The sequence below is a fragment of the Phocoena phocoena genome, chromosome 1, assembly GCF_963924675.1.
Source record: "Phocoena phocoena chromosome 1, mPhoPho1.1, whole genome shotgun sequence".
Lineage (NCBI taxonomy): Eukaryota > Metazoa > Chordata > Mammalia > Artiodactyla > Phocoenidae > Phocoena > Phocoena phocoena.
This window is the reverse complement of record NC_089219.1, coordinates 18225668-18296284: the sequence shown is the minus strand read 5'-3', so window position 1 is coordinate 18296284 and position 70617 is coordinate 18225668. Positions and strand designations below refer to the sequence as shown.

General features: G+C 49.0%; 2 protein-coding genes across 3 annotated transcripts; both read left to right on the top strand.

The window, feature by feature from the left end:
• Positions 1-9605: 9605 nt before the first annotated feature.
• ID3 (inhibitor of DNA binding 3) lies at positions 9606-11350 on the top strand. The gene is made up of 3 exons (XM_065882661.1): positions 9606-10109; positions 10224-10306; positions 10862-11350. Exons 1-2 carry the CDS (start codon positions 9810-9812, stop codon positions 10281-10283), a joined length of 360 nt encoding a protein of 119 aa, XP_065738733.1. The 5' UTR covers positions 9606-9809; the 3' UTR covers positions 10284-10306; positions 10862-11350.
• A 19998-nt stretch (positions 11351-31348) lies between these two features.
• On the top strand, positions 31349-48468 carry E2F2 (E2F transcription factor 2). Of its 2 annotated transcripts, XM_065887845.1 has the most exons (8): positions 31349-31600; positions 37003-37108; positions 38709-38928; positions 39752-39910; positions 41421-41535; positions 42965-43157; positions 45193-45198; positions 48200-48468. In XM_065887845.1, the coding sequence occupies exons 1-8, from the start codon at positions 31349-31351 to the stop codon at positions 48466-48468; spliced, it is 1320 nt and encodes a 439-aa protein (XP_065743917.1). The 2 variants fall into 2 exon arrangements, with proteins under 2 accessions (XP_065743917.1, XP_065743925.1); XM_065887853.1 differs by lacking the exon at positions 45193-45198.
• The last annotated feature ends 22149 nt before the right edge of the window (positions 48469-70617 follow it).

Sequence of the window (70617 nt, the reverse complement as noted above, 5' to 3'; positions counted from 1 at the left end):
AAAGCACTGAGTCCTAACCACTGAACTGCCAGGGAATTCCCTAGTGTGTTCCTTTTTATTGTTGAATAATATTCCATCGTATGACTATACTACATTTTATTTATGCATTCATCAGATAGACATTTGGGTTGTTTCCAGCTTGGGGCTACAATGAACAATGCTGCTATGACTATCCCCCTACAAGGTCTTGAGTAGACATATTTTCGTTTCTCTTGGGTAAATACCCAGAAGAATTGCTAAGTCATATGGTCAATTTATAGTTTCAAAGTTTTCCATTCCCATCAGTACTGTAGGAGGGTTTGTTGAGAGAATTAAATGAGATAATTAACATGAAATGCTTAGCATCGTGCCTGAATCTTTAATAAATGACAGCCAGAATTAATAGAGGTCTTAATAGAATCAGCTGTAGTGCTAGAAACCACAGTACTGCTGCCTCCTTCCCTGAAAAGAAAGTGGATCTCCAAGAGGCAGTCACTCTGCAGTATTAATGCCCACATCCTATATGCGCTTAGCCTGGCGTTCAAGGCTCTCCACACCCCCACCTCCATCTACCTGTCCAATCTTGGCCAGCATTCACTTTACCCTCTAGCTTCTGCCCACCCAAGCTGATCAGCACCTCTGCTCATACCATTCTCTGCCCTCTCCCTCCTGCCTTCTCTTTGAGTATTAAAATCCCAGTTGCCTTTCAAGACTCAACTCAGGTGTCCTTTCCTCTCCAAGGTCTATCTTGACTTTCTAACTAACTAGACCAGTGCTGTCTATGGGCTGTTGAACACCTGAAATGTGGCTAGTCTGAACTAAGGTGTGCTGAATTATAAAATATACACCAGATTTTGAGGACTTAGTATGAAAGTAGTATAGAATTAATGGTTTTTTTGTATTAATTACATGTTCAAATAGTATTGGGGGTATATGGGTTAGGTAAAATACATTATTGAAATTAATTTCACTTGTTCTTTTTAAAAATGTGGCTGCTAGAAAACCTTAAATTACACATGTGGCTCAGGTCTGTGGCTAAATTTTAGTTCTACTGGACAGCATTGGTAAAGAGCACCAACATCCTAACAGTTGCTCTTTATTGAGCACCTAATTTCTTACACTGTTGTATCTGTTATCTGACATAATGCTCAGTGCAATCCTGTGGGGTTGGTATTATGAATATCTCCTTTTTACAGATAAGGATACAGAGGGAGGGTGTGACCTCCCCCTAAGTCACACAGCTGGACACTAGCAGACTCAGGACTCAAATCCAAGTTGTCTGCCTCCAAAGCCCACAGTCTTCCATGGGATTTTCTGCACAGACTACTAAAGCACCAAGGGCTTTGGGGGTCTCCTGGGGTGCCTTTGGCTGGAATTAGAACAGCTCTGTATGGTAATGAATCATGCTAATCAGAAACTCTGACTGAATGCTTGCCTTTCATAAATACAAAATGAGAAAGCAGATTAATTAATATAAACAATGCATTTGGAATAAATCAGATCTTGGGATCTGTGGGTGTAGTAAAAGGTGGAAAGCCACTGATCTAAATATCTCATTTGGCAGGTGGGGAACCTGATGCCCAAAAAGGAGAAGATTTGTCCAGGGCTGTCAGGGAGTGGGAGAGCCAAATGCAAAAGCCCGGTTTCTAGGCTCCCAGGCTGAGTGTCTTGCATGTACCTCACTGTCTGTACATGGAAGGCCCTGCCCCCAGCCACCTGGAAGCCTTTTGTCTTGAAGCAGCCCCCTTCCTCTCCCAAGCCTGTCCCAAAGACTAGAGAGGAGGGGGCCAGGAGACCCAACCCATTTCCCATCAGGGTCCCAAGGCCACCATCCGGTCCTGGGCCAGGAATTCCTTTCACAGACTGAATTAAACTGAGCCGAAAATAATTCTGAACCCTTGGAAGCCTCCAAGAGCTCCTATTCCTACTCCACCCGGGCCCAGCAGGCCAGGCCTCCCCAAATCTCCTCTCTGCCATCTTCTGGGCTCCCCCAGACTTCTTCCCCTGCCAGCTCCCATCTCCACTCACACGTGTGTAGGGAGAGGGATGTTTAAACAGACTGCCCACATCCCTGTTCCCTCTTCCCAGCCTCTCCAAACAGGCAGGAGAAAGGGCGACCAGAGACGTATTAAACCCAGCACCGTCCCTATGAGCCAACCCAAGAGGGCCCTAGCCAGAGGCACAGAGAAGGAGCCGCCAAGAAACAGAGAGACACGGACACAAAGGGGCAGAGAGTGTGTCCAAGACAAAGAGAAGAAAAAGGATGGATGTTCAGATCAAGAGAAAGGCACGGAGCGAGAGACGAAGAGACGAGAAATAAGAAAAAGTGGAAAAGGCGGCGGAGATGAAAAAGGGATGCCTGAAAAGGAAAATTAGAAGAAGGGAAAGTAGAGAGAAGATAGAGAAATCAGAATTTGAGGGAGAGATCGAAGGAGCAGGGGCGCGATGGGGGAGAGTAGGAGGGGGGACAAGGAGAGCGCGAGGGGAGACGCGCAGCGATCTGAGGTGCCCTGGCCGCGGGGGTCCCGGGGGGCGGGCCCTCCTCCCGGCGCCTCTCCCCACCGCGGCGGTCCGAGTAGCCACATTCCTCCGGGTTTCCCACACACTTGCCATCAAAGAGTCCCCAAAGCCCCGGCTTTTCCCGCGCCCCTCCCCCGCCAGGGCCGGAGAAACTATTTTTCACCCCCTCCTGGTCTTTAATCTGTTGTGGGGAAAGAAAGCGGCTTTTGTTGGGCAAGGGGCTGCGCGGAGGGCGGGGCGGGGGCGCCGGCGATTGTGTGTCCCGCAGCTGCGCGCCTGGGGCCGCCGGGGTGGGGCCGCCGGGGCGCGGGGCCGGAGCGCGGGCGCGGAGGGCCCGGAGGTCGAGCCGGGCAGGGGTGGGGCGCAGGGGCGCGGGGCGGACGGCCTGGGCAGGTCGACGGGCCGGAGTTGGGGCAGCCGGGGCGCGGGGTGCGGGCGGGAGGGTCGCAGGGGCTGAGGGGGTGGAGAAAAAGGCCACCCGGGCGCGCAAGCCCATTGTCCTCTTGGCCCTGTTCTGCACCAGGGCCGGAGATTGGGGGAAGATGGACACTCGTTGAAAGGGCAGATGGGGAGAAGGCTGCACACCCGGAGGAGGTCATATACTCAGGCAGGGGGCCATGAGAACTCTGGGAGACACACCACACATTTAAGCAACAATCAGGGAGACAAACACACACACACACACACACACACTCTCTCTCTCTCTCTCTCTCTCTCTCTCTCTCTCTCTCTCTCTCTCACTCTCATCAGGGACACAGACACAACCCTGAGGAAGGGTCCCACAGCCAGAGAGAGGCCAACAACACACACTCAGGGAGAAACACACATTCAGAGAACAACCCACTTACTCAGACACACACACACACACACACACACACACACAGCCTAACGCCATAAAGCTCTGTTGAACAAAATGGATTTCCGATATGAATTTCCTTCTCCTTCCAGCCCCAATTTCTCCTTAAGACAGGCCCCCATTCTCCAGCATTTGCTTCCTTTCTCCCTCCAGTTGGTAGCCTGGCTCATGCTTCAAAGCACAAGCTCTGGACTCAGGCAGCCCTACTCTGCCTCCCGACAGCTGTGTGACCTTGGGCAAGTCACCTCACCACTCTGAGCTTCAATGGATACGAGGGTTGAGAGAGATAATATAAATAAGATGCCTGACTCGTTGTTGGCACTTGGCAAAAGTTATCCCTTATGAGCCTGCTGATGCGTGGGCTGCTGTAATGATGACACTCAAGGGTGGCTTTGGCCGGCAGGAGGCTCTCTCTGAGCTGCAGCCTCTGCCTCTGCTTTCTGGCACCCCTGCATTTCCACCTCAGTGCCCCATTGGGCGTGGGGGAGACTTTTCCTCTCTGACAGGGTCAGCTCTGTCCCCAGGCCGGATCCCTCCCATACCTACCCTCGCAGCTTTTGAACTGCTGCTGGGATCTAGGCCAACACAAGACAATATCTGAACAGGGTGAATGTTGCTTTTCAAGGCCTTTTTTTTTTTTTTGCCTTCATCTTTTCTTGCCTTGGATTCCATCATCTTTCTAAAGCCTTTCCTGAACCCCATTAGTGGGAGCCCAAATCCAACTGTCAGCCTCTGTCTGCGACAAAGAACATCCCCTAAGTGGTCTCCCAAAAGTGATTACTGGGGTGGAACTTAATTCAGTACATCTTTACTAATTGCCCACTCTGTGCCAGGCACTGTGAGGGATACTGAGACCAGGAAGACAGATATGACATGATTACAAAGCAGGTGAGCTATAAGCCCCATATGGTGGTTGGAAGTGTTCAAAGAAACCATGAATGAAAGTGCTTTGGAAACAGCAAAATCTCTGCAACATATTCGTTGCCTTTTGCTATTTGTTAAATCAGAGTTAAACTCCTACATAACTTACTGATGCTCTCCAAAGTCTAGAAGTTCCAAACTTTTCTTAACAGGGAAATGAGGTTGTCCCTGTCTGTCCTCATTAGCCTAGAAATGCTAGGGTGAGGAAACTAGCCCTTGTGTGTCTGGATGCTGTGTGCAGTTTGGATGTTTGTCTCCATCCTTGTATGCATCAATGTTTGAGCCACAGGCTTGAGTTCAAATTTTGATTATTGGAGTTTTGTGCCTGCTAGCTCTGTGGACAAATCTCTTTGACCTCAATACCTTTGTCACGATATCTACCCCAAAAGACTATAGAGAAGATTGTATGAGATAGAATTTATAAAGCAGCAGCACAAGATAGGTTCTCAGAAAACAAACTCTCTTTCTACTTTCCTGTGGTTGTCCACCCACCCACACCCCAGATGCCAAGCCAGCCCCTGGACATCCCATGGTCACTGCCTACCTGCTGACATAAGGGGTTAGTTAACTTCATGGTGGGATGGCTGGACCAAGCTAGTCTGGCTTTGGGTTGAAAGAAGGAGAGAGGGAGGAAACTCAACTCCCAAGTTGACTCCTAAAAACAGGAGTAGTCACCCTGCACTTTGTTTAAGAATAAACATCCCTGAAAGCATGGACAGGAAGGTTTTTCAGGGGGGGAAAAATTTCCAAGAAATTCCAATGCTCTCTGAGTCTCCCTACTTAGAAGACATTTCCTAATACCTTGGTGTCTGTCTTCCAACCTAATGCATGCCCCCCCCTTGCTTTTCTCTATCCAGTGGAATAAAACCCTCTCAGGTCCAAACTACCTTCCTAGGAGGTCCCTTGAAAGGGCAGAAGGAAAAGCATAAACACAGAAGGATAAAAGTTTTGAGACAGGCAGACCTGGGTGCAAATCTTAGATCTGCAACTTATTAGCATGTGACTGTGGGCAAGCACATTGACCTCTCTGAGCCTCAGTCTCCTGGTGCGTAAAATGGGTCAATGAGATAATGTATGAGAAGGCAAGTGGGACTTGGCAAATAGTTAAGATTCAATGAAGGATGATGATGATGATGGTGGTGGTGGCAGCAGCAGTGGCGGCACCAAGACCTTTGAACTGTAGAGTAGCCCATCTTGGAGGCCCCTGAAATCCCCATTCCTATAAGGACTCATGCCTTAGATCCAGGTGCTCACCATAGTCCCCTTCGCAGTATTTCACATGTTCCTGAGACCAGACTCAGCAGGAACCATTAAGCTCACTTGGTACCACCTATCTCACTCAGCAGGGGCTACATCACATCATAGCACATGAAAATAACTAATTGGTTCCTACGACACTTTCCATCCCTTGTCCTCTTGATCCTCCCAGCTGTAAATAAGGTCGGTGGATATTATTTTTCACCCCACTTTACAAGGAGACAACTGAGGCAGAGGGAAGAATAAGTAGTCCATCCAAGGGTTTGAGCCTTGATTCTGAATTCCCCGTGCTCTTCTTGTATCACATGAGTCTCAAGCAGTAGTTTGAGGTCTAGCCTTGCTTGGGGGAGGAGAAGGGGTATGTTCTAAGTGTATGGCTGGGAAGTCCTCCGCACACCTTTACATGTACTTTGTGAGCCAACAGTTACATATTTAAAAATGCAGCATCTGGGGATGTCCTGAGACTACAGCAGACCACCCTAATGCTAAGGAGAGTTAGAGGGCAGAATGGAGAGGAAGCCAAATGAGGGGGAGGTCTGGGTCCTGGCTACAGGTCAGCAACTGACATCCAGAGTAACCTTGGGCAAGATTTGGAAGTTCCCTTGATCCCCACTTTCAACATTAATGGCAAAAAATGGAAAGGTAGACAAATAGATAGAAGCTCAGTTTAGGCAAAAAGACATCTGCAATTCTCATCATCATTATTTTGGCTTTGAAATCGACAGCTCAGAGACCCCCGACCACTTTTCAAAATTTTAAAGACAAAGCAGTATAACTTAATAGTTCTGCCAATTCTTAAAAAAATCAGAGAGCACAACACTGACTTTTTTTCCTTTTCTTCTTCTTTTTTTTTTTTTTTTTTAAATTTTGGCAAAGAAAGATTCAGTTCCTGGAAATGCTTACAAAATGATTCCTGACACTGGGAGGAGATAGTTAAAAAAGGAAGAAGACGAAAACTTATAAACATATATAGATAAAGGCAGAAGGTGGCAAGAAAGAGAATAAACAAAAGAAAGAAAAGAAAGAACTAAAAGAGATAGAAGGAAAAAAGACTTTAAAGGGCCCCAATTCAAGAACGTTATCAAGTTCTCAGCATCTGCAATTCACAAGCCGCTTGCGGGTCGGGGCGGCGCAGACCCCTCCCCTTTCTCGGGTGTCGGACGCTCATTGGTGGGGACGGCAGTCGCCGGCCGGTGACTGCCCGAGGAAAGGTTGCCTGGGACACGCATCCCTGTGTGAACGCATGACGTCCCACCCTGGCGCCAGGCTGTCTGGGGCTGAGTCTTAGATCAACACAGCTGTGGGACCGGGACCCACAGCTGGGCAAAGGAGCGGATTCCTCAACAAAAAATAGGATTGTGAGAAAAGTTCTGAAACAAAAACAGCGCAGACAAAAGCCTTAATGACATCCTTTCATAAAAATAAAAAATGCAAGAGGGGGGAAAAAGCTGGTAAAAGGAGCAGAACTGGGAACAGAAAGTTCAGAGGCATTTGGAATAAGAGACTGAGGCCCCACCATCGCTAAACAAGTTGCAGAAGGCCTGAGCTAGCCCTCCAGTCCGCTGTTGGGAAAAAGAAGTCTTTTGGGCTCAAACTTTATTCAGTGTTCTCAACCGTAACCCATTTCTTTCAGAATTAGAATCTTACATTGGAGAGTACCCTTAGAGGTCATTTGTTTCCCCCTCCCTCAATTTTACAGAAAATGAAGCCCAGGAAGGAAAGAAATTCTTCCAAGGCCACATTGCAAGTTACTGACATGACCAGGACAGAATTCTGCTTGCTGATCCCGGCATCCCTCCCCTGCCTATGTCACCCAGCTCATGGGCATTTCACCCTGAAAGCATCTTGGGAGATAATGTGAAGGTGCTTTGCAAATGGCTGCACAAGCCTGAGGCAGCAGTGGGTAGTAATGGGGGAGGGAAAAGGAGAGAGAGGAATCTGTGTGGTCCTATGGACTGAGCACAGACCACTCAACCGGCCACTTGCTGGGTCCTCGGGCACCAAGGAGACTAATGGATGTGAGGGAGAGAGTATGTCAAGCGCCTTGCAGAGAAGAGGCGTTTAGTACTTATTTGTTGAAGGAATGAGGTAGGTCTAGTTAGCTCCATTTTATAAGTTGGAGGCACAGAGGTGACTTACCCAAAGTTCACATTATTAGTAAAAAAGAATGGGAATTTGAACATAAATCTGCCTAGCTCTGAAGGCCATGATATTTTCCAGAACATGGGCTTGACTATTTTGCACAAACCACGGAAGTCTGCGTGACAGAAAAGTGTTTTTTATTTGGTCATTCAGGAGTCCGCATAGCCACCATATTCCCTTCCCAAGACCAAATAGCTGGCATGCTCTTCGCTTGACATCTGTAGCCTATATAGACTGATCTGTCCATTCATGGGATATTTTCTTATACCAAAGAGCCTGTCCTGGAAAACATTTATATTTCAGGAAGAAGTCTTTCAACTCTTTCTTGGGACACAGAGTCCTGTGGTATGACAGCAAAGAACAAGGATTCAGGGCTGGCTCTACCATTACTTGTCGTGTGACCTTGGAAATATTTTATAACTCCTTTCTGTACCCTTTACCATCCCACACCTGCCTGTCCAAATTTCATAAAGCATTAGACTTCTAGAGCTGGAAAGGATTTTAAATAATCACTTAGCACCATTTCCCCATTTTGTTCACAAGGCGACTAAGGCCAGGGTACCTGGGCTTGTTCAAGATCACATGACAAATTATTGGCAAGGCTGGTATGTTAAATCTAGGACTCCTAATTCCCAGTCCAGTGTCCTTTTTACTATGACTATTTTGAGACTCTCCTAGCTCTGAGCTCCCATTGTCCTGTTAATCAGTGCCACATACTATAGAACCCTTAATTGTTTCCTGTGTTAATCTTGTCTCCCCAAATTGTGAGATTCTTGAGAGCAGGAGCCACTGTTTTATGTGAAGCGACTCCATAAATATTTACCAACTGACTGATTAAGGAAGCAACCATTGGGAGATCCCACCTGGCCAGTTCCATGATGGAAACCAGCATTCTGAGGCTGCAGATTCCCAAAAGTCCTTGGAAATGACAAGATGACAAGCAAAGAATACTGAATGCAATGTCCCGTTGCGATATGGGGCTTACTTGCCTGTCCCGTGGTCCCTTTCCTGGACTCTCAGATAGAGCTGGAGCCATTTCAGCAAGGGTAAGAATAATCCAGTCCAGGTGGCCTGCCCTTCCATAGCAGAGAGGGATAGACAATAGAGTGATGAAATTACCAAACTATTGTTTTCCGCATAGAGGTGTGTGGAGAATGGGGGGAGAAGTGAGAGTTAAAAGAGATTTGCTGACCTAACGGGAGCTCCTAAAAAGGTTATTTAGAAATCATCCCTTCTGCACCCCCATTCAAAACCCTGTCCAAACTTCTAATCAAACTCACTTCCAAAATATAACTGGGCATATATTTGGTTCCTTATGGAGTGCATGGGGCCAGAGAATGGGAGCTCTCTTCCTTCCCCATGCAAAAAGCACGATTCAGGCTGCTTTCTTCTTTTTTTTTTTCTTTCCCCCTGTTGCTCAAATAAATAGTGTTCTTTGCTCAAACCCCCTTCCCCGCCTCCTTCTGCAATCTCAGCGCCTAGCCCAAATCTGTTTTCTTCATTGTAACCTCAGCTTCACCGCAATTAATTTTTTTCCCCTCTGGTCACAAGATAATTCCTGACGCCAGTGAGTCTGGAGGTCAGACGAACAGCAAATTGGGGAACAAGGCGGCACTAATTCCTTACAAGTTTCCCTTGAAAAATCTTTTGCTTACCAAAAAAAAAAAAAAAAGCTTCTTTGCTGTTCGGGGATTTACGACCTCGGAGGACTGTGAGTTCGAACCAGTGTTGGGCTGTGGGTGGACTGGCAGGGGGCAGGGGAGCTCTAAGATCTGGGGCGCTGCCAGGAAAAGGCAAATTCTTAAAGTTAATGGTTTTAAGTGATTTTTTAAATCCTTTCTGGCAAAGAGGCCCGCCTCTCCTCTGTATCAGCGCTTCCTCATTCTTTGAATCCGCGGCTCCGCGGTATTCGGCGTCAGACCCGCCAGAGGACGCCTGTTTGCAATTTACCCGGGCTGTGAACGCCCAGGGTCGACGGAGGCGGGGCCAAGGCGGGCTGTTTTGCATAAAGGGGCGTGCCTTCCAGGCGGGCTCTATAACTGCGGACCTCCGTGAGAGTGCGCGCGTTGCTAGCTGCTCAAGGGGTTCTTTGGCTTTTTTTCTTCTTTCGGCACTTCCAACCTCATTCCTCAATATGAAGGCGCTGAGCCCGGTGCGCGGCTGCTACGAGGCGGTGTGCTGCCTGTCGGAACGCAGCCTGGCCATCGCGCGGGGCCGCGGCAAGAGCCCGGCAGCTGAGGAGCCGCTGAGCCTGCTTGACGACATGAACCACTGCTACTCGCGTCTGCGGGAACTGGTACCCGGAGTCCCGCGAGGCACTCAGCTTAGCCAGGTGGAAATCCTGCAGCGCGTCATCGACTACATCCTCGACCTTCAGGTGGTCCTGGCTGAGCCCGCTCCTGGACCCCCAGACGGCCCGCATCTTCCAATCCAGGTGCGCGTGGGTGTGCTTGGAGCAGGGGCGGGGCTGAGCTCCAGGGCAGGGATGCTGCGGGACCCCTAGAACTTCCTAGCGCCGTGCATAACTCTCCCGTTTTCCTTCTCTCAGACAGCCGAACTTGCGCCGGAACTTGTGATCTCCAACGACCAAAGGAGCTTCTGCCACTGACCTGGACGTCCTGGCGCCTCCAGGTGAGTATCCACGCCTTCTCCCGGGGGCGGGGAAGGGAGGGCAGCTGGTGCTTAAATGGCAAATCCTGGAGTTGGGAGGCCTTTTTTAAGGGATTACCGCGCCCCCTCGGTTTAGGGAAACCGAGTCCAGAGAGGTGCAAGTGACTTGCCCGTGGTCACATCAAATGAATGACGGAACCAGTTCCCATCCAGTGTTCGTTTCAACCTTAAACACACGGTGTCCCTGCCTTCCCTAGTGGCCAAAGACGCGAGAAAGTAGGCGCGGGTCCGACTAAATAAAATAGCCAGTCTGTTTGTAGCTTGGAGTCCTTAAAGGATCCGTGTGTTCCTCAGCCCCCTCCCAGCTAGTGTTAATTCCAAGAGGGAGGGATGGTGCAAACTCCGCCTGTGGTCCTTTGGCGCCAACTGGGTGGGGGCAGCGTGGGGCGCGGAGTTATCAGCTGGAGGTAGAGACCAAGTTTCCTCCTTGGCGCCGGCCAGTCTGCGGCCGGCCCCCGCCTCGGCGCGCTCGGCGGAAACTGACGGCTCCCTGGTCTTCTTTCCTCCCCCGCCCAGAACGCAGGTGCTGGCGCCCGTTCCGCCTGGGACCCGGGACCCTCTACGGCCGGAAGCCCGAGGGCATGGATGGGCCCCAACCTCGCCCTGCCCACTTGACTTCCCCAAACCCCTGCCTCGAGGCTGGACCTGCGCCCGGGAGCGAAGGACTGTGAACTTGGGTGGCCTAAAGAGCCAGAGCTAGCTCTGGGCACCAGCTGGGCAACCTCCCCCAGCCCTCACCCCACCCCCAAGTTTAAAGACTGTCTTTCAGTGTGTGGAGGTGTATGGGGGGCGGGGCTGGCTGCTCTCCAAACTCTGGCAAGGCAGCGGTAGAGCTGGTCTTCTGGTCTCCTTGGAGAAAGGCTCTGTTGCCCTGATTATGAACTCTATAATAGAGTATTTAGCTTTTGTACCTTTTTTGCAGGAAGGTGACTTTCTGTAACCATGCGATGTATATTAAACTTTTTATAAAAGTTAACATTTTGCATAATAAACGGTTTTTAAACACTTGTGTATGTAATTTGATTCCTTAATGCTAACACTTTTGCACAAGAGTGAATTTAGGGGGACTAAATTAATGTCTTGGAGCTTGGGGAAAGCAAACTTGCTTATTCCCTTAAAAGGGAGATGGGAGAACACCCAGCTAAGGCTGGGGAAGGGGTTGAGCCCCACATCCATTGGGTGCAAAGAAGAGCCTTGTCCTGTCTCATTTAACAAGTGAGGGAAGACTGGAGAAGGGAAGTGACTGGCACAAGCTCATCCAGCAAGTTGGGGGCTCAGGATAGAAATCGGGTCTCCTGAGTCTCAGTTCTTAGGTACTTTGAGAGCTGTTTTGCTAACTAGCAGATGGCTGTCTTCTTCAATGTCATTAATTATTCATGATGTCTTTCTAGCAGGGGATGTGGAAGAGAAGCCTCACCTGGTGCCCAGGAAGGGTTGGTGGTTGATAGACCCATTTCAGAATTGAATAAATGGATCATTGGGCTTGGTTTCATTTCCCTCTTCATGTTCTCTGTTTTAATTTTCTCCTGGGCTTTCAAAGTTGGAGAAAATAGGAGAGGGGTCTCTTCCCTCAAATCCTCAGCCACTCTGGTCAGAAGGATTTTGGTGCTGGTTGGGAAATATGGGAACAAATCCCTCTACCAGCAGGTAGTTGAAGACTCTGAGCCTAGACTGGGAATTTGAGGAAGAGGCCCTACAGCCCTTATTTCTGGTATATCCTTCTCATAACATCTCCATTGGGAGCCCATTCTGTAAGCATCTTTAGCCCTATTTCAGAAATGGAAAATTGAGACTCATGGATAATGGGTTGGAGCCAGGTTCACACAACCCCTTGAGAGGCAGAGATGGGATTTTAACCTTAACTACAGTGACTATGACAGTAGTGGACAGGAGCAGGGTCTGAGACTGGCTATTCCATGGAGCCAGGCCTGAGAGTCAGGCAGAAGGCAAGACTCCCAAACCATGCCACCTTTGCCCCCACCTGGCAATTCCCCACGTGGGTTCCACCAGGCACCTGGCCTCTCTAGACTCCTGTTTATGATATGATCTCACATGTGTGTTGGCCACTGGCATGAGTTACTTCAATATTTCATAACAAACAGGTCACGTCATCACCCACCTTCATGCCTTAACCCTGGTGAGCTTTCAGGGGCGAACAGGGGCATGTGGAGAGGAGGCAACCTTTGTCTCCGCAAACCACCCTCCTAGCTGACCAGTGTTCTTAACCTGTTTCCTGGTCTTCTCCGATGATCTGATGTAAGGTATGAATGCTCTCTTCAGAAGATACACACACACACACACACACACACACACACACACAAACTTTGCTGAGCAATACCATACCTCCAATGCCCTGGGAAGCCCTCACACCCCATGTGAGGAACTCTTGCTTCAAACCAAGTAAGTACAAGACCCAGGCTGGGTCTACCTGGGATCATTTGTTCGGTGTCCTCTGCTGGCTCTGGAGTCAGCCACACAAGGGTGCAAATCCTTGTCTGCCACATACTAGCAGCTGGACTGCAAGCTAGCAACTGCGTCTCTTCAGCCTCAGTTTCCACATCTGTATGAGACTGCTGATATTGAGAAAACAGTTCTGAGGCACCCGGCCCCACATTACACCATTAATTGCAGTAAAGCCAGGCACTGAACTCAACGTCCTGTGCCCTTTCTGCCACAGTATGCTGCTTCCTGCTTGGAAGTTGTGGGACTGTGGAAGGCTAGGAAAAGCTGAATCGCTCGTCTGCCATGTGAGCTTGAGCAAGACACCTCACCTCTCAAAGCCTCTCTCCTCCCTTGCTCAGCAGCAGGTGGTTCTTGTACTGCTGCCTCCCTGGACAGAGATAATGGTGTTCTTTGAAATGCATCACACACCTACAAGGTATTATTAAGCTAATTCGAAGGAAACTGCCTGTAAGGTCCTCCAAGACTGAGCTGGTCAGGTGGCTGGGACAAAAGCTGAAACCAGCACACCAATTCATTAGTCATTAGGGAGTGAAAGCAATTTGGCCCTAGGTGAGAAAACTCAGAGAGGATAGTTGTCTTCTGTCATAAACACCTATCAAATGCCTACCAGGTGCCAGGCTCTATTTTATCTTAATTTTTTCTAATCCTCACCACAACCTAGCAAAGTGGGTATCATTATTCCCATGTTACAGAGGAAACAGATTCAGAGAGGCTGATGAACTTGATCCAGGTCACAGAGCAAGGAAGTGCCACAGCAAGCCACCATCCAGCACCATCTAGCTTCGAAGTCCATGTTCTTACTTCTACTTCAGGCCAATTTTTTCCCCTCACCATTCCCTTTACCTGGCACATATTTGGTCCCCAGTAAGTGCTTGCTGAATGAAAGACATAAGCCCGCCCCAGGTCTCCCTCTTATTTGTGAAATGGGATGATGGTTCTCCCTTTGCAGGTGTGTGGTTCGGATTAAAACTAACATGCGTAAAGCGTCTACCAGGCTCCCTGAAAATACAAGATTCACTATTAACTGAGTCTTACAGTTCACTATTGCATCAGCTCTGACAAACGGACTTTTGGAAGAGATTCTTACTGTGTAAATAAAAAAACAGGTTGAGAACAGGCGAAGTAACTTGCCCGTGGCCACACGGCTCCTAAGTAACAAAGCAGGGATTCAAATTCATGCCTGTGACACCGGAGATGGTGCCCTTTCCGAGAAGGCCAGTTACAGCTCTCCTTAGCTGTGGATGTGCCGGACAACCGTTAATTATCTGTCTTCCCCGTCTCATCACCTCTCACGGCTACCACTCTTCTCCATTCCCCAGGCTACATCCTAAATCCTCCTTTCGCTCTCTCTTTCTCGCAGAACTGCGCCTCCGGGTCCGCTCTGCCCGCTCCCTGCTCCCTGCTCCACTGGGAGAGGCGTTCCCCGCAGCCTCTTCTCTGCGCCGGGGCAGGGGCGGAGCCTCGGCCCACGTGGCCCAGAGCCCGGCTGGGCGGAGCCTAGCTGCCCCCGCCCCCAGCCCGACGACCCGCCCTCCCCCCGCGGGCCCTGGGGGCCGCTCGCAGGTGTTCGCTGGCGCCCGGATGTCTGAGCGCTGGCTCCGCTCTGGCTCCGGCTCCCTCCGCAGCCTGCGGGCGGGGCTCCCAGCCCATCCGGAGCCTCGCGGCGCCCCAGCCACTCTGCCAGCAGCGCGGCCTCCCGGTTCCCAGCCTCCCGGCCTGGGGGGCCCCCCACCCAGCGGAGTTGCTGACCCGACTGCTCTCCCGCTGCCCCCAGCTGCGCTCGGGCCGCTGCAGCCTCGGCGCGCCCCCACCCCGCTTCCTGCCTCGGCAGCTTTGCCCGGGCCGGGCTGCCGCCCTGGATCGCACCCCGTTCCTTCCTTCCTTCATTCTTTCAGGCAACTCGCATTCCTCGAGCGCCTGCGACGTGCCCCGCACAAGGCCTCTCCGACCTTCCGAGTGTGGCCCCAGGCCCACCGGGGTCCTCCGGGAAGCCTGTGCCCTCCGCCAAGCCTCTGCCCTCCGCCCAGTCTCCCTCCCCACCCCGCCCGACTCTCCTCCCTGTCCTATTTCACTTGGAGTTTAGCATTTAATTGTTCTCTGATTATTTCTGCTGTGAAGGGTCAGTCAGTGGCAAGGTCAGGGGGTCACTTTGTGACCGAAATCAGGGGTCAGTCTGAAAGTAGAGTGAGGGGTCAGAGTGTGGCCAGAATTGGGGTTCAGCCAGACTGGCAAGGTTTGGAGATAGTGTGGGTAGAAGTTGGCAGCCGTCGGTTGCGGGGCTTCATAGACGGGGTGTGAGGGTTAGTCTGAAAAGCATCATCGCCCAGGCTAGGGAGTCAGTCTTTGGGTAGAGTCAGTGGACAGTCTGGATCGGGCTAGTAGGTCACCCAGAGACCAGGATTTAGGGGTTGCCTTTGGTAAGCCAGATAAGGGGAAGGGGGCGCTGTAGCTCTCTGAACTCGGATACATATCCCTCTATGGCTGGGGACTGACCATAGCCTCTCCCTGCATCACCCAGGCTGTGGAGCTGCCCTTCCAACTGGGACACTCCCTGTCCTCAATGCCACCCTGCTCCTACCTTGTCCCAGAGCCTGGAGGCAAAACCCTCCTTGGGCCAGACCGTGGTCAGACTGGCAGTAACACTGGCCGTGGCAGGGAGGCCTTGGGCTTCCAAGGGATCCGGCCTTGGAGCCACCCATGTTTAACAGGTAAGTTGATGCTCTTCCCTGTACCTTTCTGTCATTTGTTCATAAACCTAAAGGCTGTCAGGGATGGAAGGACCCTTAGAGGTCACACATGTGGCCCAAGAGGGGAAGGAGCCTGCTCAGGGACACACAGCAAATTCGTGGTCAAGACAGAACTTGAGGGAATTCCCTGGCGGTCCAGTGGTTAGGACTCAGCACTTTCACTACCATGACCCAGGTTCAATCCCTGGTGGGGGAACTAATATCCCGCAAGCTTGGCCAAAAAAAAAAAAGACAGGACTCGAACCCATGCCTCCTAACTTTGTATCTAGGAAACTTCGTGTGATACTTTGCCTCCCCAGAGCAAGGATTGTTATTCCCACTTTAGAGGTGGGGCAGCTGAGGCCCTGACAGGCTTCAGGAATCACACAGCTCTCACAGAGGGACTGCCAGGGGCTGGTGCACTGCGCTGACCCCCACCTGAGGATGTGGAAATGTGAAGTCAGGGAATGGTGACTCCCTAAAGCATTGTCTCCTTGTCATTGCCACCCAGCCCCCTCCCTCGCGCCCTCATTAGGAGCAAATGAAACAAGGGTGGCCAAGTGAAGCCAGGGAGGAGAGAGAACACTTTTTAAGAACTGCTGGGGAAGAGCTCAGCTGGGTTCTTATGGAAGCATATGGAACTCATTACCCTAAGTCGAGGTGGTCGCTGGCCAGCTGGCCGTTGGTCAGTTTGGGGCTAAAAGTGTGTGTTGTGTGGCAATGAGGGTACCCAAGGCAGATTCCCCAGAATAACCTGCCCGCTCACCGATCCAGGTTCTTCCTGAACCTGGTTTTGTTTCCAGCCTATGCCATTTTTAGCATTTAAGAAAAAAAAAAAAAGGTTTCAAGACACTGGGTACTTGGCCACTATAGGTTCTGGGGGGAGGAGACAAGTACTTAGGGACCATCAAGACAGTCCCCTCCACCACCGCTCACACACGTCTCTTCCCCACCAGGGCCCCTGGCAGTTCTTGCATTGGGTCCAGATGCATGAAGGGTTGATCCCAGCTTCCATCCAGGGTTCATCCAGGTGGGCCCTGAGGGACCTAAATGTTGGTCCTGACTCCTGTCCATCACATTTCCCTCGAAAAGTTTGACTCCACATTCAAAGACAGCAGCAAGAAAGTGTTCAAAAGAGGCCATTCACTAGTACACAGCATTTTAGTCTATGTGGTAATGTGAGACCGGGGCACTGCCTCCATTTCACCCCTGTGAGGCTCACAGATATTAAGGGATCTGCCAAAGGTCCCTGGAGTAAGTGTCAGAGCCCAGGTCTCCAACATAGCTTCCATATCCAGTCCTGTTGATGTCTGCAGTTTTTAATTTTATTTAATTTTATATATTTTTTGGTCACGCCACACGGCTTGCAGGATCTTAGTTCCCTAGCCGGGGACTGAACCCGGGCCACAGCAGTGAAAGCGCCGAGTCCTAGCCACTGGACCGCCAGGGAGTTCCCCGCAGTTCTTTTAACTTTGTACAAACCAATGGTCACACAGAATTGGCCTCAGCCAGACCCCGTACTTTCTGTGAGTTTGGGAATCAGACAGATGCTGGCTGAAATCCTAGCTTTGTCATGTATTAGCTATGCCATCACAGGTAAGTTATTTATCCTCTCAGAGCCTTAGATGGCTGCTGTGATGTTTAAAGCAGACAACATATGTAAAGCGCCTGGCACTTGGTAGGCCCTGGGTGATGCCATCCGCAGAGCTTGCTGGGTATGGTTGTCAGATTCCTCATCTTTCCGGGCGGCAGTATTGTTGGCATAATCCAATCCCAGCATCTCAGCACTGCCTGTCTAGCATGTGTGTTCTTCAGAGGCCTTTCACACATACACAGGAGTATCTGATCAGCAGGACAGCTTGGTGCCTTGAGGAATAGTGCAGGGGCTTAAAAAGCAGGGCTGCAGTCCAGCATCTCCACACCCAGGCTCTGCCACCTTGGACAAGCTCCTTTACTTCTCTGAACCTCAGAGAACCAGCACAGAGCCACCACAGAGTCCTGCTGAGTATTTAGTGAGGAACTAAAGGTAAAGCACTGTGAAGCCTGCCAGCACATGGAGGCACTCAGTAAGTCACAGATGGAGTTAGGAATAGTCCCGTTTCACAGATGGAGAAACTGGAGTCCCAGAGAGGGTAAGCAACTCATCCAATGTCATAGGGAAAGACCCCCTCACAGACCTAGAGATTAAGAACCAGATCTTCACACTCCCAGTCCGTGCCCAGCTACTACTTTCTCATTATTGGGATTTGTAATTATTTCATGACAAATGTGTTTTCAGCTGGTGGAAGGACAGAGCTTTAGACCCAGGCTCAGCCAGAGCCAGAGCCAGCTTACTCATGAAAGCACCCCTTTTTAGAAGAGAATGGGGGTTGGGGTTTGGGGTAGGAAGGACATGACCCAGAGGCCAGAGGACCTGGAGGCCGAACGTGGCAGGAGATCTGTGATCAGACAGACCTGTCTCTGCCACGTCTTAGCTGTGTGATCACCTCTCTGAGCCTCAGTTTTTTCATCTGAAACTCCCAATAGTACCTCTTTCATAGGGTTGTTGTAGGAATTAAATAAGACAGCAGAGATAGAGTACCTGGCACAGACGAGATGCTTGAACTTGGCAGCCCTTATAATTTTGTCAAGATCTAGTGGGGCAGGACCCACCTGCTTCTTTGTCATCATCCTCATCTGTGAATCTTTTTGGATTTTTAAATTTTTTTTGGCCCTGCCACGCAGCATGTGGGATCTTAGTTCCCTGACCAGGGATCTAACCCGCACCCCCCCTGCCTTGGAAGCGTGGAGTTTTAACCACCGGACCGCCAGGGAAGTCCCTGTGAATCTTTTAGTAAACTTTCAATTGAACATACAATATTTGGCTACTGAAATGCCTATGAGTGCCTGCAGTCCCCCACTAGCAGTGTGAACTTGGACAAATGCCTTAGCTTCCTTCATCCTCAGTGTCTGCACCTATAAAATGGGGATAATAGGGGCTTCCCTGGTGGTGCAGTGGTTGAGAGTCCGCCTGCTGATGCAGGGGACACAGGTTCGTGCCCCGGTCCGGGAGGATCCCGCATGCCGCAGAGCGGCTGGGCCCTTGAGCCATGGCCGCTGGGCCTGCGCATCTGGAGCCTGTGCTCCGCAACGGGAGAGGCCACAGCAGTGAGAGGCCCGCATACCGCAAAAAAAAAAAAAAAAAAAAAAAAAAAAAAAAAATGGGGATAATAAAAGTCCCTACTTTGTGAGGATTAAATTAGTTAACACATAGCACTCTCAGTCTAATGCTTGACACGTAATAGGAACCCCCCAAATGCTAGCTGTCATTCCTTATCTTGGCATACCATGTGAAGTGTGTTCTCATACATTCTATAGCCATCTGTGCTTTTATATAGAATCGTAATGTCTCAATTTTTAAAAAATAAAATTGACATTTCAGGAAGAAGTACAGATAAATAATATGTTGTGAGACCCAGAGCCCAGCCAATTTCACACACAGCCACACATGTGCGTGTACACACACACATACATGAAGACACACGCACACACGCTGTGAAGAAGGCCATGCTGTGCTGTGCTGCTTCCTCTTACCTTGGAGAGCAGCCTGCACCTCCCTCCCACTCACTGTGCTGTGCTCTGTGGAGGGAGACAAGAAGCTGTTCTTACCCCTCAGCAGGAGATTTCCTTGGCCAAACTGACCTGGGAGGAAGCCCTGGCTCTAGCTGGTATCCTGAATATCAGAGCCCAGGTCTCAGTCCTCATTCTCTCCCCTCCTTGCTGGGCACTAGCTTCACCTCTCTGAGCTTTGGCTTCTCATCTGTGAAGGGGGGCTAACCGTTTCTACCTTTCAGGGCTGCTGTGAGGATTAGAGAAATGCACAAAAAGTGCCTGGCACGTAGTCATTGCTCCATAAGTGAGAGTTCTTCAAAGCCTGGCTGGTTTTTTAACTCAGTAAGAGGTATCTTTTTTACGTTCTTTAATAAAACAGGATTATGGTCTTTGTACCTTATATAATTGATACACTTTATTGCTTTGTTTTTCTTTATTGCTTTTTAAACACATCTGTTAATCCAATAAAGGTGGTTTTCCTCCTAAAACTATCTTCTTTCCTCTTTTATTCATATTTTATAATGTCTGGGCAAGTCATTGGAGCCCACTGAGCCTCAGTTTCCTTATCTCTAAAATGGGAAAAATGCCTTCCTCATGAGATTGTTTTGAGAATTCAGTGAGATGGTGCATGTAAAAGTGGTTTGTACATTGTAAAGTCCAGCAGGTGTAAGAGATTATTGCACCCCCCCTTTCCCTCTCACTAGGCTGAATTCCTCAAAGACAGGAGGGAGTTTTATTTACCTTTGTATCCCCTGCATTGAATGTGTAGCAGTAAATTTAATAAAAACAGTAGTGGTGATAAGAACTTTCATTTCCTGAATACTTACTGTGTGCAAGACTCTGGGCTAAGTGCATCTTAATGGAAGGATGAGTGATAGACATTTAAAAGTTTTTGATTCCCTCTGCTGATTATTTATTTTATTTTAAAAATATGTGTTTATTTGGTTGCACCGGGTCTTAGTTGTGGCAGGCAGGCTCTTTAGTTGCGGCACGTGGGCTCCTTAGTTGCAGCATGTGAACTCTTAGTTGCATCATGCAGGTAGGATCTAGTTCCCTGACCAGGGATCGAATTCGGGCTCCTTGCATTGGGAGCGCAGAGTCCCATCCACTGCGCCACCAGGGAAGTCCCTCAGCTGATTATTTAAAGGTGAAGAGATTGTTTTACTTTTCCCTTCAGCAAGTTCTGTCTTCCATTCTGCAGGCAAATTATTTTTATTTCGGGGTCTTATACATTGGTTGGCCAATCCAGTTGAATAACCATAATAGCAATCTTTAGTTTCCTTATCTATAAAATGGGGCTAATGATCAACTTAACCTCATTTAAACGTGTCCCATAAGTGACAATAACTTTCCCTTACTCCTTCCTTTCCTCTCCACCTAGACACACCCTTTCCTTGAGGAAGAAGCTGGTGACAGGACAAGGTGATTAAACTGGGTGGCAGAGAGCTGAGTCCCTTCAGTTCTCTATGCTTTTTTTCTTTTTTCTTTTTTGGCTGTTCCCTGAGGCTTGTGGGATCTTAGTTCCCCCACTGGGGATCAAACCTGCGTCCTCAGTAGTGAAAAGCAGGGAGTCCTAACCACTGGACCGCCAGGGAATTCCCTCTCTGTGCTTTTGTTTCTTTTATTAATCAGGGTGGCAGATCTTTCTGGAATAACTCCCTGATTCTGAGACCCTGCATGTCCCGCCTCCTAAATAATCTCCCTTTTCTGCCGTAGCTCCAAAGATTCAACTCACCCAAATGCCACATGCCCCCTATGATCATGTGCTGTATATTACAAGTACCTTTAAGTCCTGGGAGGCAGAGTTGTGTGTTCAGGGTTTGATTTCTATCTTTCCAAGCATTTTCTTATCATCATTTCATGTCATCCTTGATAAACCTTTCAGAGTCCCCAAGTCACACACGGGGCAGCTAGGGCCCAGAGAGGAGAAGGGCCTTGGTTAAGGCCACAGAGTGAGTGACAGAGCTGGTCCTATGACCCGGATATGCTATGAGCCCGTCTGAGCTCAGGTCCTCTCTGAGCATCTCGACACCAGGCTTTGTGCTTAATGCTTCCTCACAGTAATTTTATAAAGCAGGTGCTGCCCCCACTTTCCAGATGAGGAAACTGAGACTCAGGCCGGTAAAATAACTTGTCCAAGTCAGAATCATGATATAATCAGGGCTGACTCCAAAGTGTGTGCTTTTTATTGAACACCCTGTGGCCTCTGCAGCTTTGCTGTCTTGGAGCCTGAAAGATGGCCTCTCCCAAGTCTCTGCAGCAGTAGTGTTGTACCCTAAAGCAAGGAGTGACTGCCAAGGCTGACCCCCATGCCCCAGTCTCTCAGCCCCAGCAGCCGGGGTCAGGAGATTCACAGAGCAGGGCACACAAGGGCCCTGCTGCAGCAGTGATCTGCATGGAGGGCCCCCCCATCCCTAAAGCCCATTGTCTCCCCACGAGACAATACAGATAAAGGACCCAGCCTAGTGGTCTGCCGGCATCAATCTGTAACCATGGAAATCCCTAGGGAGACAATTTCAAAGCCCTCCCTGCCACCCTTCACCCTGCAGCTGTGGCTCCAGGAGCCCGGCCTCCAGCAGAAAGGGCACTACTGATAATCACCGCCCCCCACCACTGCCACCACCAAATGGGACACAGCTGGGCTCCCCACAACATACATCCTCCCAGAACTGGTGTTGGCAAAGGGGCCTTGGATGCGTTTAAGGCCTAAATCTTATTTCTTTTGCAAGCAGGTTAGTTCTGTGAGGTTCTGCACTGGTGAGATGTCATTGATTACAGGGTTGGGCACAGGGAAATTAAGGTCTCAGCGGAATTCTTAACCATGGAACCAGGGCCTGGGAAGGTATTAGGTCTTCAGCGCATGATTTCCCCCTGGTGGCCAGTTGCTGCAATTGTCAGCTTCGGCTCTCAAGAGGAACAAAAATTATTACCTCTTTTTCCTTGGTATCTAGTGTGTTCCAGACGCCCACACGCAGATCTATTCCTCACAGCCACTCTGAGATGTGGGTGTTCTTATCTTACTTATACATGCTGAAGCCAAGGCTTTCAGACGATATCCAGAAGGAAGGAAAGGTAGCAGAGTGGTTGAGAGGGTGAACCCAGACTGCCCTGGCTCAAAACCTGCTCCACCATCACCAGCCCTATGATCTTGGGAAAAGTACCTAAACTCTCTGAGTCTCAGTTTCTTCATATGTAAAATGGGAGTGATAACAATACATACTTCATAGGGATGTTATGAGGATTATTTATAAGCCTTAAGAACAGTGACTGGCACATAGTAAATAAAATTCTGTGCCCTGATACTTAAGCTGTGTGCCTTCAGGCATATCTTGAACTACTCCTGGCCTCAGTTCTTTCACCTGTAAAATGGGGCTAATTGTGGCTTCTTCTTAGGGCTGTGGTACCACTTCATTGTAACTGAAGTGGATTTGGGGTATGAACATACTTGCTTTACCACTATTCGCATCATTTTTATCTGCATTTTGGGGGAGGAATGATCATGTGGGCAGAGGGATGGGCAGAGGGATACTTCTCCTCTCTCCGTTAAACCAGGAATAGGAGATACCTGAGAATTCCGACCCTGGCGACCTCTTTGGCTTGCAGAGTCACAGAGCCTCTGACAGTGGCCAAGTGGCCTCTCAACTATTCCAAAAATCTTTCACTGAGTTCAGTTCAATAAGCAATTCTTGGGCTTCTATTCCACGATGGGCACTGGGCTGGATACTGGGGTGTGAAGATAAAGAAGACGAGGAGTGACTTAAATCTGGTGGGGAAAGACAGAACAGAAAAACAATTACAATATGAAATGATGACAGATTGAGATTCCTAACAGGAGGTGGGGAGCAGGGATCAGAGTCAGCTTCTGAGAAATGGGTGCTGTAAGCTATCACCACCCATACTCATACTGTGGCCAATACCACTTGGACTCCAAAGACTGAATGTCTTGCTTATTTCAAAATACTTCTGAGTCTTATTTTTTTATGTTAATAATTGATCTGGATTCTTGATGTTGCTGTCCCAGGCTTCAATTCTGTTCAACTAAAGAGTTAAAATACACCCATTTTTAAAAAATTTTTTTATTTTATATCGGAGCATAGTTAATTAACAATGTTGTGTTAGTTTCAGGTGTATAGCAAAGTGGTTCAGTTTTACATATACATGTATCTATTCTTTTTCAAGTTCTTTTCCCATTTAGGTTATTACAGAATATTGAGCATCGTTCCCTGTGCTATACAGTAGGTCCTTGTTGGTTATCTGTTTTAAATATATCACTGTGTACATGTCAGTCCCAGACTCCCAATCTATCCTGCCCCCTGGTTACCACCTTCCTTCCTGGTAACCATAAGTTCATTCTGTAAGTCTGTGAGTCTGTTTCTGTCTCGTAAATAAGTTCATGTGTATCTTTTTTTTAGATTCCACATGTAAGCAATATCATATTATATTTGTCTTTGTCTGACTCACTTGACTTAGTATGATAATCTCCAGGTCCACCCATGTTGCTGCAAATGGCATTATTTCATTCTTTTTAATGGAGGAGTAATATTCAGTTGTATATATGTACCACATCCTCTTTATCCATTCATCTGTCAATGGAAAATACACCCATTTTTACTAAGCATTGTTTGAGATCACATGTGCATATGGGGTATACAGCATTCTCAATGAGCTGTGTATCTGAGAAACTTGTGTCTGAGAGCAGACTTTTTTTTTTTACGGTAGAAGAGGTGGAGAGAAGCATCCCAAGCAGAGAGAATACCGTGAGCTTACAGGGAGAGCAGGGAGGTCAGAGGGGTTGTCGGAAAAAGTGTGTTTTATGAGAGCCTCAGGTCCCTGTGTGAAGGAGGGTGAAGATCAGAGGGGCTGGCAGCGGGTGGGGTGGTCAGGCCATGCTGAGAGCTATTTGCAAGACCATAAGCAAATGTGTGTTTTAAAGAGTTCCTTCGGGGGACTTCCCTGGTGGTCCAGTGGTAAAGAATCCGCCTTACAATGCAGGGGACGTGGGTTCGATCCCTGGTCAGGGAACTAAGATCCCACTTGCAACGGGGCAACGAAGTCCGCGTGCAACAACTACTGAGCTCACTCACCTCAGCTAGAGAGCCCCCATGCCTCAAACTACAGAGCTCACACGCTCTGGAACCTGCGCACCACAACTGGAGAAGAGAAAACCCGCCGCCACAACTAGAGAGAAGCCCACGTGCAGCATCGAAATATCCCGCATGCATCAACGGAGATCCCGCGTGCTGCAAGCAACTAAGACCCGACGCAGCCAAAAATAAATAAATTAAATAAATAAATAATAAATAAATCTTTTTTAAAAACCCTAAAGAGTTCCTTCGGGAAAAGGAGGGAATAAATTGATAATCCCATGAATTGTAGGTTGTGCTTCCCCAAGCTCCTCTGGGCACCTCTACAGGGACCTAAATCCGATTGTCCTCCTCCAATGAGACCCACAAGACTCAACATCTGTGAAAAACATCTACAGGGTGTGGAAACATCTGGAAAGAATTTGGCCAATCTGGTAGCCCTGGCCTTCCCAGCGGGGCTGCATCTTTCACATTCTTTTTCTCCTCCCTAAGTCCATAGGGGGTTAACTTGTTAATAGATAGCCTCGCAGGCTTTGGGCAGGTACTGGAGTTCACCGCTAGATGGCAGCCTTAACCCTTCAACCCCACCAGCTTCCACCCAAAGGCCAGAGAGAAGGGGAAATGAACTAAGAAATATGAAGGATGTGCAATCACCCTTTCAGGTGCTCGTCATCACCTCCATTTTATAGATGAGAAAACTAAGCCTCTAGGAGGTGAAGCCACCAGTACAAAGTCACACAGATAGGTGGGCATAGTGGAACTTAGCCTCTCTAATCTTCAGTTTCCTTATCTGTAAAATGAAACCGACTCACGCGGGCAACACTAATCAACTTTCTGTCTCTATAGGTTTGCCTATTCTAGACACCTCACATAAATGTAATAATATAATATGTAGCCTTTTGTGTCTGGTTTCTTTCACTTAGCATAATGTTTTCAAGACTCAACCACATTGTAGCAGGTATCAGTACTTCATTTCTTTTTTGCTTTGTTTTGTTTTAATTAATTAATTTATTTATTTGGCTGCCTCGGGTCTTAGTCACAGCATGCAGAATCTTTGTTGCGGCATGCAGGATCTTTAGTTGTGCGTGTGGGCTTAGTTGCCCAACGGCATGTAGGAGTCTTAGTTCCCCACGCAGGGATCAAACTCACATCCCCTGCATTGGAAGGCAGATTCTTAACCACTGGACCACCAGGGAAGTCCCCTTCATTTCTTTTTATGACTGAATAATATCCCTCTGTATGGATATACCACATTTATTTAAGCAGTCATCAGCTGATGGACATTTGGGTTGTTTCCAAGTTTTGCTTATTATGAATAATGCTGCTATGAAAACATTTGTCATCAGTTCTCTTGGGAATATATCTAGGAGTGGAATTCCTAGGTCATATGGTAACTCTGTGTATAACTTTTTGAGGAACTGCCAAACTGTTTTCCAACATTGCTACACCAATTTACATTCCCACCAGCAATATATGAGGGCTCCAATTTCTACATGTCCTGGCCAATACTTGTTATTGTCATTCTTTTTTTTTTTTTTTTTTGCGGCATTCGGGCCTCTCACTGTTGTGGCCTCTCCCGTTGCGGAGCACAGGCTCTGGACGCGCAGGCTCAGCGGCCATGGCTCACAGGCCTAGCCACTTCATGGCATGTGGGATCTTCCCGGACCGGGGCACAAACCCGTGTCCCCTGCATGGGCAGGCGGACTCTCAACCACTGCACCACCAGGGAAGCCCTGTCATTCTTTTTGATTATAGCTATTCTAGTATGTGTGAATCTTGTGGGGGTTTTTTTTGGCCTCTCCGCGCGGCATGCAGAATCTTAGTTCCCTGATCAGGGATTAAACCCATGCCCCCAGCCGTGGAAGTGCGGAGTCCTAACCACTGGACCACCAGGGAAGTCCCTCTTGTTGTGGTTTTGATTTTCACTTCTTAATGTCTAATGATATTGGGCACCTTTCTATGTGCTTATTGGCCTCTGTATATCTTCTTTGGAGAATTGTCCATTCAAATACTTTATCTTCTCAATACATTTTGGTAATATTATGCCAAACGTGTGCACTCACACACACACAGACACACACACAGAGCACATTCTCGTACCATCCCAGACTTACTTCAACTATCACAACAGATCTATGAGGAAGCCATGATTTGCGCCACTTTTCAGGTGAAGAAACTGAGGCTCAGAGTAATGCAATGATATGCCCAAAAGCCCACAGCTTACGGAGTGTCAGGGCCCAGAGTTTTAGTTACTTAACAAACATTCATATAGTATTTACTATGTGCCAGTCCAGAGCACCTGTGAACCTCACATTCCAACAGTTTTCCAGTGAAAGGCTCATTATCAATAGCAGAATTTCTCTGAAGCAGCAACTTATTTCTTTTTTTAAAAAAAAAAAAACCTTTTCTCTCCAATTACCAAAGTAACACATTTTAGAATAGTTGGAAAAGACTTTAGAGAGAAGCAGAAATATGATGGAGCAGAGATTTTTTTCCTTCTTCCTTCCCACAGCTCTGATTTGGCTTCTGTCTGATTTTGGATTTATGTGAACAGGTGACACAGTGGGGAGCCCCAGAACAGGAGGTCTGTGCCTTCAGGAAGCTTCTATCAAGCATTTTGTGTTTTGAAAAGTAGGGCTTTGAGTAGAAGGTATCAGAGGCATTTTTCAGGAGAAGATATACCAGGGATGAGGTACACCAGCTGCGATGGAAGCTTGCTTTGGTTTGGGGGCTTTTCTAGGGCTTTGGGGTCTGGCTGGAACAGGGCTTTCTCCCTTACCAGCTGTACCGTCTCATTTAATGTCCCCCGTGCCTCAGCTTCCTCATCTGGAAAATGGGACTAAGCATCCCTAACTTATCTAGTTGTGGGCACACTCCTCCCACCCCCAACGATGCCTGCAGCACTGGAACTCTGGGTTCACTGGCAGAACATACCCTCCTTCAATGGGGTTGGTTCTGGGGCTGAGTTCTTTGTTCAGAATGGCTCAGTGGGCTTCCCTGGTGGTGCAGTGGTTGAGAGTCCGCCTGCTGATGGAGCGGCTGGGCCCATGAGCCATGGCCGCTGAGCCTGCGCGTCCGGAGCCTGTGCTCCGCAATGGGAGAGGCCTCAACAGTGAGAGGCCTGCGTACCGCAAAAAAAAAAAAAAAAAAAAAAAAAAAAAAGAGTGGCTCAGTGCCTTGGGAGATAGAGATCTGAGTTCAGATCCTGGTCAGATCCTGGTTTCCTCTTTAACCAACCCTTGCTCAAATCCCCTACATGTTTGAGCCTCAGTTTCCTTCTTGTACCTACGTTATAGGTTAGTTGGGAGGTTTCAATATAGTAACGCATGTAAAGTGCCTGTCTGGTGCTTTACACTGAGGAAGTGTTCAGGAAACGTGAGCTCTTAACACCATCATCACTTACTGCAGACCTACTGTGTGCCCGGCACTCTCAGGGAGGAGGGCATGAAGGTGAAAACACAGCATGAGTCGTGTTCCCAAGGACTTTGAAGATGTCTGACTTCAGACTCTTTGTTCCTGTCACTCCACCATTTGAGTTGGGCCTTGAAGGGCGGGTCAGATTTGTCACATGGGGTTGGGAGGGAGAAGAGGCCTTGTGGATATGGAGCCATGGATGCCAAGCCTGGGAAATGGGAGAGTGTAGGGCGTGAAGGGAAAACTGCAAGTATTTTAATTCAGTTCCATGTGAGGGCCTCTCCAGTCCATCTCACACAAATCTCAGTGAAAGTATATTAAATACCTGCTATGCACCCCTCTGAGGACTTTATATCCAATCCCTTATTGAATCTTCATGGTAAATGGAAAGGTCACTTTGCCATTCCCATTTCAAAGATGAGTAATTTGAGGCTCAGAGAGATCCAGCAACCTGACTAAGAGCCCTACACTAGGAATGGATGTGGCAGGAATTCACGTTCAGGGTGACCCAGTGCAGATTTGCATCTCACACCTCTGGCAGGAATTAGTTCCCAGGCAGTGAAACTCTAAAGCCAGCCCCAGCTGCCCGGTTCTCAACCATGGAAAGCTGGCTCACGGCCCCCTTGCTGGCTCCCTTCTTTCGTCCCAGTCCCACCCTGCTACCCCCATTTCCCTTCCTGGTCCTGGGGCCCTGCTCCTTCCCCAAACCTATTCTGCCACAATTCCTTCCAGGTTCCCTCATCTGTAAAATGGGGTTAATAATAGTGCCTGTCCCAGAGGGGTGACGTGAGGATCAGAGGAGATGCCCAAGTGCTTGGAGCCCAGCACACAGTAGGTTCTGTAAATATTAACGATCATCATCACCATCATCCTCTTAATGATATCCCTGATGTCCTGTGACATCGGCTAAGTGGAAGCATTATCGGTATTTGATGGTTGAGGAAATTGTTGTTGAGAGGTAGAGCAGCAGCCTGTCCAGCGGCGCTCAGATGGCAGGTGGGGAGTGGGACTTGAATCTGGGCCTGCTGAGCCTCTGACTTCAGATTTCATTAACATCTGCCACTCTTTGCTGGGAAGATGAATGAATCATTTAATCAATATTTATTTCCCATCTTCTGCATGCCACGCCAGGCTGTAGATGCTGAGGGGCATTCAGAGAGAGATACCACCTGGTCCCTTGAGAGAGCTTAGAACCCAACAGATAAACCAGGCATGAAAACAAAGCCTTGTTTTTTGAGGCAGAACACACGAAGGGTCCTAAGAGGGTGAGAGGCACTCTGACTGGGAGAGGGGAGGCAGGCAGGGAAGGCTTCCTGGAGGAGGTGATGTTTAAGCTAGGCTATGAAGCTTTTTCCCCGTGTGGCCACTGAGGAAAGAAGGCATCAGAGACACCATCAGCTGTGTGGGCCGGGCAGCAGCGCCTGGAGGCCTGTCACCAGGCTCTTCAAGGTGCAACAGAGCCTATGAGTTGAAGGTGAATGAAGGTTGTCATGATAAGTGTTTTCCAAAAACTTGTTGTAGAGGATGGCTGTGAGAAAACCACTGGGAGCACAACTGCATGTAATAAGCGTATAGGGACTTGCAGATGAATGTTCAAGTCCTTGGCTGTGGTGTTTAAAAATTCATTGCCTGAAAGGTGTGGCATACAGTATTTTGGAAAGAAAAATGAAGAATTGGTCACGAAGACATGAATTGAAGCAAATGATGAAAATTAATATTTTAGTGAACACTGATCACCTCAATAAGTTATGTAGAAAAATACATGTTCAAATGGTTTTAACTGTTGGGCAATAAAGTCTATTTTCTTTCAAATAAAATAATAATAATAAATAAACTGGGCCATGAAAGACCAGTGAAATGTGTAGACAGGAGTAAAGGGGTCTGTGTACTGGAGATAAGGCCAGAGATGTAACCACAGCTGCCATTTCTTGGGGTTCCTTATGAACCACACTCTGTGCTGAGTGCTTTACATGCATTATCTCATGAGATTTCCCCACAACCTTATGAAGTGAGTGGTAAGGGATAAGAAAACCAAGCTCAGAGAGTTTACAAAACTTCCCTGGGGTCACACAGTTAGCAAAGTGGCCAGGCCTGGATTTGAACCCAGGGCTGTCTACTTCAAGGTCTGGGCTCTTCACCACTATGCATTATTGCCACCTCATCCTCCAGATCTGAGGATCAGGTATTAAGCTGGGGACTGACTCTGGAAGTGCTCTGAATGCCAGGCTCAGCCTTGCATAAAAATCACACAGCAACAGGCAGGAATCAGCAGACCTGGAATTAAGAAGCAGCTTTTGGCAGCTCTGCCACTCACCAGCCAAGGTCACTTCTCTGAGCCTTGACGTCTCTAAACTGGAGAGATGAGGAATGTAAATGGATTATCGGCAATGAGGGAGGGAAGACCTGTGACAAAAGGATTGTTGAGGAGAAGCCTGGAGATGTTCAAATATTTACTGAGTGTTGGGCTCTGGGAATACAACTGTGAACAAATCAGAACTGTGCACCCTGGACCCCCACCCAAGCCTGCAAGGGGCACAGCTTGGGAGAGCAGGGGAGGAGCCTCTTATTGGAACAAGCAAGGGCTCAGGACCGGGCCTGTCCCAGACTGAACTCAAATCAGCGAATCTCTCTGTGTGACCCTGGGCAAGTTACCTAGCCTCTCAGACTGTCCATCTTTACCACGAAGATCATCATTCCTCTTCTGACGACTGTTGGCTCAAATTAAATAAGATGTAATCATCTCCAGAGTGCTAGGCATACTGTGGGCACTCAGTTGACGTTAGTATCCCCCTGTGAAGAGGTATAAACGTTAGGCTCCGTCCTCAGCCCCCTTGCCAAGAAAGAGAACAGTTTCCTGACTTTCATTTTAGCGGAGGGAAAAACGATATAAATACCTATATGTTATCGTTGGCTGAGCTATAATGCAAACTAGCAAAAGGTCTGTGGCCTGGGCAATGTAGTGCTAGGTCTGGGCTCAGGTCAAGACTCCGCGCCAAAATGTTGCCCCCACCCCCAGGGAATTCGGGCCCAGTCCTCAGCTCTGGGAGGGAACCACCCTCCCAGTCTGTTTCTCTGGCTGTCAACGCGGGCGGGCGCCGGGCGACAGCAGCTGTGGCGTCCCCTTTAAGCATCCAGCTCGTGTTGCAATCACCGCCTCAGGGACGGGTCCTTCCGGGGGGTGGAGCCTGTGTCTGTTGCAGCGACCAACCGAAGCGCGGCATTTTCCGCGGGAGATCCGAATTTCGCGGCACGCAGTTTCGCGCTAAAAAAAAAAAAAAAAAAAAGCAGAAAAAAAAAAAAAGCAGAGAAAAGCTCAAGGACTCGAGAGCGAGGCGAGAGGGAGTCGGTGCAATCGGTCCCCCTCCCCCGTCCGAGCGCAACGCGTTTCTGCTGAGCCCGTGGGCATCCCAGAGACCACTCCCGAAGCGGGCCAGACCCCAGGTGCCGAAGCCTTAGGGGGCGCGGGGCCCTTGCTGGTCGCAGCAGCCCTCGCGGCGGGGCATCCCCTGGCCGTGCCGCCCCCGCCGCCGCCGCCGGCGCGGGGCGATCTCCAAGCGGCGATCTCCAAGCACTGCCCGGCTCGGCGGCGGGCCAGGAGGGGAGGGTCCGGCCCTGCCCGGCCTCCGCGCCATGCCGCGGGCCGTGTGAGCCGCCGCGGGCTCCGAAGCCCGCAGGTGCCGGCGGGCGCGCCAGGCTCGGCTGGGGAGGGGGGCGCTGCGCTCGCCATGCTGCGAGGGCCGCGGGCCCTGGCTCCGGCCGCGGGGCCACCCCCCAAGGGGCTGCCCGCGATGAGCCCCACGGAGCTGTGGCCACCCGGCCTCAGCAGCCCTCAGCTCTGCCCGGCCACCACCACCTACTACACCCAGCTGTACCCGCAGACTGTGCCTCCCGCTGCGGCGCCGGGCACCTGCCTCGACGCCACCCCCCACGGACCGGAGGGCCAAGCTGTGCGATGCGTGCCTGCTGGCCGGCTGCCGGTAATGCTGGGGACCACCCCCCCCCCCCGCCCCCGCACCGCTTCCCTCTCTGCTTTTACGGGGGTGGGACAGGCGGGAGGGACGCCTGGGAGCTGTCTGAGTGAGGCAGGTCGAGTCTGGGGAGGGAGAAGGGGAGCTTTCAGCTTCCAGAACAACCCATTGCCCCAATATCTAAGTAGAAGAGCCTTTCATTTTCAGACTTGGGATGAAATAACCTCATCCATTGGGGTGGAATGGAATGAACACTGGATCAGGAGTGTGGAGACCCAACGCCCTACACCCGGTGCACCCTGTGACCTTGGGGAAGTCTACGGAGTCAATTTGCTGTCATTCATTCATTCTTTCATTCATTGTTTGGCCCAGAAACCAGTACTGGGCACCTGCTATTGTCCAAGCACAGAACTGAGCCTGGGGATACCATGGGGGCTTTAAAATAGGGGGAGGTCTCTCAGGTCCAGTTTGGCTGAGACGCCTAATTTTTCATCCGGCCAACTCTTTCCCAATTATCTTCCCTAGGTCCTCCCCCAGGCCCAGTCTTCTGTCCCAGACAGCCAGTAGCAGGTGCAAGGTGGGGGCAGCCCTCTGAGGTTCCTGTTCAGATTGACTGTTCTTTTCTCAAAGCGGCAGGACCGTTGCCAGGGAGGGCCCAAAGTGTGGTGGCACCAGGCACAGGGTGTGTTTTTTGGGAGTGGAATTCCTGGAGCCCGTGAGAATCGAAACAACCATAGGGTGGGGTGGAGTTAGAAGAGCCCTGGGAGATGGGGGTGATAGTTAGGGAGCCTGATTTCTGGTCCTGATTGCCGCTAATTCGCTGTGTGTCCTTGGACAAGTCTTGGCCCTGGTCTGGGCGTCAGTTTCCTTGTCTTGAAAATGTGTGCATGCACGGGGTAGCTGTGGGACTAACTCATCTCAAGTCTCTTCCAGGTCCTGGGTTTTGGAAGCAGGATCCAGGAAGGGGAGATGGGGATGTTGTAGGTTGGCTTTGTTGTGAGTGGTGAGTTAAGTTCAAGTACAGGGAGAAGACCACCATCTCTGCCCTAGAGGCACTGATCTGACCTGTGTCAATCAGCAGGCTTGGCCTCCAGCCACCGCTGGCTGCAGGCAGAGAGCCCCACTCCCTGCTACTGGAATCCCGCTTTGCCAATGCTCAAGGCTTTAAACTTTCAGAACCCCTTCCTGTACATTATTTCCAACTAGGAGGAAGGCGGCAGGAGTGCTATTCCTATTTTACAAGTCAAGCAGCCAAGGATAACCGGGAGTTTTTACTTATCTTTAGTTCAGCATTTTACAGTCTAAAATAGTTTTCTACCCTATGAAGTAGATGGTTTTAGTAACTCCATGTTGCAGGGGGAAACTGAGGCTCAGAGAGGGGATGTGACCTGTCCAAGATCATATAGGGAAATATATGACCCACAAGGCAGGTTATCATTAGTCTCTTCTCTGTAGCCTTGACTTTCCCCAGTACCACCTGATTTAGGAGCTGGGTGCCCCCAGGGAGGGCGCTCAGTGGTGGGCCCAGTCTCTCCTCTGGCCAGCTGCTTTCAGGAGACCCGGCAGAGTTTCAGTAACAGCTGTGGTTTTGAACTGCTTCCCTCCCAGAGGAGCTGAGTGCATCTGTCTGTACCTCCCTCCCGGAGGGGCTCAGTGATCACAGCAAGAATGGCTCTTTTACTGAATGCCTCTCATGTGCCAGGCACTGCTTGGCACTCTTCACATTCCTTATCTTGGTCAAGATGCCAAGATGCCCGGGATGAGGTATCTTACAGATGAGGAACCTGAGCAGAGACATGAAGTCACTTGTCCAAGTCCTATGCCAAGACGTGAGAGCATCTCTTTGCATCAGACCACCCTACAGGCCTCTGGGGCCCAGAGCCCCCTTTCCTGTCAGTCCCCGGCTTCCCTGTGCCACAAAACCCGGTGGGCAGGCCTTGGCCCCCTGCTTACTCATTTTAACAGGGTGTGACCTGGAGCAGCTCCAAACCCAACCCTGGGTGTGGCCACTTGTTTTGTGCCCAGGCTGCAAAGTGCAGGGTGAGCAGGATTTGTTGGGGAGCTGCTGTTTAAAGGGACCTTAGGCACTGCCCAGGGACGGTGACCAAGATCAACGGCAGAATGAAGGCGGGAACCCAGGTCTCCTCACTCCCTGACTAGAGCTCTTTCCGGCACCTCTGGAGGAGGCGTGGGATGTTCCTGCCCCAGCCGGGCACATGGCCTCACTCTGTGTCATTCCTGCAGGAACCTGTGAAGAGGGTGGGATTCTGCAGAGTTCTCCTTTTCTTTTCATTTGTCTGTCTTTTCCAAATTTCCTCTGACAACCAGGGAAGAAAATGAACATTTTAATGAACGACCATACAAGGTGGGTCAGATGAGGAAATGTAGGCTTAGGGAGGCAAGGCAGAGAGTCCCTCCCAGGCCACCACGAGGCAGAGCGGGGATCTGGAAGCAAGGCTCTCAACTCCTTCCACTGGCTCCTACCCCCACCATCTAACTTAGGGCTTAGGAGAGACCTGGCTCCACTCCCTGTGTGATTTCCGGCAAGTCACTTCCCCTCTGAGCCCCGGTTACCTCACCTGGCTGCCTGCAAGGGGGTGGTGTCTGGGGCCTCTGGCCCTCTCACTTCTAGGGCTGCCTGAGGAAGGAGCTCCGTTCTTCTCCCTCGGGGTTGGCACGGTGGGCTTGAATCTTAACCAGGCCTTTAAGAAACAGCCAAAGGGTCTGCCTAAGAGGGCCAGGTTGGAGCCGAGCTGGCCTTTGCCCTCAGCACATCCCTGACGCTTTTCAGCTCAGCCCTGAACCTCCCCCTCGCTAGTGGCCCTGGTGGATTAGTGATCGCAGCTCCCCCGCGTGAGCAAGCGCGTTGCTGCCCCCTCACTGAATCCTCCAGGAGGGAGGAGTAGAGCACCCCCCTTTTACAGGTACAGCTCAAGAGGTCAGCAGACTTGCCCAGCTCACCCAGCCTGGATGGGAACCCAGGCAGCTCTGACTCCAAGGCCTATGCTCAGCCTCTCCTTGGTCCTTGTCCTCCTGGGCTTGTCCTCTGCCACTTCCGTTCTGCAGGCTCAGGTCCATCCATGATGAGCTGACTCTTCTCTGGGCAGTGCTCAGAGGTGTCAGAGAGATGTCCTCAGCTGGGGGACAGTTTGCTGCTTAGGGACCCTGACAGTGCAGGATAAGGGTGAAGGAGAGGAAGAAAAGGGAGGGGGCCAGTGTGTGTGTCTGTGTGAAGTAAAGTGATGGGGGCCGGTGGACATAACCAGGCCTCGGCTCAAATTTCAGCAAGTTCTGGGGCAACGTGCATGGGATGGAGCTGAACAGCCTGATACCTGGTTTTGGAGTCAGACAGATCTGGGTTCAAACTCTGGCTTTGCTCTTTGTCTGTGTGGCCTTGGGCACGTGGCTTAACCTCTATGAGTCTTCATTTCTCATCCACCGAGAGAGAGTGCAGTACTGAGTTAGGACTGATGAGCACGTGATAGGCCCTGCGCAGGTACTCCGTTCAAGGCCCTCCCCTCCTCCCTGCTCTGCAGGTAGTGAGGTTCTTCCTGGTGTGTTCTGTGAACACAGTAGGGGCTGGCTTCCATCAGGTGAATGTGAGTGGGGCTGGGGAGACTCTGGGCTGCCACCTCTGCCTCAGGTAGAACTCAGCCTGACTTCCCTTCCTCTCCTTGTCCTGGGCTCACCAGGTCTCAGTTGCTTCAGCTGTAAAATTGGGATTCGTGGCGTTGGGAAGATTCAGTGAGGTGATGGACATTGGGGCTTGGTCTAGGGCAGGTGGAAGGTCTCAGTGAATGATTAGGACTTTTCCTCTAAACAAGATGGGACTAGAGCAGGTCACTTTCCCTAGAATCTAGCATCTCACAGGCTGGGAAGTTAGAAAAGGAATATTTTCCAGAAGGACTTAAAGAGGAACGAGCAGGGAGATGTGGTGTTTGGATCATGTCCGGGTCTGGGTGGAGGTGGAGGGGAGGATCCTCTTATCCAGGCTCCTCCAACCAAGGAGCAGGGCTCCTCAAATCAGTCCAGGAAGACTTCCTGAAGGAGGCATGAGAAGGGGGAAGGGAGCTGACAGGAGGAAGAGCCATCACTACCTCCCACACGTGTCAGCCCACCTGTGCTCAGCAGTGGTTAGAAGTCTCAGCCCTGCTGAGCATGACCTCACCGTCAAAAGTTAAAATAGACCTCTCTGTCCCAACTAAGGTAGGGGTGTCTGGGTGACTGGGGGAAGGGAAGAAGGAAATGAGCTCAGTGACCCCCAGAATAGTTTGTCTAGGAAGAGGCCGAGTTTGGATTTTAGGGAAGGGACTCCGCATTTCCTGAACACCTACTGAATGCTGAGCCACAGGTTGAGCGCTTTACAAAAGTTATCTCCTTGAATCCTTACAACAGCCCCTGGCAGTGGGTATTTTCCACCCCATTTTACAGAGGAGGAAACTGAGGCTCCTAGATGTGGAGCATTTCCTCAAGTCACACAGCGAGCCCGTGAAGGAGCAGGGAGATTCACGCCTGGGTCTCTGACCTGTGCCCCAGTGCCCCAGCCCTGCCTCTGCCCAGCCCTAACAAGGAGAGAGGCCCCTTCCGGGCCAGCCCAGCTTCTGGGCGTAATTGAGGCCGGGTGGCAGTGGGGTGGAGAGGAGCAGATGGGTCTGTGGTTTGATTTCCCCAGCAGGTGTTTCCCAAGCTTGGCGGGAACAGGGAGGGGGAGCAGGGGGACCTCAGCTGCTTGTCCTTAAGACACAGGGGAAGGATTCATTGTCTGCCCCTCTCAGCAAAGAAAGAATGGCAAATAGAGTCTATTCAGGCCCTGGGGCCCTTGAGCTGGAGCCCAAACGGGGGGTGGGGGATGTTTGCACTGCTTCCCGATGTGGACACCTCCCTGGGGTGTGGCACTGAGCCAGGAAGTCCCCTGGGCCTGGGCGGATGCCCAGCCCCACCCTGATAAGGGCCAGCTGTGAGCCTGTGATGGGCACCCAGTCTGGCTGAGCCAGCTGCTTCTGCAGTGGAGGTGCGGACGCTCTCCCCAGCCTGATGTGCTTTAGGCCCTCCCCTCTCCTTCCTCCCTGTATCATCCTGGGGGAGGGGGGTAGAGAGGCGGGTGTCAGGTCCAGTTATTAAGGAAGCCTGTATTAAAACCCAGACTGGCTTTGGTAGTCTCAAGTGCCTGGGCCTCGGAAGATGGGAGTGTTGTGTGCCCCTCAGAAATAGGACTTCCTTCCCCTGAAAGCTCATTTTTCAGGTCACTGATATTTCCTTACCAGGTACAGTGATTTTTTTCACCCAGGACTGGTGGCAAATTGAGGCAGGCGGTGGCTGCTGGTGGCCTCAGTGCTTTGGCCCCAAGTCGGGGAGAAGCTAAAGGACGAATGATTCTCAAACTCTGCCTCTCTCCCCTCTCTCTCCCCAAGGCCAAAAGGAAGCTGGACCTGGAGGGGATCGGGAAGCCTGTGGTCCCTGAATTCCGGACTCCCAAGCGGAAGTGCATTAGAGTGGATGGCCTCCCCAGCCCCAAAAGTAAGCCACACCGCTGGGTTATCTAAGGGCAGGCTCAGGAGACTGAGGTGGGGTGGGGAGGGGCAGAGGGCAGCAGCCCTGCCCAAATCACCAGGGCTAATATTTGTAGCGCACTTTCTGGTTTACACAGCAGTTTCCTGTGCCTTCTCACTGGATCCTGCCAGGCAGGTGGATTATCCCCCTTTCACTGATGAGGCCGCTGGAGACTCAGAGTTTCAGTGACTTACCCAAGGTCACACTGCTAGTCAGTGGAGTCAGGACCAGAGCCCAGTTTCTGCCTCTTGATATTTTCAGTCAATATTCTGGTTTGGGAGGGAGTTTAAGCAACTGCGTTAGGGAGGAATTCTAATTTGGGGGGACAGAGACCTAATAAAGAAGGTATGTTATTGGGTGGTAAGCTTGAGGGTCTGGTCAGGACTCTGTTCTGACCTGACTGGTCACTCCTCTTCTGTGAATCTTAGCTGTCTCATCTGCAAAGCAAGGCGCAGCTAGATCGGGAATAGCAAGAAAGTTTCCTCTCCAACTGATTAGTAGAGGCTGCCCAGAGCTCTTTATTGAAGGATCCCAAGTGCACTAATCGGTTAGTAATGTCTGCCATGAATGCAAAAATTGACAACACTGTCTGTGTGCCAAATACTTGCTGTCTATCTATTAAGGGATTCTAAAGTCCCCTTCTAGAGGAATCTGAGACTCTCTAAAATTCAGTTTCCAGAACTAGTTTAGCCATTAACTTGCTATATGACTTGCAAGTCACTGGATTGCAAAAGTCTTCTTGTGGTTTAAGATGCTGCAGCTGAGATGTGGTCTTGTGACATTGACCTCATTAAGAAAGGGACCTTTTTCATGAACCTGCCACATGTGACATAATAGGACTGATTCCTCTCAGATAATCATTGCATGGCACATAGAAAGAAAGAGCAAGTCTCTATGTCAGTGCTGTATGTCAATTATATCTCAATAAAACTGGAAGGGAAGAAAAAAACATGTCTATAAACATGTTCTTGTCATTCCTTCCCTACCCTAATTCCAAATTCCTCACATAACTGGCAGGATAGGGTAATGGTTAGGAAGGGAGACTCTGGAGCCAGACTGCCTGGATTTAAGTCCCAGCTTTGCCACTTTCTAGCTGAGTGAGTTGAGCAAGTTACTTGATCTGTCTGTGCCTCAGTATTCTCACCTGTAAAATGGGGATGGTTATACACCAAACTTATAGGGTGCTGTAAGGATTAAATCTGTTGTACATGGAAAGTGCTTAGAACGGTGAGCTACACACAGTAAGCATTTGTTGTTGTTAGTGGTGGTGGCGGTATGGCTGCCCTGAGCTTTGGTGGAAAGGTGTGAACCAAGAGTTAGAATATTTGGTTTCCAGCCTCGACGCTGCCCCCGATTGTGAAACCTTAAGCAAGTCACTTTGCCTCTCTAGTTATCAGATTCCCTGTTTGAACAATGGTGGTGAATGACCCCCTCCCTCCCAGTGCTCTGCAAACTGGAAAGTGGGTGCTTACATGGAGGGTGTAAACTGGAAAGTGGGTCCAGGTCAATGGAGGAAGTTCCCCAGGGGGCCCTCTCTGAGCAATGGCTGAGCGCCTTTCCTCGTCAGCCCCCAAGTCGCCTGGGGAGAAGACTCGCTATGACACGTCGCTGGGGCTGCTCACCAAGAAATTCATTTACCTCCTGAGCGAGTCTGAGGATGGGGTCCTGGACCTTAACTGGGCTGCTGAGGTGCTGGACGTGCAGAAGCGGCGCATCTACGACATAACCAATGTGCTGGAGGGCATCCAGCTCATCCGCAAGAAGGCCAAGAACAACATCCAGTGGGTGTGAGTGCCTGGGCTGGGGCCGATGGCACCAATGAGTGCGCGTGCTGTGGGTGGAGCCAGGGGCAATATCCTGAGGTTGTGAATGTAGGGGGCGGGCCTGAGAGCGACATCCAATGGGCACAAGTGCTGGCGGGTGAAATGAAGGGCAACGTCCAATAAGCTTACACGCTGCGGGTGGAGCCAATGTATTTAAGAGGGGGACGGAAGAGCAGGCGTATATGCTGAAGTAGTATTAGGAAAGCATGGCAGGGTCAGAGAATGATTTATAGGACGTGTAAAGGCTAAGAGGACCCCAGATCCTCTTCAGTCAGGGGTCCCAATATTGCCCTCTTCTAACTTAGGGAAGTCCTCTGGGATCTGCGCGTAGTAACGCAGACTCCTTCCAGCTGAGATATAAGTACTACAGACTTCGTTCCTCACTTCTATAAGGTCTTAAAGAACAGACCTGCAACCCCTGGCGTGAACTCTAAGAGAACGCAGGCAGAGAAGTCAGGAGTGAGGTCACTCCAGCTCCCTGCCATTTGGGGGAGCCTGGGGCATAGGGTGGGTAGAGTTGAAAGCCCCCCAAAAGTGGTGTCAGGCCCTGACTTGTTTCTTTTCCCTAGCCCAACCCCCAAACATCAAGCTCCAATCCTTGGCAGCTCCCTGGGAGCTAGGCAGGACCACTGATTTGTACAAGCCAGGAGGCACCATCATAGACCATGTGAATGGCCTCTTCCTGGAGTTTTGCCCACATCGTCTGTGCAGCTTTGCACAGCAGCCCTGGGGTTGGGGTCCCTGGATGTAGACTGAGACTGACACTGGGGGACTGCTCTGTCCCCAGAGGCAGAGGACTGTTTGAAGACCCCACCCGGCCTGGGAAGCAGCAGCAGCTGGGGCAGGAGCTGAAGGAGCTAATGAGCATGGAGCAGGCCTTGGACCAGCTCATCCAGAGCTGCTCTCTGCACTTCAAGCACCTGACGGAGGACAAGGCCAACAAGAGATATCCTCTTTGGTTGGGAGGAAGGGGTCCGGGAGCAGGGGGCCTGTTGCATGCTTATAACTACCCAGAGTTGATGCAGTACCTCCCTGCAGGGACTGATCCACCCTAGGGGTCTGGCATATCTGTTTCTTCCTTCCTCAGTGGCTTTTCCTCTTGGGTCTCTTGAAGTTACTTTCTCATTATAAAAATAAGACAAGTACATTTCTGTAAATCTGGAAAATGGAGAAAAGGAAAAAGAGCTGCCACCCGAACACAGCCATCATTCCATAGCTATACACAGGGTGTGTGTTATTTAAATACTGTGTGTACCTGCTGTATACAACGTTTTATATTCTGCTTTTCTCCACTTAGTGTACTGCCATAGGTGGCTTTTATGTTGTTACGTGTCCTTCCTATTTGGTTGGTCCACATGAAATTGCTCCTATTGCAGTTTCGTATGGTTTAACATCATATATATTTTTGTTTGTTTGTTTTTGTTTTGCCACACCGCACGGCTGCGGGATCTTACTTCCCCGACCAGGGATCGAACCCGTGCCTCCTGCAGTGGAAGTGCAGAGTCCTAACCACTGGACCGCCAGGGAATATTTAAATTGTTTGAGAATGTCCTACTCAGATCACTATGGTTTGTTGATAAGGCCTAGAATGGGCATTTAGATCAATGCTAGATTTCTGTTTTATAAAGCGACATTGTGATGAATATCTTTATTTATTTTTATTTTTTGGCTGCGCTGGGTCTTTGTTGCTGTGCCCTGGCTTCTCATTGCAGTGGCTTCTCTTGTTGCGGAGCACGGGCTCTAAGCACGCGGGCTTCAGTAGTTGCAGCACATGGGCTCAGTAGTTGAGGCACGTGGGCCCTAGAGTGCGTGGGCTCAGTAGTTGCGGCACTCGGGCTCTAGGGTGTGCGGGCTCCAGTAGTTGTGGCGCACGGGCTTAGTTGCTCTGCAGCATGTGGGATCTTCCCGGACCAGGGCTCGAACCCGTGTCCCCTGCACTGGCAGAAGGATTCTTAACCACTGTGCCAACAGGGAAGTCCCAAATATCTTTATAGATAGAAACTTTTCCCAAGTTTTTTACTTATTTCCCTAGGTTAGATTCCTAGGATTGAAACAATGAGGTCAAAGAGCATAGACTTTGCAATGGCTTTACATATACTTTTTCCAAATGGTTGGACCATCTAATTGGTATTTGGATCTGACCTTGTATTTCTGGAAGGACAGTAGGCATTGTGAGAAATATAAAGAAATAAGACATGTCTTCCTGCCCTCTCAGAGCTAAAAATCTAGCTTGGTAGATGAAGCCTTTATGTAAAAAGCTGATATAAGGCAGCATTTTTTTTAATGATGCAGACCCCCATTTCTAAAGGGGTCCAAGGTAGCTTCTGAGATTAAAAGAACAGGTTACAGTTTTGGGGTGTTCAGAGTCTTTGAGAGGTGGGTTAGATCCCTTCCGGGTAGGCCGGGAGTTTTAATTTTGACCAGACAGTCACTTCTCTTGACTCTCCTGCCCCTACACTGGCCTACGTGACTTACCAGGACATCCGTGCTGTGGGCAGCTTTAAGGAGCAGACGGTGATCGCTGTCAAGGCCCCTCCGCAGACGAGACTGGAAGTGCCTGACAGGAGCGAGGTGAGAGGGGAAGCATTTAGTGGAGAGCAGGGTTAGGAACATTCCAGACAGCTCTGCAGGTTCCGTTCCTGGCACTGCCTAGTCCCAAGCTTCCCTGGTCCATGCTGGTGGCCATGGCAAGACTGACGGTCTCCAAGCTGGGGCAGAAGTGGCGGAAGCTGGAAAGGGCATCAGGCATTAGGTACCAGCCGGAGAAAATCTCTGTTCCTGGTTCCTCTCCGCATCCCACCAGCCCCTGCGTTCCCATGCGCAAGCACACGTGCACTCACGCACAGCAATGTCAGTACTCACAGTAATCCTTCCATGTTAACCTAGTTTAAAGACCAAAATTCTTACACTCTCTATGAGGCTGTCTGTGCTCTGACCTCACCCACCTCCTCTCGCATGCTGACCCCCTTCTGTCTCTACTTCAGCCACACTGAACTGCCTGCCGTTTCCCCACTACACTAAGCTCGACCTCAGTACAAGACCTTCTCACACGCTGTTCCCTCCAGCCGAAGTGCTCTTCCCTCTCTCTGCCTGGTTTACGGCTATTCATCCTACAGGTCGCAACTTGAACATCACCTCCTCAAGAAGCCTTCCCTGATTACCTCCAGACTTCATAACCACGTGTTCTTTTCCATCGCACTTAACCTCCATTTGCCGGGATATATTGGTGATTACATAATTATGTTCTGCTTCATCTGTTACAGTGTAACCTCCACAAAGCCGTGTTCCACCCATGTGGTACCCCCAGCCCAGAGTCTGATAAGGGCTCCAGAAATAATCTGTTTAGTGGAAAAGCATTAAGCTATATGAGGCCCGTAGGGGCAGGCAAAGGGACTGCCTGGGCGCAGGCGTGGACACCTGAATGTGATCGGCAGCAGCACGTGCGTTGCCGGTTGTGGCTCAAGCTGCGGGTACGAGGTGGGCAGGAGGCAAGCGCAGGAAAGCCAAGTGTCAGTCTCTTGGTTACAAATAACAGAAAGCCAAGTCTGACTGGCTTAAGTGAGGGGGACCCGGGGGGAGCCAAGTGACAGGTCCAGGGGGAGATTTGGGGATTGCAGGCAAGGCTGGATGCAGAGGCTCAAACCGTGTTGTAAAGGTGGCCTCACACTCCATCTCACTCTGCCATTTTCTGTGCTGACTCCATTCCCAGGTGGGCTCTCCCCTTGCCGTGGCAAAGATAGCTTTTATGATACCAGCTCAGGCCTGAGAGTGGGGGAGGAGTGATTTCCCAAAGGAAAATCAAGGCACTCTCCCTAAAAGAAGGGGGTCTCGGGGCCAGGCAGATGTCTACCACAGACCACACGGGGCAGGCCCAGCACCCAGCTCAGGAGCCAAGCATGCTCATATGGACGGTGGGAGCCTCATGTGTCCGTCATACCCACTGAGCCATGAGTAAGTCCAGCTGCCCAGAGCCATGACCTGGCTTCTCTTCCTTCTCCAGGAGAACCTGCAGATATATCTGAAGAGCACGCAGGGGCCCATCGAAGTCTACCTTTGCCCAGAAGAGGTGCAGGAGCCCAACAGTCCTGCCAAGGAGCCCCTCCCCTCCACCTCCGCCCTCAGTCCCAGCCCTGACCCCACCCAGCCCAGCAGTAGCATCAACCCTGGAATCACGGAATCCACGGCATCCTCAGGTGAGACCCTCTGTCCAGAGGGACAAGGGATGCCAAGAGGGACCAGCCTTAGAGTTTCCCTCTTCCTTGTCAACATTTGTTGGGTACCTACCTTCTACCCAGCAGCAGGGGATACAGTCCTTCTCCCACACACGTGTGCATTGCCCTTTACACTTTATAAAGCACATGCACGTTCCTTGTCTCAGTGGGGAGACTGTTGCTGCTCTGGGCAGAGGAGCGCCTGGGTTTGAATCCCACCTCTTCCACTTACCAGCTATACGATCTTGGACAAATTACTTTACCTTTCTTTGCCTTAATTTCCGCATCTGTAATTTGGGCATAGTAATTAATAGTATCTACTTCATAGTTTGTGAACATTAAATGAGTTAATATAGGTAAAGCATTTAGAACGGTGCCTGGCAATAACTGTTAGCTATTATTATCATTATTACGGCCACCGCCACTAGTACTGCTACTTCTGTAACAGCTCCTAATGGCAGAGCTCCTAACACTCAATAGCCCATAGTAAATGGAAATTATAGATTTTCTGAGGAAGGCTCAGTACTTTCTTAGGAGATAATAACTAAGGTGTTTTAACCACGACTGTGTACCAGGTACATCCATTATCACATTCCTCCTCACAGTGGTTCTTGAGGTAGGTTTTATTGTTCCCCGTTTAGAGATAGATAAACTGAAACAGAGGTGATGTGACCTGCCCAAGGCCTCCTAGCTGGGAGGCAGCAGAGCTGTGTCTTGAACCTTGGTCTCCACACTCTAGCCCAGGGCTCTCTCCACGAGGCACAGAACAGATCAAGGAAGGACGGTGCCTGGGAGGTGGGTGGTAGAGCTAAAAGCTGTCTATGCAGGAAGTAGTATGAGGCCGTTGCCAAGGAGTAAGAGGTGGGAGATTCCCCGAGGTCTCCCCAGGGAGACTGGGAGTTGGACAGGAGTAGAAATGGGAGCCTATGAAGGCCCCTCCCCCATGCCCTTTACTGAGATCAGGTTAGATCGGCAGGATCCTTCGAGGACATGTAGGCCAGTGTTCCGCTTTTGTTTTCTTAGCAGCAGAATTCCCCTAAATAGAACCCTAGTGTTTAAACACATGCAGAGCTAGAACTGGTCTGGTGGAAGAAGCTTTTTGTGTGTGTGGTGGTGGAGGCAGGTGTCCACAGAACCCAGATTGGATTCCATTACTTTAACTCAAGGGTTAATAAAACTATTGCCTGCAGGCCAAATCTGGCCTGTTTTTATATGACCCATGACCTAAGAATGGTTTTCACATTTTTAAAGAGTTGGGGGTTCGGCGTAGGGCAAGTGACAGTGTGACAGAGACCATATGTGTCCTGCAAAGCCTAAAATACTATCTAGCCCTTTACAGAAGTTTGTTGACCCCTGATTTAACTCAACACTTCATTTTACACATGAATAAACTGAGGCCCAGAGAGGGCAAGTGACTTTCCTAAGGTCACACAGCAAGTTAGTGGCAGAGCTCAGACAAGAGCCCAGACTCCTAGTTCTTCTCTAGCCATCTCTCCTGTGTTCCAGCCCAGTCCCAGGACCAGGGCTCTCCCTGAACCGACCATCTGTCCCTCCGGGAACCTCCCAGTGCCTATCTCCCAGTCCAGACCTGTGCCCCACCCTGTTCTCCCTCCTCCTCCCACGCTCTGCTTTCTCGCTCCACTGTCAACAAGTGCACGGCTCTCCAGAGTTAGAACGTTCAGTTGTCGTCTGAGACCTTGGGCAGAGGTGGAGGACCCTACCTCATAAGCAAGGACAAGGATTTTACCTCAGTTGTACAAGTCAAGAGGCTGAGGCCCGAAAAGCCTAGATAGAGGCTTACGGAACAGTAGGCGGAGGGGCCAGCCCAGAAGTCAGCTCTGTGCCAGGGCCCATGCCCTTGCTGCCTCTCTTCACCCTTGCCACGTGGTCTCTTAGTGATGTCCCTGCTGAAAGGAGCAGGAGGAAGTTTTCCAGAAGGTGTACACACACACACATGCACTCACACGTGCTCCATGTTCTGGCCTAAGCAGGGTCATTCTGAGATACAAGCACCAAGGGCCTGGTCCAAAGAGGAGGCCACTACAGTCTTAGGACCCAGGTTCCCATCCTACTTCTGGCGCCACCAGGGGAACCATTCTTGTTTGGGGACCTCGTTTCCCTCATCTGTAATGGGACGAATCTGAACCTGAGTCATTGAACATCTCTCCGGGCTGTGACTTTCTGACTTAAAACTACATGTGGCTGAGGGCACAGGAGCTGAAGCTGGGACACTCGGGTGTGAGTCTGCATCTCACCTCCTTTGATGGGGTGACTGTGGGGGAGTCACTTTAACCCCTCCGAGCCTCTGTTCCCACGTCTCCAAAAAGGGGGACACTAAATAAAACTCCCTCGTGATTATTGGGTGCGTTTCAGGTGATGATACAGCGTGAATGTGACTTTTTAAAAGTTTGTGTGAACTGGACACCTATTATGTGTGGGTTTGGAGATATTTAAGTGAATATGAGCCATTCAGGGTGCAGTAGAGGCACAGATGTTACAAAGAGCAGTTCTCTTCTGGATGTGATAAACAGTGAGACAGAGAAAGAGGGAGAGAGAGAGGATGGATGGATGGATGGATGGAGGGATGGATGGGAGGGGTCGGACCTGAGGTAAAGGCTCTCACATATGATAGCTCAGTTACTGCTTCCACAACTCAGGGTGGTGGGTCCTTATTTTTCCTACTGGGAAAACTGAGGTGCCGGGTCCTGTAGCTGGTGAGGGGCTAGGGACTGAGCCCCCAGCCTCTTCCTCACTCCCAAGCCAGGCCTCGTACTCTAACACATGCAGGCCTCTGCGATGTGCTAAACAAACATTTGATTTTTTTTCATTCAAATACTACATTTAATTGGCTTCTTTGAGCTACAGTTTCCTCATCTGTAAATAGACATAACAACAGTGCCTCCCCCTGGGGCTTCTGGCGTGTCCAAGGAGGTGAAACAGGCCTCTCCTTGAGATCAGAGCTGACGGATTAAGCCCTTGGGAAATGGGAACTATTTTTAAGGACAGCCTGCAGACCAGCTGTTCTTTATCTGCACTTACCATTTAAGCCTCTCAACAACCGGAGGCAGGTATAATCATCATCCCCGTTTTAGGGGTGAGGAAACGGAGACCTATGAACGTTGTCACTTGCCCACAGTTACACAGCTAGCTCGAGGTTGATCAGCCGGTCTGGCACACTGACATGGTTGTATTTTCAAAGCAATGCTTGGCTGGTAAGGAACGACCCAGATGGTGAGATTCTGGGCATCAGGGTGTATTTGGCAGGGGATTTCTGGCACCCTGCTCCACATGCCTGCGTAAAGAATCACGTCCTTACCTCTAAATGGAAATGAGCTGGTGTGCTGAAGAGTAGGTGATGGCAGGTGTGTCTGGAGAGGTGAGCGTGAGCTGTGGGAGGTAGGTGGGAGAGGGACCAGGAAGGAAGGCCGGGACCAAGTCACGCCGGGCCTGCTCAATCCTGGCGGGAACTTGGATTTTATTCTAAGCCATTTTTTTTTTTTGGCCACGCCACTTGGCATTTGGGATCTAAGTTCCCCGACCAGGGATCGAGCCCGCGCCCCCTGCATTGGAAGCGTGGGGTCTTAACCACTGGACCACCAGGGAAGTCCCTCTAAGCCATTTTTAAGTCACAGCACAGACTGCAAGGGCCAAGAGTCGAAGCAAGGTGACTGGTGAGAAGGCTTCTGCAGGGACCTGGGTGAGAGGAAGGGGCGAGCCGCAGATCACAGCAGCGGGACTGAAGAGACATGGGCAGCTTAGAGGGTTGATTTGGTTGTGGAGGTGACCGAACCTGCTGCTGGGTCAGATGCGGGGAAATGGCAGGATTACAGGTGATTCTTGGGCCTTCTGGCCTAAGCAGCTGAGTGGGCGGGGGTTCATTAAACACAATGGGGGAAGACTCAGGTTTGGGGGAAGCCCGGGAGTTTGGTTTTGATGTGCTGAGTTCTGACCTAGCGTAGCCATCAAGTAGAGATGTAGCAGGAGCCCAGAGCTGGGGGGGGTGGGGGGTGGGGGTCTGTGCCAGAGGCATCCACTTGGGGGCAGTAGATCTGGAGACGGATTTGAAGCCATGGGGCCAGCTGAGATCACCTGGCGAGGAGTGCAGCCAGAGGAAAGAATCGGAGGATGGAGCCCCTGGGCTTCAGGGTTTAGAAGTTGAGAAGACGAGGAGGATCCAGGAAAGGAGACCAGGAAGAAGTAGCCAAAGAGGTTGAAGAGAGGAAGAAAACCAGGAGAATGTAGTACCTCCGAAGCCAAGTGAAGGTGTTTCAAGAAGAAGGGTGTGAACGACTGCATCAGATTCTGCTGGAATGTCACATGGGATGAGGCCAGAGAACTGACCCCTGGATTTAGCAACATGGAGGGCACTGGTTCAGACAGACCCCAGGTTGGAGTGGGTTGAAGCGTGAATAGTGGTGGGGAAGTAGGGAGTGAGCACGGGTAGCTCTTAAGAAACTTCACTGTGAAAGCGAGCAGTACAATGGGCTGGTAATTGGAGAGAGTCATGAGGTCAGGGGAGGATGCTCTTTAAAGAGCAGAGTTATTAGGGACTTCCCTGGCGGTCCAGTGGTTAAGGCTCCGCGCTTCCAATGCAAGGGACGTGGGTTCGATCCCTGGTCGGGGAACTAAGTTTCCACATGCTGCATGGTGAGGCCAAAAAAACATAATAAAGATAAGAGTTATTAGAGGATGTCTGTGTGTTGACAGGAATGATCTAGGAGAGTGAGAGGAATTGATGATGCAGGAAAAAGACAGAGTGACTTCAGGGGCCAGGACCTTGATGGTGAAAGGGGGTAGGGTGACTGCAGAAGCTGGGGGTGGGTGTGGAGACAGGAGAGGGGAGGGGAGAGAGTGTGGATGAAGGAGGGGGGCTGCTGGAGCTGGGGCGGGAAAGGGCAGGGTGTCCTGTGCTGTCAGGCGTGAGCCAGGGTAGGAGAGACCAGAGGCTGTTTTTGTTCTCGGAGGTCTGACCAGAGGCTTTCGGGCACCAGCATCAGGCATAACCCTTGTTGATTTGTCTCCAGCACCAGCGCTGACGTCCCAGCAGGTCCTGCCACCACTCCCGCCGTCCCTTGTCCCCCTGGAGGCCACCGACAGCATGCTGGAGCTGCCACACCCACTCCTGCAGCAGACAGAGGACCAGTTCCTGTCCCCGACACTGCCATGCAGCTCCCCTCTGATCAGCTTCTCCCCACCGTTGGACCAGGACGACTACCTGTGGGGCCTGGACGGCGGGGAGGGCATCAGTGACCTCTTCGACACCTATGACCTTGGGGACCTGCTGATTAACTGAACGGCCCCTGCCTGCGCCCCGGCAACCCCTCCAGTCTCTACCTCCTCATAGGCAGACTGACAGGCCCTCTGCCTGCACAGGATGTGACACGAGGTGCTGCCCTCAGGGTATGGGGGTCCCCCCTTTTCCTTTCCTACCTACCACCTGCCGGCCAGTGCTGTCGGGGGAATGTGGAGGATACGGGGAAGGAGCCTGTCAGGGGTTGGGTCCTGTCCTTCTTCATGGAAACTGGGCCTGGGAAGACCCAGCCAGTCTTCTGGCCACAGGGGAGGTGACCAGGTCCAAGGAGAGTTCCCGCAATTGCCTTTAGAGGGGCAATTAGGACCCTCAGTTTATCAAGAAGCACTTAATGCCTTTGTATTTATTTCAGGTTGAGTATTGTTTGTTTGCCTTCCCTGAGTTTTAGCAGGGAGGTTGTTCTAGTTCCTAGGAAGACGTCTCCTCAGACAGGTCCAAGGGCAGGCCGGGGCTTGCAGGGGCCCAGGCCAACTCCCTGACTCCCCCCAGCAGTGGGGGACTGGGCCTCAGGGGCCACCCAGTCTGCTGGAATGCCAGTTGCACTTCAGCCTCCTGATTCTCTCGAGCGGGGGCTGCAGGATTCCTGGTCTCCTCTGTCCCAGAGCTGGTTCCAGGGAGTCAGCCCAGAAGAGCTCCCGGGGAAACTGGGGCACGAACATGGAAGCAGCTGTCCGCTGCTGTGGGCACCTTTCCTCCGTTATTGCCTCTTGCTGGGACAGGGGCTGTTTTACACTGCGGACCTGGGCGGTAGGGACAGGCCCGCTAAGGACAAGGGTGAGCAGAAAATAAGAAACTGCCAGGAAGCGCCCCTGCTGGGAGCTGCTGGTATCGCCCTCCCCTGCCCGGGAAGGATTGTTTTTTGCCGCATCTGTTGAAGGGGGTGATTCTTTAATGACCTCCGCTTCCCCCCAGCTCTCACACAGACCCCCAGGGACAGAAGTGACCACGGCTTGATGGCGTGTTGGCTCCTTTTGTCACAGGATGCTGAAGGGGTGACAGGGAAGAGTCTTCATGGCAGACCAGACGTTGGCAGCTAATGGGGAGACGGGCTCATGTTACCTCTTCAGGCTTGGGGTCCTAAGAAGGTCTTTTGGCCTCACCCCATCCCCCAGAGGCTTGACCATCCCACATTGTCCCCGTAGCCCAGCTGGGTATGGGGCAGTCATCTCTCCTCCCCCGCCCAACTTGGGGTGGGTGGGGGGCTCTGGGCTGAACCAAGGCTGTGCCTTCCTGAGAGAGGCAGCCAGAGGTGGTGGTCTGAGAGACCCACCACCCACCCTCAGGGAGCTAGGTTTCCTCAGGGGCTCAGCTGGGCAGCACTTTTATTTTTTTAAGTTTGTAGCATTAAGTTGGTCTCAAATATGAAGTTGGCTCCATGGGATTGCTCGTGAGCTGACCTACTGGCTTCTGAAGCTTGGAAGGTGGGCTTCTTTGGGGGTGGGGTCCAATGTGAGCTAATGCCCAGCCGGGGACAGTCAGGCCTTGTCATTTGCTCAACTTCCTGGGTCCCCAAGTTAGTGCCCTCTCAGGAATGATCACAGATACCCTGCTCTATAAACAGGGCTAGTTTTTTTATTCTTTACAGAAGTGACTTTGGTCTCTAAACACTCACAGGGGTCTCATCAGAAGGCAGTTTTGAAGCCCAGCATGCCTAGGGCCAAGGGACCACCTTGGCCCTTGGGTGAGGGAAAGGGATGCTGCCTGGGATCTGGTTTGGGGCGGGTGGGGCTGGAGATGGCATGGCTGTTGTGAGGTCTCTGCTGGGCTGCCATCTAGCCATGTGCCATATCTGAGGACAGAGCTGTCTGACTTCCATGCCTTGGGCTCTGTCTAGAGCTTTCTCCTAGAATTAAATCATAGAAAAGGGAAATGAATTTGATGGTGAAGGTGAAGTCCAGCCAGAATTGAAGCTCATTCCCCAAAGCCCAGCCAAAGGGCTGGACAGAGAGGCTGTCCCTTGGGCCCATGGCCTATATCCAGAGCAGCTGGCGACCCCGCCGTCCTGTCCCCTCCACACCTGTCCTGGCCCAGTGGCGGGATCACCAGGCCAAGCCTCAGGCTTGGTGTAGGAAACAAGCTTGTGCCTCTTTCTTCCCGTTGATGCCTGAAACCTCCCAAGTTCCATCAAGTACTTTAAGAAGCATTTTGAGTGGAATTCCCTTCAGGGCCCAGGTAAACTTTAAAACCAGGGTAGAAGAAAAGCAAGTTTCTTTCTGAGGTAAACTATTCCTGCCAGGAAATTTCCCAGCCTCTCTGGCAGCCCCCACTCCACCCCCGTCACTCGTGTCCCCAGGGGCATCAAAGGCTCAGGGACTCCCAGGAACCCAGTAGCATTAAATTGTGCAGTAGACAGGCTTCCCTGGTGGCGCAGTGGTTGAGAGTCCGCCTGCCAATGCAGGGGACACGGGTTCATGCCCCGGTCCCGGAAGATCCCACATGCCGCGGAGCGGCTGGGCCCGTGAGCCATGGCCACTGAGCCTGTGCGTCCAGAGCCTGTGCTCTGCAACGGGAGAGGCCACAACAGTGAGAGGCCTGCGTACCGCAAAAAGAAAAAAAAAAAAAAATTGTGCAGTAGAGTTGGAGATTCAAAGAGATTTCTTAAAACCAGAGTAGCATCTCTCCTCCACAGCCATGCTGTGGTCTGAGCAGTGCGGCTACAGGGAAGACGAGGGGGAGGGCAGAGGGTGTTAAAACTGGCTGGAGCGTGGTTTTGACTTTACTTCCTCTTTCCAGGTGTTCAGCCTCAGTTCTGCGCCGTGTTTAGTTTCTAGTGAAAGAGTTTGGGTGCTCCTGCATCCAAGCATTGTGTGGCTTAAAGCATGCGAAGTGAAAGACTTTTGGGGTTGTTTGCAAGCAGCTTTCTGGTTCTCATCACTGTGTCCTGAGGTCCCCACCTCATCCTAGGACCCTAGCCTGCCATGGGGACCCTCGGTGAGCAGAAGCCCAGCCAGCCTGCTGGCTCCTGGGTAAGTGCTGAAGCCTTGCATGTGGCACATGTGTCTAGAGGGACCCTGGTCCCTTCCACGCGGGTCACTCACCTCTGGCCGGGTTTCTGGTTTTGCCGTGTGTCCTGCCTCGACGAGCACCGTGTAAGCCTCCACGTGTTGTGACGATTGGGCATTAAATGACAAACCTGGGCCCCTTGTCTCTGTTGTGCTTTCTGAAGGTCATTACCAAGTGTGGGTCTGGTCCTCCCAGGCCAGGGGTGGAGCCTGTTCTGACCAACTGGCTGATCTATGCCCAGAAACAGCCTCCCTTCCCCATGTTGGCTTAGTACCATGCCTGAAATCTCACCAATAAGACCCTGAAGTTAGCAGCACCCAGATCTAAACTGGGAGCCCCTGCCCTGCGTCTGCCTCCATCGCCTCTCACCTGAGCAATTTCGGTAGCTTCCTTAATATTCTCACCGCTACCCATTCTTCACCACCCCATCCTCTGTATCAGTGGTTCTCAGAGTGTGGCCCTCAAACCGGCATTCCCTGGGAACTTGTGAGAAATGCATATTCTCAGGCCCCACACCAGACCCTCTGAATAAGAAGCTCAGGGGGTGGGACCCAGAATCTGTGTCTTAATGAGCCCTCCAGGTGATTCTAGTGCAGGTGAAGTTTGAGAACCATGACCCCACTAATCCAGAGAGATCCTTCTAAAACAGCTCTCATCATGCCACTCCCCTTCTTAGTGGATGGCTTCTCTCTGCCCTCAGGATAAAGTGCCCTTTCACTTGGTGTGAACGTCCATTTCTAACCTTGCAACTGGCTTACCCTACCTTTCCAGCCTCACTGGCCACTCCTTCCCACCACCCATAGCCACACTGGACTTCTTTGTCAGTTCCTGAAAACAACATGTTTTCCCCCTTCTCTGCAATTCTCCTGGACAGGCTCCTGCTTACTCTTTTTTTTAATATAAATTTATTTATTTATTTATTTGGCTGAGTTGGGTCTTTGTTGCTGCACACGGGCTTTCTCTAGTTGCGGCGGCGAGCAGGGGCTGCTCTTCGTTGCGGTGCGCGGGCTTCTCATTGCAGTGGCTTCTCTTGTTGCAGAACACGGGCTCTAGGCACGCGAGATTCAGTAGTTGTGGCTCACGGGCTCTAGAGCGCAGGCTCAGTAGTTGTGGCGCATAGGCTTAGTTGCTCTGCGGCAAGTGAGATCTTCCTGGACCAGGGTTCAAACCCATCTCCCCTGCATTGGCAGGTGGATTCTTAACCACTGCGCCACCAGGGAAGCCCTCCTGCTTATTCTTCAAGGCCCAGTTCAGTTTTTTTGTAGAGTTTTTCCTTGACACTAATATGTAGCCGTTAATACTTTGTACACGGATATGGCCATTTATGGGTTATTGAATACCTACTGTGTGCTAGGAACTGGGGAGATAGAGATAAATAAGAATAGTCCCCATCCTCAGGATGCTCACAAAACACAGACACGTAAAAATATAATTACAGGGCTTCCCTGGCGGTCCAGTGGTTAAGACTCCATACTTCTACTGCAGGGGGCTCGGGTTCAGTCCCTGGTTGGGGAACTAAAGATCCTGCATGCCGCGCAGCATGGCCAAAAAAAATCACAAATGATGTGTCAGTTGCAATAATATACATTATAAGAGTTGGGAGGGGCAGTCATTAGGCAAGGCTTCCTGGAGGAGGTGATGCCCAAATTATGTCTTAACAGATAAATAAGACTAGCCTGGAGTAACGGTAAATGAGGGATGGGAGACTTCCTTCCAAGCAGAGCAATCAATACCTTCTGTCCTGCCATCCAGCAGACAAGGGTGGCATCACAGAGCACTGCCTGCTGCCCCAACTCTGCCAATTTGGAGCTCTTGCCCTGGGGAAACACAGACCTTAAGGGCAGTGGGATCGGGAAACTAGGTCTGGGGGGTCCTGTTAGACCACAGGGGACTGATTAATGAGGAGGGTCTTGAACTTGACACCAAGATGTCAGTTTACATGGAGGGCATGGAGACAATCTCATCCATGTAAGCAAAGCAAGGGCTGAGGTTTGAGACATTAACATAGACAAAGGAACAAAAAAGACGCCATTTTTTAAGCCTTCACGTGTGTCTGGACACAGCAGTGTGCTCAGTCCTTCACATATGATAATTTCATTTAACGTTCACTTTATGAAGTCAGTGTTATTATTATCACCACTTTATAGATGAGGAAACACTCAGTTTGAATAAGTTCCCAGGTCACCCTTGTACTTTGCTCCTAGGGATGTAACATGGTAGAAGCTAGTTTTGAAATTTGGCAGTTTCTCAAAAATAGAAAACTACCGTAGGACCCAGTAATTCCACTCCTAGGTGTCTGCTCAAGAGACATGAAAACGTGTCCATGCAAAGACAAGACTTGCACACGAATGTTCATAGCAGCATAATTCATAATAGCCCAAATGGGAAATATCTAAATATCCATCAACCGGTGAAGAGAGAAACTATTTGATCTAGACAAAGGAATAGTATTCAGCCACAAAAAGGAATGAAGTACTGATGCAATATGGATGAGATTGTCTTCAAAAACAATATGCTAAGTGAAAGAAGCTAGTCACAAAAGAGCACCTATTGTTAATTCCATTTGTATGAAATGTCCAGAATAGGCAAATCTGTAGAGACAAAAAGTAAACTGGTGGTTGCCTGAGACTGGAGGTGGGAATGAGATGAACGGTAAATGGGCACAAGGGCTCTTCTGAATAGAAATGTAAAAATCCTCAACAAAATACTAGCAAACCAAATTTATCAACATATAAATAAGGATTATATACCATGGGATTTATCCCGGGAAGGCAAGGTTGGTTAAAAATCTGAAAATCAGTAATGGAATACACCATATCAATAGAATAAAGGTCGAAAATGATCATCTCCATAGATGCAGAAAAAACATTTAACTAAATTCCACATCCCTTCATGATTAAAAAAAAAAAAAACAAAACTCAGCACACTAGGAATAGAAGGAACCTTTCTCAGTCTGATAAAAAAAAACATCTATGAAAAACTCACAGCTAGCACCAGACTTCATTGTGAAATACTGAATGCATTTTCCCATAGACCAGAAACAAGGCAAGGATGTCTACTCCCTCCATTTCTATTCAACATCGTACTGGAAGTTCTAGCCAGGACAATTAGGCAAGAAAATAAAAGGCACCCAGATTGGAAAGAAGAAAAACTAGCTTTATTTGCAGATAACATGATCTTGTGTATAGAAAATCCTAAGGAATCCATTAAAAAATATAAAACTAACAAATGAGTTCAGTAAGGTTGTAGGATACAAAATCAGCGTACAAAAATAAGTTATATTTCTATACACTAGTAGTGTACAATGCAAAAAACAAAATTAAGAAAACAATTTCATTTAGAATAGCATCAAGAATAATGAAATACTTGAGAATAAATGTAACAAAAGCAGTACAAAACTTATGTTCTGAAAATTACAAAGCATTGTTGACAGAAATTAAAGAATATCTAAATAAGTAAAAAGACATCTCATGTTAATGGGTTGGAAGAATTAATATTGTTAAGATGGCAATATTCCCTAAATTGGTTTATAAATTCAACCCAGGCTCCATCAAAATTCTAGCTGGTTTCTTGGCAGAAATCAATAAGCTGATCCTAAAATTAACATGGAAATCCAAGGGACCCAGAACAGCCAAAACAATCTCAAAAAAGGAAAAACACAGCGTTGGAGGACTCACACTTCCCCATTTCAAGGCTTATTACAAAGCTACAGTAGTCAATACAAGCACGAGGATAGATAGATGAATGGAATAGAATTTAGTGTCCAGAAATAAGCCCTCACATTCACAGTCAATTGTTTTTGCCAAGGATGCCAAGACAACTCATTGGGGAAAGAATAATTGTTTCAACAAATGGTTCTGGGACAACTGGATATCCATATGCAAAAGAATGAAGTTGAACCCTTAACACACACCATCTACAAAATTTAACTCAAAGACCTAAATATAAGGGCTAAAACTATAAAATGCCTAGAAAAAAGGCATAAATCTTCATGGCCTTGGATTAGGCAATAATTTCTTAGATATGACACCAGAAGCACAAGCAACAAAATAAAAAAAATAGACAAATGTGACTTTATCAAACTTGGAAGTTTTTTTTGTTGAAAAGGACATCATCAAGAAAGTGAAAAGACAACCTACAGGATGGGAGAAAATATTTGTAAATCATATATCTAATTAGGGACTTGTATCCAGAATATAGAATGAACTCTTACAACTTAATAATAAATATATATATCACCAAACTAAAAAAAAAATGTACAAAGGATATGAATAGACTATTCTCCAAAGAAGATATACAAATGGCCATTAAGTGCATGAAAAGATTCACAACATCATTAGCCACCCATCAGGGAGATGCACATCAAAACTAAGAGATGCCTCATACCTACTAGGACGGCAATAATCAAAAAGACAGATAATAACAAAGCTCCAGTGAGGATGTGGAGAAATTGGAACTCTTATACACCACTAGTGGGAATGTAAAATACGACAACCACTTTGGGAAAAAGTTTGGCAGTTCCTCAAAAGTTTAAACATAAAACCACGATGCAACGGAAGTAATTCCACCCCATATATACCCAAGAGAATTGAAAACATATTCACACAAAAACTTGTGCACAAATGTTCATTGCAGCATTATTCATAATAATCCAAGAGTGGAACAACTCAAATGTCTATCAATTGATGAATGGATAAATAAAATATAGTATATTCATATAGTAATGGAACATTATTTAGCAAATAAAAAGACATGAACTACTGATATATGCTACAACATGCATGAACCTTGAAAACATGCTAAATGAAAGAAGCCAGACACAAATGACAGCATAGGATATTATTTCATTTATATGAAATGTCCAGAGTAGGCCTATCTAGAGACTGAAAGTAGATTCGTGGTTGCTTAAGGCTTTGGAGGAAGGAGGAAGAGGAATGACTGCTAATGTACAGGGATTTATTGAGAGGGGGCAATGGAAATATTCGAAAATCGGTGTGGTGATGATTGCACAACTCCACGAATGCCCTAAAAGCCGCTGAATTGTATACTTTAAGTAGTTGAATTGTATGGTATATGAATTATATCTCGACAAAGTTATTGTTTTACAAGTGGACATAGGGACAGGAAAATTTATGGTAATAGTTGTAGTTACTTGATACAATTTCTAGATATCAATGCACTGTACACCCGAAATAGGTGAAATTTAGATTATGTAAAATATACCTCAATAGGGCTTTCCTGGTGGTGCAGTGGTTGAGAGTCCGCCTGCCGATGCAGGGGACGCGGGTTCGTGCCCCGGTCCGGGAGGATCCCGCATGCCGCGGAACGGCTGGGCCCATGAGCCACGGCCGCTGAGCCTGTGTGTCTGGAGCCTGTGCTCCGCAACGGGAGAGGACACAACAGTGAGAGGCCCACGTACCGCAAAAAAAAAAAAAAAAAAAAAAAAATATATATATATATATATGTGTATATATATATATATATATATATATATATCTCGATAAAGTTGTTTTTAAAAAAAAGAGTTCCCAGATAACACAGCCAATGAGAGGCAGAGCTGAAAATGTATGTGAAAGGGAAAATTTTCTAGAAAATAATAAATTTACCCAAACTGGCTCAAGAAGAAATACAAATCGTTAACTAGCTTGAATGGGCATTCAGGAGTTTCTGACTCCAAATGATACCAGAGCCAGATAGAGTTTACAAGTTTTATTAAACCTTAATCTTGAACTTACACATTTTTCAGAGAATGAGAAACAAAAGTCATTTAATGTGTTTCATGAGGCTAGGATAACCTTGATCCCCAAGCCACACAAGGACAATGCAAGAAAAGAAAATGCCAGAGGAATTCTCTCAAACGTAGAGACACAAATCCTAAATACATATTAGCCTGTTAAATATAGCCTTGCAAAATAAAAATAAATCACAGCCAACTTGGATTGACCCTAGGCATGCAAACATGTCAGCACATTTGCTGCAAAACTCCAAGCTTTTCTTATGTGAAGAATATGAGCTAGAAATGCTTTTTTGGGAAGTTTTCCTAGGAATCTGTTCCTCGTTTATTCATTCAGCAAACATATTTAGGTGCCTATTAAGTGCTGGGTGCTGTTCTGACACCACGCATAACACAAACTCCTGCCCTCAAAAATGGAAAGAAAGCAATCTATGCAATCCCCACGTTAACAAACTAAAGGAAAAACTCATGTAATCATCTCCAGAGATACAGGAAAAACACTGGAAAAATTCAACACTCATTTATGGTTTTTAGAAACCCGATAGGTAAATCAGAATACACAGTAATTACTATTCCACAGCAAATATCATACTTAAGAGTAAAACCTTAGAAACGAGACCAGGACACCTACAACTCAACATCATCCTGGTGATCCTGGACAAAGCAATAGGACAAGAGGAAGAAAAAAGCCCAGATCTGACGGCTCAAAACCCATGCAATTAACTACAGTGTACTCTGCCAGGGTGCCAAGGTAAGGGTCATAACTACTGCTACTTCCTTGTCAAGAGTGTTGACCTGCTTGAGGAGCTGGCTTCCTGTTTCCATGAATGGACAAGGCCTGGCAGGTGTGTGTCTGCACACAGAACTCTTAAGGTGCCTGAAGTTCTAGATTAGAGCATGGATAGAAGCCCAGACCTCTCAGGGGGTTGTAAAGGAGAATTTCTGTTGGGGCTTAGCAGTATGACAATACTATTTTGTTATGTATATTCATATATTTCACTTGCCTCTTGATCCTTCCATCAATCCTGGGAGAGAGAACAGGTAATAAAACTGAAATTTGGAAAGTTTAAGATACTTAGAACCACATAAAGAACTGGAAGGGATTTTCACTTATTTGTTTTACAAACATTTTTTGAGCACCTACTATGTACCTGCATCTGCTAGGTGCTAGGGAAACCATGGTCCCTGCTGCCTTCATGGAGCTTACAGCCTATTCTAATTCAAATCACATATTTTACAGGTTGGTACATCCATTTAAAGGAACACTTCTGAGCCTCTATGTTCTAGGCCAGTGGATCACAAACTTTAGCACACATCATAATCACCTGGAGGGCTAATTAAAGCACAAATTACTGGGCCCCGTCTCCAGAGTTTCTGAGTCAGTAGGTCAGGGGTGGGACCTAACAATGTGCATTTCTGACAAGCTCCAAGGTAATGCTGAGGCTGCTGGTCAGGGGGGACCCTACTTTGAGAACCATTGCACTAGTAACATGCCCACACTGGGTTTCAGGCATTACACAATATAAAAAAGAAAGAAAACTTCCTACCCCTGAGAAGGTTACAGTCCCATAGGGTTTGTTTGGTTGTTTACTTCTAATTAATCCCTCCCCACCTCCCTTTCCCCTTTGGTAACCATAAGTTTGTTTTCTTTATCTGTGAGTCTGTTTCTGTTTTGTATATAGATTCATTTGTAATATTTTTTAGATTCCACATATAAGTGATATCATATAATATTTGTCTTTGTCTGACTTACTTCACTAAGTATAATATTCTCTAGGTCCATCCATGTTGCTGCAAATGGCAATATTTCATTCTTTCTTATGGCCGAGTAATATTCCATTGTGCATATATACCACATCTTCTTAAACCAATCACCTGTTGATGGGCACTTGGGTTGTTTCCATGTCTTGGCTATTGTGAATAGTGCTGCTATGAACATTGGGGTGCATGTATCTTTTTGAATTAGAGTTTTCATCTTTTCCAAATATATACCCAGGAATGGGATTGCTGGATCATAAGGTAGCTCTATTTTTAGTTTTTTAAGGAACCTCCACACTGTTCTGCATCGTGGCTTTACCAAGTTACATTCCCACCAGCAGTGTAGGAGGGTTTCCTTTTCTCCACACCCTCTCCAGCATTTATTATTTGTAGACTTTTTGATGATGACCATTCTGACCAGTGTGAGGTGATATCTCATTGTGGTTTTGATTTCCATTTCTCTAATTAGTGATGTTGAGCATCATTTCATGCACCTGATGGATGGCCATCTGTATGTCTTCCTTGGAGAAAAGTCTATTTAGGTCTTCTGCCTGTTTTTTAAATTGGGTTGTTTGGGGTTTCTTTTTAATATTGAGTTGTATGAGCTGTTTGTATATTTTGGATATTAAGCCCTTGTCAGTCACATCTTTTCCAAATATTTTCTCCCATTGCATAGGTTGTCTTTTGGTTTTGTTGATAGTTTCCTTTGCTGTGCAAAAGTTTTTAAGTTTGATTAGGTTCCATTTGTTTGTTTTTGCTTTTATTTAGTTTGCCTTGGGAGACTGATGTAAGAAAATATTGCTATGATTTATGTCCAAGAACACTTGCCTATGTTCTCTTCTAGGAGTTTTATGGTATCATGTCTCTCTCTCTCTCTCTTCCTCTCTCTCTCTCTATATATATATATATTTTTTTTTTTTTGGCTGCGTCAGGTCTTAGTTGCAGCATGCGGGATCTTCGCTGAGTCATGCAGGATCTGTCGTTGCAGAGCGTGTGCTCTTTGGTGCGGCATGTGGGCTTCTCTCCAGTTGTGGCATGAGGGTTTTTTTCTCTCTCTAGTTGTGGTGCGTGGGTCCAGAGCGTATGGGCTCTGTAGGGTGCAACATGCGGGTTCTCTTGTTGAGGCATGTGAGCTCAGTAGTTGTGGCGAGCAGGCTTATTTGCCCCATGGCATGTGGGATCTTAGTTCCCTGACCAGAGATTGAACCCGTGTTCCCTGCATTGGAAGGTGGATTCTTTACCACTGGACCACCAAGGAAGTCCCATATTTATCTTTAAACCATTTTGAGTTTATTTTTGTATATCGTGTGAGGGAGTGTTCTAATTTCATTGATTTACATGTAGCTGTCCAGCTTTCCCAACACCACTTGCTGAAGAGACTGTCTTTTCTCCATTGTATATTTTTGCCTCCTTTGTTGTAGATTAATTGATCATAAGTGTATGGGTTTATTTCTGGCCTCTCTGTTCTGTTCCAATGAACTATATGTCTGTTTTTGTGCCAATACCATGCTGGTTATTTTGTTTGTTTGTTTTCAAGTATAGCTGATTTACAGTGTTGTGTTAGTTTCAGGTGTACAAAAAAGTGATTCAGTTATGTATATATATTGAGCATCTTTTCATGTAGCGTTTGGCCATAATACCAAGCTGTTTTGATTACTGTAGCTTTGTAGTATAGTCTGAAGTCTGGAAGGGTTATGCCTCCAGCTTTGTTCTTTTTCCTCAGGATTGCTTTGGCAATTCTGGGTCCTTTGTGTTTCCATATAAATTTTAGGATTATTTGTTCTAGTTCTGTGAAAAATATCATAGGTTTTTTTTTGGGTTTTTTGTTTTTTTGCGGTACATGGGCCTCTCACTGTTGTGGCCTCTCCCATTGCAGAGCACAGACTCCGGACACGCAGGCTCAGCGGCCATGGCTCACAGGCCAGGCCGCTCCACGGCATGTGGGATCCTCCCGGACTGGGGCACAAACCCGTGTCCCCTGCATCGACAGGCAGACTCTCAACCACTGTGCCACCAGGGAAGCCCTATCATAAGTATTTTGATAGAGATTGCATTAAATCTGTAGATTGCTCTGGGTAGTATTAATATTTATCAATATTAATTATTCCAACACAAGAGCATGGGATATCTTTCCATTTCTTTGAATCGTCTTCAATATCCCTTATCAATGTTTTATAGTTTTCACAACTCCATGGGTTTTAATAGGCATTCACTCACTCACTCATTCATTTGTTCATCAAACCAGGGCTTTGCATTCATAATATTGTGTAGGTTTCAGGAAAACCCTACGTGCTGAATATTGTTATTAGCTCCATTTTACAAATGAGGAAACTGAGACTAGGAGAGGTTAGGTAATGTGCACACAGTTACACAGTAAGTGACAGAACCCAGGCTGCAGGTCCCCAAGAGTCCTTACTCTTAACCTCCAGTTAAACTGCACATAAGTGATTTAATGGGTGTTCTAAATGCTACCATTAAGGAGGCAATAGAGTGTTTTGGGAACCTAGATGGACCCCATCTATGGAAGAATGAACTCAGAGAGGGCATGGTGGGATGGACCTGAATAGGACATTTGCCAAAGCAAAGAGGGGGAAAAGGCTGCACAGCAAGCAGAATAAACCACTTTGGAAAAGGCCAGGTGTCCCCATGGTTAGGGTATAAAGAATAGAATGTCCCAGTAAATGCCAATTCACTGGTCTCAGGCTCATGCCAATCCTCAAGTGACCACAGAGGAGGGTGACCAGAAGGATGCTCATCTGTCGGCCAGTGGCTGTGTTGACCCAATCAAGGCCACATACCCTCCTTGTGTACGCGTGTGCAGGTGTGTGTGTGTGTGTGTGTGTTCCTTCAAAGGAATCACAGATCACCAGGCAGGTTATTTTCCCAGCATGGGGACCACTGCCCTCTGGTGGCCACTCTGCCAAAAGCCGAAATTGGGAAAACAACTCTCCCTATGGAGACCATTCAGGACCCGTTTTGTTTTATCTCCCCCAAACCTTAAAGAATAGGTATTATTATCCCCAGTGAGGCTCAGGGAGATGAAGTTACTTGCCTGAGGTCTCACAGCTAGATGTAGTAGACAGGATTGTGACTAGGGTGAGGCAAGGGAGAAAATGGGATGGGACTGGAATCTGGTCAACTGAACTCCAAGACTCATGGTCTTAACCATCATGTGCCCAGTCTCCTGGCTGGCATCGTGGGGGTTGCATTCTGACCTTGGACGTTTCCTTTGTGTGTACAATGCTAGATGCTGGGGAAACAGACACAGTCCTTTGCCCATGAAGATCAAGATTTGTGTCCGACAAATGTAAGTCGGGAGAAGATGCTCTGCTCCAGGAGCCGCAAAAGAAGCGTGTGTGTGTGTGTGTGTGTGTGTGTGCGTGTGTGCGTGTGTGCGTGTGTGTGTGTGTGTGTGTGTGTGTGTGTGTGTGTGTTTGGCATCCTAAGGGAACAGGTCCTCAGCGAAGCTCGAAGGCAATGTCCCAGCCACAAGGAGTCTTCTTCTCCAGGCAGTGCATCCCCTGAGCCAAGCCAGTGGGCACCAGGCTGGCTCCTTGGAGGTGCTGGGGAAGCATTTGTTGGATAAATGCCCATGAACTTAGAACACAGTTGATCTGAAGTCCGTTGTGACGATACACATGATTGTTATTGGACTGTGTGGTCACCAGTCATGAAAGGAAAATGCTCCCCAGTGTGAAGGTAATTAGGATTCCTTTGACCCAGACATATGCAACTTGGCTATTTTAGCTCTTCTCATTTTGCCAACATTTTTCATCAGGGTCCAAGTCAGTAGTCTTCCCTAAAACCAACTCACAAGTTTTTATTGAACACCCACTAGGAAGCCAAAATACAGGGAGAGGGCAATTATAGACATAGAGCTCTATGCCATTTACTCAGTACCAGAAAGGTGCATAGCTCTGTCCTAAGCCTGTTTCTCCTTACATCAACCCACTGGGGTAGGGAGGGAATCCAAATGCAGGGAATCCTTTTAGAGATGAGCGAGCAGCTCGGAGAGAGCAAGGGATGTATCCAAAGTCGTGCAATGAAAGGCAGAGCTGAGATCCAAGTCTAGCCTCATGCCATCACCTCAACTTCCATGCTTGTGGCCCTTGAAGTGTGTTCCCCAGACCAACAGCATCAGGGTCACCTGGGCACTTGTTAGAAACTCAGAGTTCCAGGTCCCACTGAAGATCTGCTGAATCTGAAATTCTTGATGTTGGGCCCTGAAGCCTGTATTTAACAAGCGCTCCAGGTGATTCTGATGCACACTCAAGCGTGAGAACCACAGACCGTTGCTACAGTAGTCTCTGTACTTCAGCTGCCCACAGTCAGATGGGGACCAACCCAAACCGGGACATACACAAATAACTCCAGCCCAGACATTCTGTAATAGTGTCAGAGGAGGGAGAGTCGTTCTGGGGGTTCTGAAGAGGTTTCATGGAAAAGATGAGATTTGAACTTGGCGATGATGAATGGAAGGACTTGATGATCATAACTGGAAGAAAAGGCCTTTCAGGTAGAGCAGAGGCAAGGAGACCAGAAAGTGCCTGTTCATAGATGGGATGGAGGCCAGTTCACGCAGGCCTTGCCTGCCAGGCTGAGAAGTCTGGCCCTTTTCCTGGAGGCAGTGGGAGCCATGTAGGTTTTTGAGCACAGGTGTGCTCATAGCTCAAAGTCCCAGTATGTCATTGCCCAACAACACTGTTTTCTTACTTACCACTGTGGTAGACAGAGTAATGGCCTTCCAAAGGTGTCCATGCTCTAATCCAGAGCCTATGAATAGGTTATATTACATAGCAAGGGGAATTTATAATCGCAGATGGAATTAAGGTTGCTAATCAGCTGACCTTGGGATGGAGAGAGTATCCTGGATTATCTAGGTGGGCCCAATGGAATCACAAGATTCTTTATATGTGAAAAAGGAAGGAGAGTCAGCGTCAGAGTCAGTGAGAGACTTCAAGGTGCTAAACTGCTGGCTTTGAAGATGGAGGAAGGGGCCACGACCAGGAATGTAGACAGCCTCTAGAAGCTGGAAAAGCAAGGAAATGGATTTTTCCCTAGAGCTTCCAGAAGGAACACAGTCCATCCAACATCTTGATTGTAGCCCAGTAATCCATTTCAGACTTCCAACCTCCAGAGCTATAAGTAGACCTCCAAAAAATTGTAAGGCGTTTTCTTTTCTTCAACCGGAGGTGAATGAAAAGAGCAGCGACTGCTTTCTGAGTGCTTACAGCATTGTGTACTTTATGAGCATATGCTCTCCTTTAATCCTCACAACAACCCCATGAGACAGGCACTATTCTCTCCATTTTCCATTGGAGAAATGGAGCCTTGCCCACGCTAATAAGGAGCACAGCCAGGATGGAAATGCAGGCCTGTCTCCAAAGGTTGTCCCCACTAGGCTTGAGAAAAGACTTTACATGATAGTCTCTACTCCAAGTTGCCTGGATGGGCTTCAGCCAAAAGTGCTGGGGGCCCTTCGGACTGGAGCAGGGGCAGACGGTTGGAAGACTGGCTATCCTCCCCTTCCAGTGAGGAAGTTGGTGAAGACAACATGGACTTAGTTATCCACCCCGGCTTGAATCTGCTTTCATCTAGGCCGGGAGATAGACGCACAGGCACTGGACACCGGTTTATAGCCACATTCCCTGTGTTTGTCCCCTGGTTCCATCACTTGAGTGCTGATAACCTTGGGTAAGTTCCTTACTGCTCCTATCTTAGTTTCCTATTCTACAAAATGGGGATAATAACAGTACCTACCTATGAGAGCATTCTATGAGTTATTGTATGTAATGGGCTTAGAAAAGTACCTACACTTGAGTAAATCTGATAACTGATATCATTATTATTATTTTATTATTTTATTTTTTTGCGGTACGCGGGCCTCTCACCGTCGTGGCCTCTCCCATTGCGGAGCACAGGCTCCGGACATGCCGGCTCAGCGGCCATGGCTCACGGGCCCAGCCGCTCCGCGGCACGTAGGATCCTCCAGGACCGGGGCACGAACCCGCGTCCCCTGCATCGGCAGGCGGACCCCCAACCACTGCGCCACCAGGGAAGTCCCATTATTTTCATTTTTATTTCATATCCTGGGAAACCCACCCCATCTCAAGCACCCTTCTCAGAAACAATGGTGGTGGCAGGCTGTGCAGATGGATTCACTACATACCCTTTTTTTAAATATATAAATGTATTTATTTTACTTATTTATTTTTGGCTGCATTGGGTCTTCGTTGCTGTGCACGGGCTTTCTCTAGTTGCAGCGAGCAGGGGCTACTCTTCGTTGTGGTGTACAGGCTTCTCATTGCAGTAGCTTCTCTTGTTGTGGAGCACGGGCTCTAGGCGTGTGGGCTTCAGTAGTTGTGGCACGTGGTCTCAGTAGTCGTGGCGCACAGGCTTAGTTCCTCCGCAGCATGTGGAATCTTCCCAGACCAGGGCTCGAACCCGCGTCCCCTGCATTGGCAGGCGGATTCGTGACCACTGCGCCACCAGGGAAGCCCACGTACATACGCTTTTAATATGAATATTTTTATGTGTTCACCAAATATCTCCTTAGGAATTTTAAAATTCTTATGGGTTTGTGAACCCTTTGGGACTCTGATGACAACTACAGATCTTTGTATATCTGATCAGTCCACACCTTTCTCTGCAAATTGCCCCTATAGGTGCCCTGTAGTCTATATGGTGTAGGCAGCTCCCACAGCTCCCAGGGAGCCTGGCCCACCCTAGTGGACACTCAGTGTTACTGTGCCCAGCCTTCCAGCTGGGCAGGCTGTGCACTGCTCCCCTCTAGGGGGCGCCATGATGTAGACGGCAATTCACAGTCAAGTGTGCAGCGGGGACGCCTGGGAGCTTCTTCTGCGGCAGGCTGGGGCCATCCAACTCTCTCTCAAGGGAATGTAAGAGTTGAGATTCTGAGATTAGTCTCTGCTGGTGGCTTGAACTGAGGATATGCAAACAAAGACCATTTGGCCCTGAAGAGTAGCTTCCTTTGGCTCTTGGGTACTTTCCAGTTCCTGGGGGATCTTTGGGTAGAAAACATCTTGTGCAACTTGAGTCCACAGGGTCATATAGCTCTCATTCTAGCGAAGGGTAGATAGGGGTGGGTCTTCATACACAGGGAGTGAGGGGGAAACAAGGAAACAAAGTGAGACATGATGAGGAGGCACAGGGGTACCAAAGGGAAGGGCACCAAACCATCTCAGGGCATCAGGAGAGGCTTTCTGAGGCAGTGACATCTGTGACATCTGAGTTATGAGAATGAATAGGAGGTCAGCAGGCAAAGAAGCTGGGAAAGTAATGCAGGCAGAAGGAACAGGCTGTGCATGAGAAGAGAGGTAGCCTCAGGAACTGGACTGAGGTTGGTTTTCTTCTCCTGAGAGAGGATTGGAGAGGCAGATGGGGCTAGGTGGGGAAGGGGCTTGTGGCCACGCAAAGGAGCATGGGCTCGATCCTAAGGGGGAGGTGGAGCCCCTCTTTGTATCCACTTCCCTTGGCAGTCCTCATTTTCACTTCTTCTGGTCTCTGCTCATCTCGTCCATGACATGAAACATGAGCTCTCCACGCCCTGGAGGTGAGCCTAGAACCTACCACCAGAAGGTAGATTATGGATCAGTGGATGAAGCAGGGATTTTTAAAAAAATAAATTTATTTATGTATTTTATTTTATTTATTTGGCTGCATTGGGTCTTCGTTGCTGCGTGCAGGCTTTCTCTAGTTGCGGCGAGCGGGGGCCACGCTTCGTTGCAGTGTGTAGGCTTCTCATTGCGGTGTCTTCTCTTGTTGCGGAGCACAGGCTCTAGGAGCACGGGCTTCAGTAGTTGTGGCACGTGGGCTCAGTAGTTGTGGTGCACGGGCTTAGTTGCTCCACGGCGTGTGGGATCTTCCCAGACGAGGGCTCGAACCCGTGTCCCCTGCATTGGCAGGCGGATTCCTAACCACTGTGCCACAGGGAAGTCCCTGAAGCAGGGATTTTGACCACAAATAAGCCTGGATTCTAAACCTGCCCCTGCCACTCACTGGGCATGTAACTTTGGGCATCAGTAAAATGGGGGTTAGTAACACCTACTCGATTGATCAAATATTTATTGCATGCCTCCTACGGACCAGACATGCAGTGGACAATAACTAACACATATTGAGCTAAGACACATACTGTATGCCAGGCACTACTGCTAAATCCTGAACATCCATTATCTCACTTAATCATTTCTATAACCCTTTGAGGGAGGCACCATTATTCCCCCATTTTGCAGATGAGGAAACTGAGGCTCACAGAGATTAAGTTATTTACCCAAGGTTGATGGCAAAGCCAGGATTCAAACCCAGGCAGTCTGGCTCCAAAGCCGAGGCACATAACCTGGTTCCCCACAAAGCCCTAATCAGGACAAAGAAGCTCCTACTCTCACAGAACTTACATTCTAATGGAGGGAGCAAACAATAAACCAATAAGAAAAGCAGCATGTGAAAAGGTACAAGTAGTAAAAGGTGCTCAATAGGGAAAAATAGAGCAGGGTGTGATCGAGAGTGTGCAGAAGAGGCAGGAGATTGCAGTTTTAAATAGGATGGTCAGGTGGTGACAGTTGAGCTAAGACTTGAAAAAAAGAGAGGGAGTTGGCCATGTGGATATCCAGGGGAAGAGCATTCTAGGCAGGAGGAGCAGCCAGTGCAAAGGTCCTGAGGCAGGAGTGTGCCTAGTGCATTCAAGGAACAAGGACGTCAGTGTGACTGGAACAGAGGTGGAGAACATGGGGAAGAGTGGATGAGGTCAGAGAGTGACAGATTATATAGGGCTTGCAAGCCATGCAAGGACTTGGCTATTAGTCTGGGTGAAATGAGGAGCCATTAGAGGGTTTTGAGGTGTAAAACTACATAATCTGACATGACATATTTCTAATTTTTATTTATTTATTTTATTTTTGGCTGCATTGGGTCTTCGTTGCTGTGCGCGGACTTTCTCTAGTTGCAGCGAGCAGGGGCTACTCTTCTTTGCGGTGCACGGGCTTCTCATTGTGGTGGCTTCTCTTGTTGCGGAGCATGGGTTCTAGGTGCACAGGCTTCAGTAGTTGCGGCGCATGGGGTCTAGAGCGCAGGCTCAGTAGTTGTGGCACACGGGCTTAGTTGCTCCACGGCATGTGGGATCTTCCCCAACCATGGCTCAAACCCATGTCCCCTGCGTTGGCAGGGGGAGTCTTAACCACAGCGCCACCAGGGAAGCCCCTGACATGACATTTCAAAGGCTCACTTGCTGCTCTGTTGAGAATAGCCTGTAGAGGAGCAAAGGGTGGAAGCAGAGAGACCAATCAGAAGGCACCCGAAGGAATGCAGGCAAGAGACGATGTGGCTTGGATCAGTGATGTGGGGTGGTGGATTCTGAATCTATTTGGGGGGAAGAGCCAACAGATCTCCTGATGTGGGGAAAGAGGTTTGGGAAGGGAAATCAGGAGCTCAGCTTTGAACATATTAAGTTCAAGATGCACTATTAGATTTCCCGGTGGGAGTGTCAAGGAGGTGGTGGGATATGGGAATCTGGAGTTCAGGGGAGAGGTCCAGGCGGGAGTTATAAGTTTGGGAATCATCAGGATCTAAATGGTATTTAAAGTCATGGGACTGGATGAGATCATCAAGGGAGTGAGCATGGAGGTAGGGGGGTAGAAGACCAAGGACTGGGTCCTCAGTGTTAAGAAATCACAAAGTACAGGAAGAACCAGAAAGAGAGATCAAGAAGGAGGCATCAGTGAGGGAGGAAGAAAATCAAAATAGTGTGGTGTCCTGGGGGCCAAGTGAAGAAAGTGTAGCATGGAGGAAGCTCCTGGGAGGCCATGCGTGGTGAGAACTGAGCAGTGATTATTGGGTCCAGGACCGTGGTGGTCTCTGGTGACCTTGATGAAAGCAGTTTCAGTGGTTAGTGGGAGCAAAAGCCTGATCAGTGGTAGTTTAAGAGAATACCAGAGTACAGGCATGGCCTCCTTCCTAAACTCCTACTGCTCTGCCCACTGGCTCCTTGGAGCTGCCTCCAGGGCCACTCTGAGTTCATTTCTCACCCTCCCTGCTGCTCAGTCCCAGAAACATCCTGGATTCTCCTCTTGACAGATGGCAGTTTGCCCATGACCCAAAATCAAGCACAATAATCCAATGATGCTGTGAACAGTTGTCCAAGCAGCTGCTCCAGACTCTATACTACTGGTTGCAGGCAGAAATAAAGAGAAGCTATCTTAAGAGGTTCTATTTTAAAAGTTATGAAGCAGGGCTTCCCTGGAGGCGCAGTGGTTAAGAATCCATCTGCCAATGCAGGGGACACAGGTTCAAGCCCTGGTCCGGGAAGATCCCACATGCCCTGGAGCAACTAAGCCCGTGCACCACAACTACTGAGCCTGCGCTCTAGAGCCCGTGAGCCACAACTACTGAGCCCGCGTGCCACAACTACTGAATCCCGCGTGCCTAGAGCCCGTGCTCCGCAACAAGAGAAGCCACTGCAATGAGAAGCCACGCACCGCGACGAAGAGCAGCCCCCGCTCGCCACAGGTAGAGAAAGCCCGCGAACAGCAGTGAAGACCCAACACAGCCAAAAATAAATTAATTAAATAAATAAATTTTTAAAAAATAATAATATAAATAAATAAATGTTATGAAGCTAAAAGAGAGTATTTGCATTAGGTACATCAAACACGGATTTTTACCTTTTTTTTGCGGTACGCGGGCCTCTCACTGCTGTGGCCTCTCCCGTTGCGGAGCACAGGCTCCGGACGCGCAGGCTCAGCGGTCATTCCTCACGGGCCCAGCCGCTCCCACACTGATGGGAACGGACTTTTCTGTACTGTTTTATTCTTTGCTCATTCTGTCCCAACTCCCTCAGATCCTTCAGGGCTCAGCTCAGGTGCCGTTCTTCTCTGAAGCTGCCCCATCTTCCCTGAGCCAGAAAGGGAAAGGACTCTTTTCCCCTCCCCACCCCTAATTCCCTAATACCTCGTTAAGGGCATTTATAATTTGCATTGTATGATTATTTGGGTACAAGTTCCCTGAGAACTGCTCCATATATTGCCCACCTTTGTATCCAAAGCCTCCCCACTTGTCATTTTCCACTCAGGAATACACCTAGAACTGCTTGATAAATGTTTATTGAGTGAACAAGTGAATTCCAGGGAGCTGGATTTGCACTGGCTGGTCCAGGGACCTAGAAACAACAATTTTATAAGTAGTGTGTCTCAAATTCTTTCCTTGAAATAGCCTTAGTAAAGTGAATGTTTATGTAGGATGGTCTGGGGAAATACCTAGAAGCAACTGAAATTTCCTTGAAGGCACATGTTTTCTCTAAAAATTTTGCAACCTACCCTGATATAGCTCTGGGTTTATCTTATTTCCAAATAATAGTGTCATTTACTTACCATTTATTATTCAGTTTCTCCCAGAAGTCTTGAAATAAAAATTATGCTTCAGAAAGTGGCCCACCCTCAGCAGTATGTGTCTCTTGGTTTGAGTATCTGATAAAGGATTTGACATTGAAGAAGTTGCTTTACAAAACAGTAATAATTTGTTAGCCTGCAAGATATTATGATAGTATTCTGCCTGTGGTTGGTGGCATGTTTTAATTATAGGAGAGAATATATGGAACATGTATATCTACTTATAAGAGGCAA

Coding starts and splice junctions, on each gene's coding strand:
- ID3 (XM_065882661.1), top strand. CDS start 9,810: ATGAAGGCGCTGAGCCCGGTGCGCGGCTGCTACGAGGCGGTGTGCTGC. Junction 10,110..10,223: donor GCCCGCATCTTCCAATCCAG/GTGCGCGTGGGT, acceptor TCCTTCTCTCAG/ACAGCCGAACTTGCGCCGGA.
- E2F2 (XM_065887845.1), top strand. CDS start 31,349: ATGCTGCGAGGGCCGCGGGCCCTGGCTCCGGCCGCGGGGCCACCCCCC. Junction 37,109..38,708: donor TGGCCTCCCCAGCCCCAAAA/GTAAGCCACACC, acceptor TTTCCTCGTCAG/CCCCCAAGTCGCCTGGGGAG. Junction 41,536..42,964: donor AAGTGCCTGACAGGAGCGAG/GTGAGAGGGGAA, acceptor TTCCTTCTCCAG/GAGAACCTGCAGATATATCT.